General features: G+C 40.4%; 5 protein-coding genes across 13 annotated transcripts; 2 read left to right on the top strand and 3 right to left on the bottom strand.

Annotated features, from left to right (window-relative positions):
- Window positions 1-21,254: 21,254 nt before the first annotated feature.
- On the bottom strand, window positions 21,255-24,097 carry LOC133706591 (uncharacterized). Its single transcript, XM_062132121.1, has 3 exons — window positions 23,756-24,097; window positions 22,941-23,117; window positions 21,255-21,678 (listed from the first exon to the last, which is right to left on the bottom strand). Exons 1-3 carry the CDS (start codon window positions 23,819-23,821, stop codon window positions 21,475-21,477), a joined length of 447 nt encoding a protein of 148 aa, XP_061988105.1. The 5' UTR covers window positions 23,822-24,097; the 3' UTR covers window positions 21,255-21,474.
- An 18,098-nt stretch (window positions 24,098-42,195) lies between these two features.
- On the top strand, window positions 42,196-45,626 carry LOC133742527 (folate synthesis bifunctional protein, mitochondrial-like). The gene is made up of 4 exons (XM_062170221.1): window positions 42,196-42,331; window positions 42,490-43,017; window positions 43,580-43,705; window positions 44,108-45,626. Exons 3-4 carry the CDS (start codon window positions 43,639-43,641, stop codon window positions 45,577-45,579), a joined length of 1,539 nt encoding a protein of 512 aa, XP_062026205.1. The 5' UTR covers window positions 42,196-42,331; window positions 42,490-43,017; window positions 43,580-43,638; the 3' UTR covers window positions 45,580-45,626.
- Window positions 45,627-47,980: 2,354 nt separating this feature from the next.
- LOC133742526 (protein SENSITIVE TO UV 2) lies at window positions 47,981-56,615 on the top strand. 3 transcript variants are annotated; one of them, XM_062170219.1, is made up of 13 exons: window positions 47,981-48,320; window positions 48,444-48,527; window positions 49,022-49,060; window positions 49,552-49,670; window positions 49,827-49,858; window positions 49,983-50,335; window positions 51,048-51,116; window positions 52,242-52,324; window positions 52,826-53,101; window positions 53,186-53,292; window positions 54,171-54,328; window positions 55,435-55,631; window positions 56,120-56,615. In XM_062170219.1, exons 1-13 carry the CDS (start codon window positions 48,069-48,071, stop codon window positions 56,370-56,372), a joined length of 2,022 nt encoding a protein of 673 aa, XP_062026203.1. In that variant the 5' UTR covers window positions 47,981-48,068; the 3' UTR covers window positions 56,373-56,615. The 3 variants fall into 3 exon arrangements, with proteins under 3 accessions (XP_062026203.1, XP_062026201.1, XP_062026204.1); XM_062170217.1 differs by having other exon boundaries at window positions 47,982-48,320; window positions 49,827-49,894; XM_062170220.1 differs by lacking the exon at window positions 52,242-52,324 and having other exon boundaries at window positions 47,982-48,320; window positions 49,827-49,894; window positions 52,812-53,101.
- A 223-nt stretch (window positions 56,616-56,838) lies between these two features.
- On the bottom strand, window positions 56,839-61,176 carry LOC133745968 (disease resistance protein RPM1-like). Of its 2 annotated transcripts, none has more exons than XM_062174125.1 (3): window positions 60,971-61,176; window positions 60,727-60,881; window positions 56,839-59,966 (listed from the first exon to the last, which is right to left on the bottom strand). In XM_062174125.1, the coding sequence occupies exon 3, from the start codon at window positions 59,924-59,926 to the stop codon at window positions 57,170-57,172; it is 2,757 nt and encodes a 918-aa protein (XP_062030109.1). In that variant the 5' UTR covers window positions 59,927-59,966; window positions 60,727-60,881; window positions 60,971-61,176; the 3' UTR covers window positions 56,839-57,169. The 2 variants fall into 2 exon arrangements, with proteins under 2 accessions (XP_062030109.1, XP_062030110.1); XM_062174126.1 differs by having other exon boundaries at window positions 60,727-60,878.
- A 713-nt stretch (window positions 61,177-61,889) lies between these two features.
- LOC133743419 (disease resistance protein RPM1-like) lies at window positions 61,890-66,696 on the bottom strand. Of its 6 annotated transcripts, XM_062171356.1 has the most exons (4): window positions 66,572-66,676; window positions 65,976-66,024; window positions 62,798-65,841; window positions 61,890-62,024 (listed from the first exon to the last, which is right to left on the bottom strand). In XM_062171356.1, the coding sequence occupies exon 3, from the start codon at window positions 65,698-65,700 to the stop codon at window positions 62,833-62,835; it is 2,868 nt and encodes a 955-aa protein (XP_062027340.1). In that variant the 5' UTR covers window positions 65,701-65,841; window positions 65,976-66,024; window positions 66,572-66,676; the 3' UTR covers window positions 61,890-62,024; window positions 62,798-62,832. The 6 variants fall into 6 exon arrangements, with proteins under 6 accessions (XP_062027340.1, XP_062027338.1, XP_062027341.1 ...); XM_062171354.1 differs by lacking the exon at window positions 61,890-62,024 and having other exon boundaries at window positions 62,493-65,841; XM_062171357.1 differs by lacking the exon at window positions 61,890-62,024 and having other exon boundaries at window positions 62,493-65,844; window positions 65,980-66,024; window positions 66,572-66,665.
- Window positions 66,697-70,614: the final 3,918 nt, after the last annotated feature.

Raw genomic sequence — 70,614 nt, 5'->3', positions numbered from 1 at the left:
TAAGTATTGAATGCGTAATTAATGAGGAGAGAGGAGAGAACCTTTTATAGGTGAGGAGGAGGCTAACCTCCTCCTTGTTTTCGATGTGGGACTGATGTGCTTCAGTTCTCAGCCTCAGAAGCTTCTGATGCTATCTTGGCGCGGCGCGTGGCGGCGCGTCGGCGGTGATCTGGGGGTGATCCGCCGCTGAGGTTGTAGCCCGCCTGGCGGTGTATCTGTCTGTCATTCCTTTGGTTGGAATTAGTACATTTGGCGGTACAATGAGCGTGGCCCATTATAGCTAATTATGCTTGCAAATGTACATGTATGTACAAGTCCCCCAAGTCCCCAGTCAAGGAGGGCAATCTTGGTTGGGGAGTTGCTCGGCGGTTTGAAGCGTTTTCTTCCGCTAGACTTGCAAGAGCATAATTAGCGTCAGTGCGTTGTCAACCATGGATTTAATGAGCAAACGCTTTATACCCTTTCGGGTGGGCCCCTGCTATGCCCCCCAGGGAGTCCCCCACTCCCCGGCTAAGATAGACCTCATGATGGTCGGCAAATTGTTTGTTGAGGGGGAGCTGCACGGAGCAGAGGGTGTTGGGTAGCGAACCCAATTTTAGTACCCGAGTGACGGGGGTCAACGTGCCTGATCAGGGCCGTCGTAGACTGTTGACAAGTCCCCGTGTCCCGTAGGGACGGTCTGACCGTAACGCCGCGTGGCGGGCGTTGTCAGAGTGAGGCGTGGCCTCGGGATCCGCCGCTGGCGGATATCCCCCCGCTGACTGTAGCAGGAAGCAGCGTCCAGTAGACGTGCCTGGCGGTACTTTATTGAGCGATACTGCGCTGAACAAAGCACGCAGCTTGCAAGATGAAGAAGGGGTTCCGCGAGAGGTATGTAGCGGAAGACGCCCCGCTTGCAAGATGGCAAGGGAGAAGTTCCTCTGGCGGGGTTTCGCTCAGCGGAAACTTCGTCACTTGGAAGATGACAAGGGAGAAGTTCCGCTGGCGGGGTTTTCGCTCAGCGGGGACTTCGTCACTTGGAAGATGACAAGGGAGAAGTTCCGCTGGCGGGGTTCCGCTCAGCGGGGACTTCGTCACTTGGAAGATGACAAGGGAGAAGTTCCGCTGGCGGGGTTTTCGCTCAGCGGGGACTTCGTCACTTGGAAGATGACAAGGGAGAAGTTCCGCTGGCGGGGTTTCGCTCAGCGGGGACTTCGTCACTTGGAAGATGACAAGGGAGAAGTTCCGCTGGCGGGGTTTTTGTTCAGCGGAGGCTTCGGACGGTTGGGGAAGTCATCCCAAGTGGTTACTTCCATCAGACGCTTCGTCTGGTGGTGGTTGACACGTGTCCAACCCGTAGAGGGTTAGCGTGCGCATGCTTGTCTCCTAAGCCTGGCCGTCTTCTCGCCATAAATGAGAGTAATTATGGATTTCGTAACCGAGGCGACGCCTCGGTTAATCCGGAGAGTAAGTAGTGGTCTGCGACACGTGTACGGCTGTCGTGCGATGTCGTTTTTGAGCGAACGGCTGAGAACGCGCTGATGTTGACATAAAAGGGGGGGAAACTCAGCGAGATTTGACACTTTGGTAAAAGCTTCAAACTCACAGTCGTCGTCTTCTCGCTCTGTTCGTCCGAGACTGAAGAAAGAGGTTGCCGGAGCTTGGAGATACCGTTCCCGGAGAAACGACGATCTCGCCCCCCTAAGATTTCTGTGCACCATCAGCGCGTAGGCTTCACCACCGAGGTTGGTACCTGAATTCCCCTTTTCCTGTTTCATTGGATCTGCTATTTTCTGGGTTTTGTTGTTTTTGGTTTTTTGGGATGATTTCTGTTCTGTTTTGGCGTGTTCTGAGGTGTGAAGTGAGATTGGGGGGGGGGGGGGGGGGGGTTGGGTTATGGTGGTGGGCAGAGAGTTGGCGTTTAGGGATTTGCTAGATGGTCGAATCTGGGTTTTGTGTTTGTTCTTATTTTGGCATTTTCTGGGTAAATTGTTATTGATGTTCTTGGCTATAACTGATGTAAGAATAGGCTAGATCTGTGTTTGTGCTAACTGGTGTGGGTTTTAGGGTTTGGGATGGCTAACGTCATAGAGATTTCGAGCAGTGAGGATTCCGGGTCTGACGTGTCGTTCAACGCGGCGGATAGGATATTTATTGACTCGTTGCGTCCGTCTGCCCATGCAGGAACCTCACTGCCAGAACCGCTAGAGGTTGAGCCGCTACAGACCATACCTTGGGAAGTAGCTATGGGTCGTGGTCCACGTCCAGAGAGCTCTAGGGCGGGTGAGGCCGCTGCTGCTAAAGCTAGGCGCGACGAGCGTTTGGCAAGCAATAGCGCTGCCAGCGGCTCCGCTGGGGAGGAAGAAACAGCGGGGGAGGATGCTGAGTCAGCATGGTTCCTCCAGGATGGCACCGCCGTTGACGAGGCAGGAGGGCGGATGAATGCCGCCGCCGTCATTCGAATGAAGAAGACATTCCGGTTGCCGGGCTCAGTGAAGCTGCGCCCACCGACGGTGGATGAGAAGGCGTCTATTCTCCCAGAGGGATTTGCGGCCGTGCATGAGGCGATATTCCGCCAAGGAGTGACACTCCCGCTGGTGCCAAATCTCCAAATCCTGGTGTGCGAGTTTGGCCTTGCCTTCGGTCAGATTTGCCCCAACATGTGGCGGTTGCTGCTGGCGCTAAACTCTCTGTGGCGGTTGTCCGGATGTGAAGGGCCTACTGTGGCGGAGGTGCTTCACTTCTACGAGCTGGTCTACGTGAAGCGCCAGGGTTGCAGAGGGCAAGTGAACTTGAGCCGCCGCCAGGGAGCGCCGAAGCTGATCGAGAATCTAAGGGATTCAATGTCCTACTGGCGGGGGACCTTCTGCGTCGCCACAGAGGGGTGGGAGTATCAGGCTGTGGTGAACGAGGAAGGGCCGACGTTTAGGATTAAGTCGGAGTTCCAACCTATCCGAGGTTGGTAACTAGTTTCCGCTGAATGTAGCTAGCGGGTGCTTGTATTTTGCAGACGTACTTTTACTAATCGAGTTGTGTTTGTGCAGCGGGACTGCGGTACACCCTAACGCGCGAGGAGGAGTGTCGCGTGGCGCGGATCAGAGGTTGTTGGCGGAACCGCAACTTGTTGGACTTCCGACTTCTGACTGGTTGGGAGTTGTTAGTCGAGCAGAAACTAACTCGCTCCGTTGGTAAGAAATTTCTGCCATACTGCTCTCTTTTTTGTAATAAGTAGCTCAGACTGACTGGTTTATATATATATATATATATATATATATTTTTAGAAACTCCGCCAGGCAATAAAGCCAGCCGCGACGCTTTCGAAAAAGCGATGGATCGTGCGGAGGTTGATAACTTCTTGGAGACGATGTACGCCGAGGGTCTGGCGGCCCAGAAGACCGTGGTGAACCCGGAGAACCTGGCGGTAAGCCAGTCCGAGGTTCCTGTGGTGCTGCCAATGCCGCACCACTCCCATCTAGGGGCCGACGGTCTGCCCGTCGTTCAGGCGGGGGTTCCCGTGGCAGGCGGCAAAAAGGGGGCCGCAACAGCGGCATCTCCAAAGGAAATGGTACCCGCCAACAGGCGTGGTTCCCAGAAAGAAAGACCGGTGCAGCCGGCAGGGACTGTCACCGCGCCAAAGGAGGAGCCGCTACTGAGGGTGACGAGGGCCGCTGGCGGGAACACAAGGGTGCTTGAGAAGAAGCGCCGGCAGATAGACTCCCCCGACGAGGAAGAGGGGGAGGATGTGGAGATTATCGGGGGCCGGCAGCAGAAGAAGGCCCGTCAAGCCCCGCTAAAAGTTGCTGTGGTGGAAGGGGAGGCGCCTGCCGCGAGTGACTTGGACTCCTTCGCCGCCTACGCGGAGTTTATGACAGATGGTGAGCGGGAGTTCCTCTTCCATCTGTGCGAAAGGCTAGGGTTTGGCGGCCTAGCGGGGATCTCACGCCCAACAGCGATTGACCAATCGCCCTACAGCTCGGCGTTTGGTCAGATATCAGCTGGGCTGCACGACCTGTTTAAGGCGGCAAAGAAGCAGCCTCTGGTCGAAGGGGAGCTGAGGGAGGAGATTCAAAGCCTCCAGAGGGAGCTGGCGGAGGCGAGGGAGAAGCTGGCGGAGACAGAAAGGCGGCCGGCCAAGGCGGAATGTGACTTTGCCGACGCCCGCGGTAAGCTCAACGTGGCCATCGAGCGGGACTTGGAGAGGAATGAACGCGTCTCCAAGTTGGAGCAGGACGTCGCGCTGCTGCAGGAGCGGATAGCCGCTAAGGACAAGAAACTCATTATTGTGCAGCGAGAGTCCGCCGCCAGGGTGACGGAGCTGAAGCGGCTGGAAGGCCAGGTTGCCCGCCTAAGGGCTGAAGGGGATACTGCCGCGGCCGCCGCTGTCAAAGCATTCAAGCAGTCGGCGGAGTATGCGAAGGCGATGACCGAGTCAGCGAAGGCTGGGGCCCTAGCAAACATAGACATGCTGAAGCGGAAGGGCGCCATCGACTTCGCCAAAGCGTCACAGCCCGATGCGCCGCCGGCCAAGAGTGCCCCGCCGGAGAAAGATGTCGTGCCTGCCTCAGCGGGAGGCGCCCGCTCAGGCAGTGGAGAAAGTGGCTCACATCCGACTGAAGGGTCCCAGCAGACTCCCAATCCTACCCCGTCGGAGGTGTCGCGTGCTGGATTCCTGGCGGCGCACACCCGGGCGGACGGCACCATAGAGACCCCGAGTCCGACAGCCCGAGGGTCCGATCAAACGAGTCGAGCGATCGTGCCGCCGCCTGCTGAAGCAGAAGATGCCGAGGGCAACCCCTGAAGCCAGCTGGGACCGCATTAGATTCTCTTTTTCTTATTATTATTATTATTATTTATTTTATTTTTTTTGTAGCCGCTAAGGCATAACAACATGTAACGAAGGCTTTGAAATGAAATGAAATTTTGAATTCGTGTTTGCTATGTGTTTGTACCGCTAGTACTTTGACTTAGACTTTTCTTTTGTCAATCAATGAAACATTAAAGGAATTAAAATTGGTCCAAGTGCACCACGTAGCGGACGTGGTCCGCTGACGATTGCTGGCGTTGCCAGTTGCCCTCGGTGCTGGACTTGGGAACAATGGTTTGAATAATTCCTCGTTTCATTGATAGCTGATTGATCAGCGTGTACAAAAGTGGGGTAGTACCCGTTGGGTAGCTTCCCTTAGCCAAATATTGAACAAAAATTTAGCTAAGTCAAGATGCTCCTGGGTAGCGGCATGACTATTTGTAGTAATACCGAAGGTGTTCGGTATTCCAAGGGTGGGTCGACGTGACGCCATCCTTGTCCATTAAGTAGAAGGTGCCTGGGCTAACGACTTCCACAATTTTGTATGGACCTTCCCAAGTTGGGCGGAGTTTTGTTGGTGGTGGAATGACTTCCTTCATTACCCAGTCCCCCAACTGGAGGTTCCGGGCCTTGACTCTGGCGTTGTAGAAACGCGATACCCGTTGTTTGTTTTGCAAGTTGTGCAAATGGGCCTTGTGTCTTTTTTCTTCCAGGAGGTCCCTGTCCAGGTTGACGCCGTCGCTGTTGGTCTCTGGGCAGTAGCCTTCGACCCTAGCGGTAGGCTGAGTTACCTCAACAGGTAGGACAACCTCTGTTCCAAACATCATACAAAAAGGGGTTTCGCCGGTGGCGGTAGTTGGAGTTGTCCGGATAGCCCATAGGACCTCTGGAAGCTTCTCCGCCCACAAACCCTTGGCGTCGTCGAGTTTCTTTTTCAGCAGCTTCTTGATTATCTTGTTTGCTGCTTCGACCTGGCCGTTGGTTTGGGGATGGGCGACAGATGCAAAACTCAACTTGGTGCCAAGGTTGGCGGTAAAGGAGATGAGTTCCTTGTTGTTGAACTGTGTGCCGTTGTCTGTAATGATTGTATGTGGGACACCATAGCGGCAATAGATGTTCTTCCAGAGGAAGTGAATTACCTTGGCGGTAGTTATTGCCGTCAGTGGCTCCGCCTCTATCCACTTGCTGTTGTAGTCGATGGCGACGATGATGTACTTGAACTGGCCCTTGGCGGTTTGGAATTTTCCCATCAAATCGAGGCCCCACGTGGAGTGAATCCATGGGCCGATGATGATGGACAGCGGTTCTGCCGGTGCATGTGGGAGATCTGCAAATTGTTGGCATTTGTGGCAAGACCTCGAAATCCGCCGGGCGTCATCACCAAGTGTGGGCCAGAAGTAGCCCTGTCGCATTGTGCGGTTGGCCAAGGATCTGGTGCCTGAGTGGTTTCCACATTCTCCGCCATGGATTTCCGCTAGGACTATCTTTCCCTCCTCTGGGGTTAGACAGCGGAGGTTGGGATGGGTGAATCCTTGGCGGTAAAGCTTGCCATTCTGGATGTTGTAGCGGGTTGCTCTTCGCTTGAGCTGTCTCGCCTGGACCTTATCCTCCGGCAATGTGCCGCTGCGCTTGTATGCAATGATCTCGTCCATCCAGCTGGGACTGACCTCAATGCTGAAGATCTCCACCAGGGTCTTTGTGATACTCGGCCTGTCAAGGCACTCCACTCTTGTGTCCGCTGGACTTTGATGTGGTTGGGCGGTTGCCAGTCTCGCCAGTGAATCAGCCTTGGCGTTTTTTTCCCCGGGGATTTGTGTGATGGTGTGAAATTTAAACTTTTTGAGCAACGTTTTGACGTACCCCAAATATGCCGCTAACTGTTGGTCCTTGGCCTGAAAGCTGTCGTTGACCTGGTTAACGACTAATTGAGAGTCACTGAAGATGTTGACGCTGTCAGCCCCTGAGTCAATGGCGAGGAGCAGGCCGGCGATGAGTGCTTCGTATTCCGCCATGTTGTTTGAAGCCTTAAAGTTGAATTTCAACGCGTACTCCGCGTTCAGTCCCCCGGGTCCTGTTAAGATGACTCCGGCGCCGCTGGCCTTGGCGCTGGCGGAGCCGTCCACGTGCAGGTTCCAATCCGAGGGTGGGGGAGCTGCTTCCTCAGCGGTTACCATTTCTGTTCCGGGCTCCGTCTCGGTACCGGGTTCTGGCTGACGCTCGGTGAGCTCAACGATGAAGTCCACCACCGCCTGGCCTTTTATGGCGGTTCTTGGCTTGTAGTCAATATCGAACTCACTGAGCTCAATGGCCCACTTGCTGAGGCGCCCTGAGTGTTCAGGGTTCTGCAGCACTTGCCTCAGCGGTTGATTGGTTAACACATGGATTGTATGAGCCTGAAAATATTGGCGGAGGCGTCTGGCGGCAACGATGAGTGCAAGGGCTAGTTGCTCCTAGGGAGGATACCTTGTTTCTGCTCCGTTCATGCCCCTGCCGGCGTAGAACACTGGGAGCTCATCCTGGCCCTCCCGCCGGACAATGGCGCAACTTACCGCCGATACCGAGACCACTAGGTATATGAACAGTGCCTCTCCTTGCACAGGGACAGAAAGGAGAGGGACTGCCGCCAGGTATTCCTTCAGGCCCTGGAACGCCGCCTGACACTCTGGGTTCCAGTTGATGACTTTTTTGTGGGTCGTTTTGAGGAGATTGAAGAATGGGGCACACTTATCAGTGAGTCTGGAGATGAATCGAGAAAGGGCGGTTAACTTACCCTGGAGACACTGGACGTCCACCTTATACTCAGGGTCCGCCAGGTTAAGGATGGCAACTATCCTTTGGGCATGCCTTGTTGAGATTTTTGAAGTCGACACACATCCGCCACTTCCCGCTGGGCTTCTTGACCATTACCAAATTGGAGATCCATTGGGGATAGACGACTTGGCGGATGAACCCAATGCCCTGGAGCTTGGCAACCTTCTCTCCTATTGCCTGATACTTTTCTTCATCAAAGGCCCGCCGCTTCTGCTTGATGGGATAAAAGGAAGGTTTGATGGTCAGCTTGTGAGTTATAATTTCAGGAGAGATACCTGGCATGTCAGCGTAGGACCAGGCAAAGACGGCGGCGATATCACGCAGGAACTGAGTGAGCTCCGCCGCTACCTCTGGGTCTAGCTGGGCGCCTATGCGGACCGTCCGCTCAAGGTGCTCGTCCGAGATGCAGATGACTTTCAACTACGTCTCCGGGTTGACCGGTTCCTTCTTTACATACTTGTTCTCCTCATCCCTAGGATCCTCAAAGATATTTGGTGCCTGATTACCCACCGTCAGGATTTCATGGCGGCGCGCTGACCGCGCTACAGTTGTTGAATAGCACTCTCGAGCCAACTGTTGACTTCCTCTCACACAGCCCGTGCCGTTGGGCGTGGGGAACTTCATGAGAAGCATGTACCCGGCGATAATGCACTTGAGCTTGTTAAGCGCTAGTCGTCCAATGATGGCGTTGTACGAACTGAAACAATCGACAATAATGAATTCTGTATGTACCTCCGCCATGCATGGACTAGTACCAATAACCAGTCGCATGTAGTCCGACCCCAGCGGTTGTGTGACGTCGCCGGAGAAGCTGAGTAGTGGCTCGTGGTCCTGGAGCAGTTTCTTGTTCCGCTTGAGGTGGTCGTAGCATCCGCTGAAGATGACGTTGACAGCGGACCCGCTGTCCACTAAGATTCTCCCCACTGAGAATTTGCCAAGAATGGCGTCGACCAAGAACGGGTCGTCATGTGGTAGATGCACTCCACGCTCCTCCTCCTCCGAGAAGGTAATAGGTTCCCAACCTGCCTTTGGGAGCTTGGCGGACCTTTCGTAACGGATGTTGCAGACCTCCTTTGGATGATTAGCGCGTGCATAGCGCTTCCTTGCCCTGTGAGACATGCTGGTGATTGGAGCACCCCCATCGATGGTGTTGATGCGGCCCAATGTCTCAACGTTGGCAATTACTGGTGGTGGTTGGCGCACCTTGAACTGCTCCAACTTGCCGTCACGGTACAAGGTCTCAATGGCCGTTTTGAGAGCATTGCAGCTGTTGGTATTGTGGCCGCTGTCCTCGTGGTATTTGCACCACTTGCCGGTGTTCCTGGGCTTGCCCGTTTTTGGGAACTTTGGAGGGGGCGGCGGTGGGATCTGATCTTTGCACTGATTGTATATTTCTTCATAAGAGGCCGTGAGGACAGTGAACATTGCATACCGCTGAGAGGACTCCGCCTGCTTGTTGCGGTTATCCCCATGGGTTGGGCGGTTGCCCTTGTTGTAATGTTGGTCCCTCTGCCGCTTGTTCTGGTGGTGGCCCTGCTGCCACTCCCTCTTCTTGTCAGTTGGCGGTGTTGAAGGGGTCTTGATAGCGGTTTCCTGATGACTGGAGGATGGCTGTGTTGTCTTTGCTGGAGTTGTTGGTGGCGGTGGGGCTTCTCCATATGTAAGGAATTCCGCCTGGGCATGGATGACCGCCTCACTCATGACGTGGTCATATGCCGCATTAGGATGATTGTAGTTGAGATGATAGAGGAATGGCCCCTTGAGGAGTCCCTGCTTGAAGGCCGCCAATGCCATTATTTTGTCTAGGTCACGGCACTGAGACGCTGCCGCCCGCCACCTTGTGACGAAGGCCTTCAGTGATTCGTCCGCTCCTTGCTTGACGCAGAACAGTTGACTTGTGTTGTGATGTCCGGCGGACAATAGGATGAACCGAGAGAGGAAGGCGTGTGACAGTGCATGGAATGAGTCAATGGACCCTGGCAGACACTCGAAAAACCAGCTCATCGCCTCCCCGTCCAATGTCTCGCTGAACAAGTGGCACAGGGTGGCGTCGTCGAATCCCTTGTTGTTGGTGACTTTCTTGAAGGTGTCCATGTGGACGAAGGGATCAGACATTCCGCTGTAATGTGACATCTTTGGGGTTTTTGCAGACGCTGGTCTGATAGCTTGCAGAATCGCAGCGGTGAAGGGCCCAGGTCTGGAGGCGAAAAGTGGATTCTGACTTGGCGCTGGGGCGCCCGACTCCGCCCGGATCAACCTCTGCTCCAGTTGGTGCATCCTTTCCAATATCTGGGCGGTTGCATCGCCGACGGAATCAGCCCTAATAGTCCGCTGCGTCTGTCTGTGCCTTGGCGCAGGCGGATTGCCTTCAGTCCTCGCCCTAGCCTCCGAGCGGTTGGTGTGCGGCAGTGATTCCGCCTCCTGCTCTATCATTAGCTGGGGGATGGGCGGTGGTCCCATCCCCAAAAGTTCGAGTGGGTCCAGCGGTACCTGCATCTGTATGACTGGCCCTGGCAACAATGTGCCAGTGACCGGTCGACTACGCCTGGTGCTACGTGACTGCTCGCTCTGTGCTGGGCGGGCGGTGGCCTCCAGCGTCCTCTTTAGTTCCTCAAAACGTGCCATGAGCGTAGCCACCTGTCTTTGGGCCTCAGCCTTTTCCTTGCGCTCCTCCTCACGTTCTCTGTTTGCCTTATGAAGATCCGCCAGTGTTATCTCGTACATAGTGACGAGATCTTGGCCCGGCGGGCGGCTGCTGCTTGGGTTTGCCTCACCGCCAGGGTTGGCCGGGGTTGTGAATAGTGCGCAGTTAATGCCTACCGCTGGGTCGGAGGGTTGGGGGATGGCGGACTGGTCCGCCTGTTCCCCAGCGTTTCCTCCGCTACCGTTAGTCATGGTGGATGTGGTGGGATGACCTTTTGTTCAAGGATTCCCACAGACGGCGCCAATGTTAATGTCTAAAAGTTCGGCGGTAGCTGAACCTTTGTTAACGCTGATCCGGTGGGCGGATCGATACTTGTGATGTTCTCACAGCTTCCGCTACCTGTCAAGTAAAATACAAAGGGCGTCAGAGGGAGACCGCGTTGGGCGGTCTTCAACTCTCCGATGCCTAAGTTAGTCAATGTATTTATGTTGACAAAGTAACAGTAGGTAAGTATTGAATACGTAATTAATGAGGAGAGAGGAGAGAACCTTTTATAGGTGAGGAGGAGGCTGACCTCCTCCTTGTTTTCGATGTGGGACTGATGTGCTTCAGTTCTCAGCCTCAGAAGCTTCTGATGCTATCTTGACGCGGCGTGGCGGCGCGTCGGCGGTGATCTGGGGGTGATCCGCCGCTGAGGTTGTAGCCCGCCTGGCGGTGTATCTGTCTGTCATTCCTTTGGTTGGAATTAGTACCTTTGGCGGTACAATGAGCGTAGCCCATTATTGCTAATTATGCTTGCAAATGTACATGTATGTACACAACCTATCTAAGAAGCTCCAAACAATTAAGTTCTAAAAAAGCGCTCACATTACGCAAGCCTACAGAAGAACGGATCACCTCGTCTTCTAAGGAAAGGAAATCATTCTACTACCCTCTGCCTGCCAATCATGCAATTGTGGTACATGCAAACAACTAGAAATGTCTTAGAATAGAAGCTTTCCACCCTCACACAGGCTTGCACCCCTATGAAATATGATTTTAAGCAATCACAAGCTCCTTTCCTTTCAGATTAGAGCTTGTACCTTCACCTGCATTGTTCAACTTGGCCAATAGATTATGTTTGGCTTTCTTCTTGTTCTCCATAGTACCGGTCGGTCAAAGGCTTCTTCTTGTCAGCAGTACCATAAGGGAGCTTGTTCTTGCTTCCCACAGGTCTTCCGCTCTTCTTTTTTGCAGTGTCATCCGTCTCCTGGCTCATGGAACCAAGCCCATATCAATCAAGTCCAAGTTTCGCTTGCCCACTTCTAAACTCAGCTTCAATTTCTTTGGAGAAACTGTAACCTCAGCCACCACCCTATCCTTTGGTTTCCCAACTACACTTGCAGCCATGGCATCCGAGCCATCAATCTCTCTGATAGTAACTTTCCGGCGTGGTTTTTGCACAAGATAGGTCGGGTTATGCAACAAGGATTTCGGTAAAGCATTGGGAACCTGTGTTCTGAAAATTAAGGTTTGGCCATTGACTAAAACCCTAGATTGAAAAATAGAGTTGACTCTACTATAGCTAGCAGAACGCGACCCAGATGGCATCGACGCCTATGCTAGCTGCAGCCCAGCCCCCACCTGCATCGCCGTCGATTCACCCAACACCTTGTGTTCTGCCGTCGCTTCATTCTCATCCAAAGCCGGCCCAAGACATAACAACCCTACATGAGTGATGAAACCACAAACCCCACAGCAGCCAAACAGTTTATCATAGCGAAACTTGCAAAGATACTCCACCTTATCCTCCACCCAATACCACCGCTAAAATGACAGAGGTAGAGAGAAAGGGATCTCAACCCGGATCCGATACTTACCCATTTTCTTAGCTCATTTATCAATCCCTTGGAAGTCACCAAGAGTAAACCCGATCATCATCATAATTCTCTCCGACCGGAATGCAGGAGGGATATTCTGCAACGTGATCTAATACGATGCCTTCACCAACGGCACTGTCTCCACCGAAACCACTCCATCATACTCAGCCAAAGTCGCAGGGGCTCTGTTGAAACCCCATAACGCCCCCTTCCAAACCCTAAGCCGGTTTGCCGGATCCGAGAAGGTAAAAAGCACACGTTGGTCCTCTGCTTTCTTTACCTACAATGTACCATTCACCCTCCAAGCATAACGAAACATACCCAAAAACGATCTAACCTTAAACTCCTTAGCTGTGAGAAGTTTTCCAACCATAAAAACATCTGATTGCCTCAAACCCTTGCCTTGTGATGGACGTAGATCCACTTATCTCTTCCCATTGGCGATTGCAAGAGAGGAGGCGAGACACGCGGCCATGGCATCAACATAACTCATAGTGGAGCAGTTGAAAGTTGCACAGAAAGCCAAAACCCTAACCCTAGAAACGAGAGAGAGAGAGAGAAAAGCAGCTGCTATCTTGACTCAATACGTACAAAATACTTGTCATGTTTGTTCTGTTAAATTTCCTTCTTCATTTAACTTTTCTTTAAATAAGCATAATAAATACTATATTTATTAGGCTTATTTAATTTTAATTTTAGACTGCATTTTCTATTTTAAACTTCTTTTGACTTTTGATTCCTATATATTTACAAATTAATTTTAATAGTTAATCCAAAATAAATATAGTTAAGAGATACAATATTTTTCTTCTTTTTATCATTTACTCTAATTTTTGTTGTATATAGCAATGAAAAAAAAATTAGAAGCCCTACCTAATATAAAATCTTGGCTCCACCACTGATTTAAAAGTAAGCATATTAAATCACATGAACAAGTGTTTTTGCAAAAAACTCCAAATCAGTTAGAAAAAGTATAACTATTTTCAACGTATTATCTAAAGGGTAAAAAACCAACCCTCTTTCTCTCGAGAAACCCTAAAGCGGCGGCGGCGAACCTATCCGGCTGGGAGATCGATCTCGTCCGGCGGCTCCTCGACGTCAGGACAAGCCTATGGCCACGCTGGCGTTTTGAGGTTTGCTGCCAGACGGGTATTAGATGCTATTGCTTGGTGAGTTTTACGGGGAGTTGTTTGGGTTGGAGTGATGGACAAACTGAATTGATTGAGGACAGGTTTCAGTGGGTTGTCTTTGAGACGCAGTGGTCGTGGTGTATGGCGGCGGTTCATGGAGGCGCTGATTCGTCGCGGTGGCATTTTCGTGGTGATGCGGTTTAGTGCCGGCATGGTTTGTGGTGTTGTGTGGCGCTGGACCGTGGAAGCACAGAACTAAGGCGATGCGGATCGTGGCAGGGTGGGTTGTGGCGGCGCCAAGACAGTGTCGGCTTAGACGATGTGGATTGTGAGTGGCGGGCTCGAGGTGGCGTAGGTCGTGCCGGAGTGGATCAGTGTGACCTCGGCTTAAGCGGGCGATGACTGGGTGCAGAGATGGCCATTGGGTCTGGGCCTGATTTGTTTTGTTGGACTTGGACCTAGACTTCTTTCTCTTGGAGCTCATTGGGCTTCTAATTAGTTAGGTTTTTTTCTCTAAATAATTCCCTACTTTGTTAGGGAGCTATACTTCTAGGTTTTTAGTGAGCATCATCGAGAAACCGATGTTAAAAAAAATTTCTACTGATGTCTTAGTGGGTGATGTAAAAGATCACCAAAAAATAGACATCGGTTAATAACCGATGTCCCATACAACAATAAACATCGGATTAGCTTCCAGAATCAATGTTAAACTGCTATTATGATCACAAATTGGTGTTTTTAGATATTGTTAAACCTTCATATTTTTGCATGTAATGTTTAATGAAGTATAGGTCAAACAGCACAAGTATGCATTTTAACATCGTTACTCATTATGAAAACAATGTGTTATATTTTCTTACACATCGGTGTTGTTGAAGTTTGCCTACTATTTACAAGCTTTACAGGTACTTGCCATATATCACACTATTTAAGATTGAATCTACATTCTTTTGTATTACATGAACGATGTTCATTATTCTGTTAAACATCGTTTCCTTTTATGAAGTGATGTCCATTTCTTTATTAAACATTAGTTTTTGAGGTCGACACCAATGTTCATACTTATACTAGACATCGTTTTTCATTTAATAAATCGATGTCCATTGATTTCTTTTACATCGTTTCTTACTTAATAAGTCGATGTTCATTGGGTTGTGCTGCATCGTTTCTTACTTAATAACTCAATGTGCATTTAATAATTTTGTTTCGAATATGATGTATTGTCTCTTTAACGACATCGTTTTTCTAGTTTAATACTGATTTGAAATAGGTGTATATACATAATGCCCTTTATATGAGCATGATATCCACTAACTTTCTAATTGCTGCTACAAAATCAACTAAATCCACATTTGACAACATGAAATTCCAAATTAATTTGAATATGGGACATTGCATTAATTTGTATCCAACATCAGAGATGTTAATGGTTCAAAAAATAGGCAAAAATACCCCAACCTACTTCAAGGCTAGCCTAAAACATACAATTTCAATAAGTACATGTAGTTTAATTTGTTCGCAGCTGCTGCAACAATACAACTACTCCAAAATGGTTCAAAAAAATGAAGCTAGCCTTACTCAAAATCACTTTGCTAGTCTCCATCTATAGCAAAGTCTGCAAATAGTCAGCCACTTCAATGTGCACCTCGATCGTCAAGTTGTTCTTGAGTATATCTTTTCCGAGTCTTTGCTGCCCGCTAAAAACATATAGAATAACATAAGTCATAATCATCAGGTAAAAGGGTTCGTGATTATAGACAAGCAATCGTCTATAAGCTGGCCACATAGTACAAAATAAATTAAGGCTTTAGTTTGGTCTTCACAAAGATAAGAGTGGAAGGTTAGGGTCAGAGAAATATAATATAATAAATGGGCATGAATAAATCTTCAAGGTACGTCGTTCCTTAAATTAATTTGGCATCAGTCAAAGGGTAGAGAGACAACAAAGTTACAAAAGCATGGTTCATATATATATATATATATATATATATAGCTCAGCGGTAGCTAGTCACAGTAAGCAGCTGGTGCATGTGTGTGTATTTCCCAAGTGATTGATTTTTGTTAACCAAACGAGACATTCAATCCTGAAATCATTGATGACAAATTGAGATGGGTGCCTAGTTGAGCAGAAATGACTAATTTTCTATGCATTGGGAACGCACGTGCGCACACAGAAAAAAGTGATATATATGCTTATGGACGATGTTCACCAACTACTAACCTTTAAGCTGGAGTCCAGTTTTCCTGCAAGAGTCATGAGCAAAGTGGATTTGCCAGAACTTGGGTGTCCTAAAAGCAAAGTCATCCTACGAAAGGAAAAGAAGAAACATTAATATAATAGTACACCTCTATGAAAATGGTCGTTTGATGGTGCTAAAATAGCCTCACAATTTAACCCTGTAAAATGTAGTTGTCAGTATAGGATAAGCAGGGATCGTTCAGTCCGGGGATTGTAGGGTACACCTGTACAAAAAGGTCAAGTAACAAATAAAAGAATAAAATGGGGGGTTTTGAAATTTGGTTCCTAATCTACTTAAAATAAAAACGAAATAAATAAAACTATCTACAATGATCGACTTACCTAATCTAGACCAATACCACTCGGGAATTACTAAGTGTAAAAACAGAAAATCCATTTCAACATGCTACAAAAATATGTCCATCTTAGATGCTTAGATAAGAGCCCAAATGAAAAACCTTAGCGGATCAATCCATTTATCTAATTCGTTCTAATGTGGTCTTCGATCAGGTTAGTCCTTACCAAGCCCAATAATACTAATTTTCGAAAACACTTAGCGTAATTCTCTTAACTAGTAGTATTATTTAACCCTCGAATTAACTCACACGTGCAAATTAACCATTACACATAGAATTTAACACGTAATTTCCAGAATCGTTTAACCATTGAACATAGTTTTTACCACTTTTTAGAACTAATTGCTACTTGTTTAACTTAGCGCCTTAACAAATAACAATTACTCTTGGCAAATTAAGCAAACACACAAGAACTCTCACCGTTATTCTAGCATGCAAACTTATTAACCTAACTCTGAAAATTACCTAAACACGTAAAAGCGCACAATATTGTAACATGCATCATAAAAGAATTCTCAAAATTAACTCAATAATAAACTGAAAATCTCAAAAATATTAATAAAAATATTCTGAAAATTTCATCTCTCCAATTACACAACTCGCAAATCCAAACACACAAAACCGAAACAAAAATTATAAGTAGAGTCATAGTTACACTTTGAAGCATTTTCCTTAGCGCCTTGGCAACAAGGTGATGAACTCGTCTCTACTATGGTGGTGGAGCGTCCTTGACTTAGCGCCTAAGAGCTTTGTAGATTGATGGATGGATAGTAGTCACGGTCTTGTAGGTGATGGAAGTTTGAGGAGTGAATTGGGTAGAGTCTTGGAATAGTTTTTAGGCAAGGAAGTGATAACTAAGGAAAATGGAGAGGAAATGGAGAGACAAAGAAGATGAAATGGATGAAGGAATGTTATAACTAAGGAAAATGGAGAGGAAATGGAGAGACAAAGACGATGAAATGGATGAAGGAATGTATTTCTAAGCTAGAGAATGAAAAGGAAAATGGAAAGGAAATGGAGAGACAAAGAAGATGAAATGAATGAAGGAATGTGTTTTTCTTCTTTGTTGTAGCCTCTATTTATAGGCTACCAAGCAAACCTATTTGGCCTTAAACAAATGATGATGGGTTAGGTTTGAGCATTTAAACATTAATGGAATTTGTTAGGTTTGAATATTTAAACACTAATGGAAGAATTTGTTAGGTTTGAGTCACTTTTTGCTCATTTTTTCTTCAATTAATTCTTCACCAAGACTTCAGATTTTGCCCGTGACTTCTTCATATGAAATGATCCACCATGAGTGTAGATTATGATGTAAAATTTTCAGAATTTATTTCCGTGCCTTTGGGCCGGAATTGCTGCTGGACTCCTTACAGGTCCAGTTTTCCAGTTTTGCTTCTGCAGAAAATTGGGCTGACTGTTTGAAGGTCTTCCACTTCTATTTGTCTCTTGCACTCTTCATAAGAAATGTTTCTTAGGATGTCTAGAATGGATCTGGAAGGTTTCAGCTCATTTGAAGTTCATTTGGTCAGGTGGTCGCTCCTTCTTCCTTGCTTGGCTTGGTTTCTCATAGCCGGAGTAGAAAAATGTGTAAAGTTGACATTTTTAGTGCATTTCCATTTTTCTCCATCATTTTATGGACCTAACACTTATTTCATCATCATCTACTCCAATGTACCTAAAAATAAAAATTGAATTAAAAATCGATTCGTTAAGGAATTAATTAAGCAAAATGTGAGGAATTAACTATTAAAATATCACATTAAAATGCTCCTATCATCATTGCCTGATAAATTTGTCCTAAGGCTGGTTTCTTAATAGGCTTTTATTAAATAACACTCAAAAAACATACTCAAATCAATTTGTTTGATAAATGTTTATGTCAATTCAAAATTGCAAGCCAACAAATACCAGCTAAATGACATGAATCAACTATAAAAGGGCTATATGAATGAAACATAATAGTAATGGATATCTTGTCTTTCATAATTCCCTTTCTTGAGGTGCACATGATCAGTCATCTTTTCAATTATGAAAGACAAAAGTGTTACTTTAAAGTTGACACAAATTGGTATTATGGTATTGAAAATTGAATTGAACTACAAACAGCATCTGCAGAACAGGATTATCATGGGATGAGATTGTTTAGAATAATATTTTTTATGAAAATCAGGAATGAAGGAGATGCAAGAATTTTTCACTTGCCAAGACAGGACGTGGGAATGCCAATTTCATTTGACGGTCAATGGACTTGATATCATCAGTGTAAGGCCTGCGGTACAAATTTAAAAATTAGTCTTTTATACAATATTCCTCAGCCTGCTAGAATAATTGTAATTAAGAAGGCGTTTGTGTTACCTTATATCTTCACCATAATCACTCTGCACAAACTTCTCAAAAGCACCAGCAGCTTCAAAGGATCTAAAGACAATAGGAAGTATCTGATGTTTACCTAAGTATTGAGCCAATATGGTGCATATATATGAATAACATCAAGGAATGAGTAGCATGTCTTAATTTGATAGAGGCAAATATTGCCAATCATCTAACAACCGAGCAATTGTACTTTTTGGTTGTAGCAGGATAGCAATAAATGATTTTTTTTTTTTTTTTTGACTTTGTCAAGGGGGACCCAAAGGCTTCCTAGGCCCAAGATAAACCCCTTCGGCGCATGTGAAATGCTCCAACTGTGCATTGCAGCACAGTGTCTGGCCACTTTGACAGCTTTGGGGTTCGAACCTAGGTTGGGGAGCACACCCAACTAGGCAAGAACCACTAGGCCACTTGCAATGATTTGATAGCAATAAATGATAAATGTGCATCAATGTTGGCATCAAACATGAAAAAGGTAGTCATAAGAATATTGATGGGAGTAGATTTTGTTTGTTTTGCATTTAACTAAAAAGTAGGATAGCTGAGCACTGTATACGCATGTTTAAGTTACTTTAACTAAAAAGCAGGATAGCTGAACACTGTATATGAAATTATTTAGTATCAAGACTTAACAAAATACATTTAAATGTAAGTGACCACTAAGTCAGAATGTGAAATTGCAACATCAGTGAAACCAGCAGTCGTTAGCTTGATTACTATGTTTGGGTTCCTTGTTTGTTTACTGCTTACTGTAGTCTCTCTTTGTGTTTCTTTTTGTGTGTTCTGAATCTACCAACACTGACCAATATTTCTTTAGTTTCAGTACAATCAATATCTTCGATTAAAAAGACTATGAATCATTATAGACAGAAAAAAAAGGGCAACTTCTTTGAATTGGAAGACAATATTAACAAAATGATATTGTTGATAACACATGACCTGCGAATTCAAAAACCATCTCTTTTTTGTTTAATCTATGATAATCTGATATTGTTTTTCTATGCATATTTATTAAGGATTGATAAACTGAATAAAAACCATCTCTTTTTTGTTTTTCTCTCAAATGTCAACTTTAGAGGTATGAATAGAAGCTCCCTATATATATATATATATATATATATATATATATATATATATCCCGCCCTCCTTCCAACAGAGATGGATAACCACATTGACCAAATAGGCTAAAGCACTTGATGCTTGCTTATGATGAAAGTGATGCACCTTAAAGGTTTTGGTCTACAGTCCACAACAGAATCATTAATTTACTTCATAGCACACTAAAGTCACTAACCAATCTCACAATTATTAACCACCCGAAGATATTAAAGTTCATCCATCCAAAAATGTACTCAACATTGAGTGTGGGAGGCCCAATGATTTCTTCCTGACTTCCAACCAAAGCAAAGTTATCCCTTTTCTACTTTCTATATTAACACACCACTCTCATCAGAAGGCAACACAAAAACTAAAGAAACATCAATCAGAATAGAAGACTGGTGCAGTTGATCATGAGGGCCTCAGCCACAGCGTTATTACTTGCCTTGTTGATCTTGATTTTTGTTGCATCCTCCTCCTCTATTCCGATCCATTCGTCGTCAGCAGCAGCCATGGAAGTAGGTTCTGCAGGTAATGAAGAAAATCGAGCGACGATGAAAGAATTGCATGGGAATACATGGCAAGGGAAGAAGACATGGATGAATCATGGAAGTTTTCGTAGTCCCCGGAAACACCTTGTCAAGTACCCAACAGAGCTTCCATTTCAAGCTCAAGAGTTGACTGTCTAGCTACCTAGTTCTTATATGGCTTTACTTATGTATGATCCTGTTGTTGCTGTATGTCTTATTATATGTATTTGAATCTTGATCATCTTAAAACTTTCTCAAACTAATTTATTCAAAGGGTTGACGAAGATCTATCTCAGCTTGTATGGCTAGCTAACCATGAATATGCAGCAACGTACACTAAATTAAAAACGAGTCCAAATCCATAATCTCGCTTCTTAACTTACCGATAAACTACAGAAACGGTTCATCTGCTAGTGTTCGCATTTTTGTTCTTTGTTACTTGAAAGAGATAAGAAGTATAGAAGAGAGACAAAGTAGAGATAGAGAAGAAGGATGAAACAGGTGGAACCGTGGAACTAGAAATGGGGAAAAAGGCTGAAATTACAATCATGTGATCCAGAAAGTTGCCTACTAAACAATCATTTATGTTTTTTTTTTAGTTACAACCACCACATTCACAAATAAAGAGTGGTTAGCTGGTTCTGCTAAGTTTATTATAAGCCCTTCATCAATGGCAGCTAAAGCTCTTGCAATCCATGGAGTTGTTCTTGCCCCCTCTTTCAGTAACACCGAGGCTATTATTACCTCGGACTCGAAGCCTCTGATATCATCTCTTCCCATCTCAAGACTGGGAAGCTTCTTTGGTTATTACTCAAGAGTCAAGTCCAGCATATCTCTTCTTCAACCTGGCGGGTGAAAGTCCTATTGCCTAAAAAGATCACTACAACACGACCCAGATTTACAGATGAAGGTCTAGTTAAAATTTTTGTGAGAAAAAGATATGAATGTGGGGGGTCCTTTAGAACTTCCCATAGCAATACTCCTCGTATACAAGAGCAAGTTCAATCCCTTAATATGAGAATAAAGTGATTAAGAACGCTAGAACAGAATTATACATCACATTGAGCATCAATTCTTTCTATTTTCCTTGAGCCTGCGATTTTAGATGGACCACAGATGGACATTTTATTCAGCAAATTCCATGCCATTGCTTTTTTAGATCCACAAATGATGGGGAAGAAAACAAGTATATAATAAGTTTATGATAGAAGCTGCTTAAGAGCATAATATACCACTTCCACAATAAAATCACATGAAGCAAATGAAAAAACCACAATCCCATTCTATACTGCTCCCAAAAGGGGACATCTCATCTACAATCCACCACTTGTTAAGAAACCTGTATGAGCCTGGCCAGGATTGAAGTATTGGTACGGTCTTAGTTTAAGTGTAAATAGAGCCAAGACAAGGTTGTATAAACAAAGCGGCAACTGATGATAATAAAAGTTGGAATTCTGAGAAAATGTTCACTAGGTAAATTACATTCTAGATGTGTAACTGTGACATTGATACATCTATAAATACATATATTCAATATAACCATTTATGAAAAAGAGAATATACAATACAAAAAGAGGGGTGAACAGAGAGAGTATGAGCAATTGAAATTGTACAGAAATTTATTACCAAATAGGAAACAATGTGCCATGTTTTAGATCCCAGAGGCATTACATTCTTCTAGTAAATTTAGAATGTTATGTTCAGGGGCACTAAGAGATGGTAAAATCATGCGATTTGGCCGTCTTGGTTTCGGCACAGCACCTTCAGGTTCAAGAGACCCACCTTCCATCATCACTGGCAAGTCACCTCTCCTTGGCACAGTTGCTGATACTCTCTCCTTCCATATTCTTCCATCCTAAAGGTCAAAAAAGCTTTATTAAGGACTATATTCATACATTATTCACAGATAATGTGTATGGCAAACAGATACAAAATTCAAAGCACAAAGAAAACTAATTCATTCCGAAAATTCTGTAAGTAAGCCAAAATCATTGTAAAGCCAACCTGAAATTTTTTTTTTTTTTTGGGGGGGGGGGGGTGAAGAAACATCTTTCAAACATTACCATGATAAAAACAATTACAACAAGTAGGACAGCGATGGTGAAAGAGTCATAATAATATTGGAAGAAGTTGCCATTCTAATGCTGATATAGAATCAGTTTTCTCCTAGAGAATTCCATGAAAAACAAGGACCAGTGACTTTGCAGCCTTAACCCTTTAGGATGATAGCTATCTATTCTTGAAATAGACACCAATTTTGTCATATGGAACTTCATTGTAATAGGATATGTTAGAAGCTACAGTCAGACCTTAAATAGCAAGCACTCACAAGGGATCAGAACAAAAGTTGATATTACAAAACACTTTCAGTAGCAACCATTCCTAAAATTGATTACACTGCAGTTATGCACTGACATCTGGGAACCTTGTAATGGACTCCGGTACTTAAAATAGCAAGCATTCCCAACGGATCATAACAAAAGTTGGTATTACAAAAAACTTTCAGTAGCAACCATTCCCTAAAATTGATTACACTGCAGTTGTGAGCTGACATCTGGGAAACCTTATGATGGACTCAGGTACTTAAACTAAACATGTACAGTTTGCAGTTTTCTATAAATCACAGCATACTCTGTCAAGCCCCATAATGGCTTAATACTATCTTCTGGGGATCTATTCATGGACAAAACTACAGGTTTTGATGCTTGCTTTTCCAATTGTGACTTCAAGAATGAAGGATTATCTTCCATATATACAAGTAAAAGTATCACAGACTCTGTCAAGCCACAAACTGTCCTAATAACATGACAACTGATGGTGCATCGGATTAGAAATTGTTAACATCTTAACCCACAAACCCTCAGGCTAATGCTGACAACAAACTTGAATGCTCACACAACCAAGGCTTTCCATCTAATCCATTCATCACTGAATAGAGAATGACTTCAAATCTGCTCGGACAAGGGTAAACTATTGCCCCAACTAATCAGTAAACGCAGTTGAAATGATAGAGAAAAAAATAGAACAGTTCTACCATATGTCATCCAAATTAATATATAATCCCAGGTTGCTGAGTAGGAAAGCTAGATTCTTTAGGGAAGCCGAGATATATCTTACATTGAGAATAGAAGGCTCAGGTAACGGGCACTGAATTGGTCTGTCATTGTCAAGAGGCTCCATTGGATGTTCAACTGGCTTAAACTCCACTGCTACTTCAATCCCATGAGATGCAGTTGCCGTAGCAGTTGCTGCACCAGTAACCTCCGAATTAGGGGGCAAAACTTCCCTTTCATCCTGCACCAGATAGCAATTTACATAGAATCATGAATGTCCACATCCAACACATAGCTGACATCACAAGATTAGCAATATAAGCAAGCGCAGATCTAACCTCAAGCAGAAAAATTTTATGACCGTTTAGGAATTCAATGGAACAAGACGCTTACAAACCACAAGAAACTGTAATTGGTTTTGAACAACAAAACAAAAGAAGAAGGAAGGTACCAAAAAGCAAACTGATCATCAAGTAAACCCATTACATATATTCTGTCAAAAACTCAAACTTGGTTCTGTGAAATTGCAAAACCCAAACAAAGAATGCCAATTGGATAAAAGGGTAAGCTGATACCAAAGCTGATAGCTCAGAAGTCCAGGATTAGGCAGGTTAAGATCCAACAGCACACAAGAAAAAAAAAAAGAGTCGAATTCAAAGAAGTGGTTTTTCAACTATCCAAAACCAAACCAAAGACAAGGTCAGATCCTCATCAAAGTTCCATAACAGAAGACCAAATCTAAACTCCCTATCACAAATTCTAGAACATATGGAAAAAGTCAACCCCAGTAAAAAAAAGAAAGCAATCTTACTAGAAACTTTAAAGAAGAAGCTACAACTACTCAACATACAGCGAGAGAGAATAAGAGAGCGTTCTTACGATGGCACTTTGAGTGCGTCGATGACTGGCTCTGCTGACAGAGAACCTTGAGAAAATACCCACCATGGTTATTACTTTCTTTTCACAGAAAAAGGGTGGGTCTGATCTTGATTTTGGTTCGTCCGACGTACCCCTTTCTCTATTGAGTACATATGAAAATTTACTTACACAGAAACCCAGATTATGTACCACATGATTGTTTTGTTTGTTGCTCTTTTCTGGGGCCCTATTGATGTGTTTCTCTCTCCCTCTCTAGGTAGAGCAAGAGACAGAAAGAGGTAGAGGTAGAGAGAGAGAGAGAGAGACAGGTGGGGGAAGATGATAAGGTTTGCTTGGCGTAATGGGTTTTGTCGGCTTTGTATGTATTTCCTAATATGCTTTGGAGTCAGTAGGGGAAAAGCTGTGAATTTGAAGAAATGGACTGTTCGGACAACGACGACAATAAAGAACGAAATTGACGACCGACTGTTGGGACTTGGGAGGATTCCTCAATGGGAAAAAGGAAGTGTGATTTCGACTCCACATGCACTTGCGCTTTGTACTGTTGTAACTAAAGTTCATTAAAGATGAAATTTAACCACCAAATCTAAAATTTAGACCGATATTTCTTCTTTGATATAAAGATTTTAATATTTTTTTTTTAATATTTGAGGGAAATCAAACTTTAGTTAATGCAATTATTAGTCATCACTTAGCTAATTATTACAATGACAAATAGTTACGATATAACTTGCATTTTTATTATTTTAATGTTTGCTGGACCATCCAATGACCAAGGCAAGTTAGGCGACCAAGATTAGAGTATTCTGCAACAGCAGGCAATGCCTATAGTCCAAAAAGAGAGAATCTTGCGTAGGGCACCCGCACGGGACACGTGGTGGGGAGGGCCAATCACTGCCCAGCAGGGGAGGTGTTTTGGGTATTTCACTTTAAGGAGCAGGGGTAGTTTCGGAAAAGATGGAAAATTTACTTACTTCTGATTGGATGGTCATAAGGCCACGTGGTGGGGAAACCCCCACCTAAGTATTTGTCGTCCAAAAATCATCTTTGTTAATAAAGGCTGATACTATTCATAAGAATTGTCTTGGCCTTCATATTTTTTATGCAACAGTTGATTGACGGTAATAAAAATAAGCAAATTAGAATTTTAAATATAAAAAAATAATTTGATAAGATTTTAAATTATTTGTAGATGTCATAGGTCATTATATCTTTAATTAATATATATATATATATATATATATATATATATATAAGATCTTGGCTAAATTTTCTCCTATCAACACATGACATGTTTCAATGCTTCAAATCATTTTTAGTTATAAATTATCTTAGATTTTGATAAGATCATCGGCTAGTCTCTATTTGACACGTGTGAAATTGATGTGGCATTATCTTGTAACAAATCATATTTGATTTCAGATCTAATTTTTGGCCCATATCCATCTTTCTGTTCTTCTTGAATCTCTTCTTCCACCCAAACACTTCACCACATTCATGTTCCTTTCGATGGAAGAGTTGAACAACTGGTTGTTGTAAAGGCAGCAAGTAAGTAAGGAAGACATTGAGCAGATCCAAGCCACAAATGCTCTGCTTATTGCAGCTTTAGCGGAGTATGATTCTTCTGATCCATCAAGAGGGAGTGGTTCACGACATGGTCGTGCTCCCAAATGTCGAAAGACTTAGGTAATTGTGTGACTAGTGTCTTATGAAGGATTATTTTATCAAATGTATAATTTTGGATTAATTTCAGTTTACCCCCCTGAGGTTTGGGGGTGTCATCCCTCTACTCTCAATTTTGAATTTTTACCCCCCAAGCTTTCCAATTTCAGTCAGCCGTATCTTATCTTTCAGATTCCGTCTAAATTGGACGTTAACTCCGATAATATGGCCCACTTTGAGGGCTAAAATGGTCATTTCATGACCAAAACAAAAAAAACCCTCTCTCTTTCACTTTCGGAGGTTTCTCTCTCTTCTCCAAATTCTTCTCTCTCTCTCTCTCTCTCTCTCTCTCTCTCTCTCTCTCACAGATCAAACTCACGGAAAAGGAAGGAAATTTTTGAATTCCACAGTAGGTGACCGACCATATCATATCCGCAAAAGAAAAAACAAAATGAGATTGAGCATCATCTTCACATATGGAACCATGCATGTCAAGAAAAGGACCACAAAAGCGCAAACCAAAACGAAAGATAAGGCATACATATGATCGACAAACAAAGATATATACTATACATGTTACCTAAGATCTTTCCCAGAAGAAAACTATCAAAAACACAAATGCATGCAAATGGTTTCCAATTGCTCTTGCTGGCATTTCCAATAGTCATTCAAACAACAACTTAAACAATTAACCACATTAGCTCAGTCTTAGCACTAACTACGAAAAAAATAGTTCACTCAATAGCTAAACAAATGCAACTAGCATTAGAAACCACCTCACAACAATAATCAATTCCCTCATTATCTTCATCCTTCCCCCGAAACCCACCACAAAGTTTCAACTTTTAAACCAAAATCACATTCCTAAAAATCAATTCACCCACAGTAAAATCTCAATCAAACCAACAAAAAGCCCCAAAATTTACTCCACTTACCCTCTGTTCTTCTCTCAGAGGAGGAACCCAACCCCTCTGACCCACTCCCTATGAAGCCTCAGCTCATCCGCCTCAAACTCAACTCTCTGCTTCACAAACCTAAAAAACACCTAGAAACGCGCGCCGCCCAGCTCCTCAGTGATCACTCCCTCCCATCACCTGCCGCCCATGAAAGCGTTGATGGCGTCGTTTCTCTTGAAGGCGTAGCCCTCTTCCCGAGGCGGCGGTGGCCTGAGGAGCGCCACGTGGAACTCGTCCAACACCGACTTTTTTCCTGTGACATTGCGGTAGAGCTTGGTCTTGAATCTGTCGTATTCGACAGTGAATTTGGCGCGATCGGAGGATGTGGAGGAGGATATCTTCTGGGAGGTCATTGAGGCTCCGGTTAGGGTTGCGGAGGAGTCGATCTTGTTGGATTTCGATTTCGACTTTTGGGCTTGCAGATCTGAGAGAGAGAGGAGAGAGAGAGAGAGAAACCTCCGAAAGTGAGGGTTTTTTTGTTTTGTTCTTTGTTTTGGTCATGAAATGACCATTTTAGCCCTCAAAGTGAGCCTTATTATAGGAGTTAACGTCCAATTTAGACGGAATCTGAGAGATAGGATACGGCTGACTGAAATTGAAAAGCTTGGGGGGTAAAATTCAAAATTAAGAGTAGAGGGGTGACATGATGACACCCCCAAACTTCAGGGGGGTAAACTGAAGTAGAATTCTAGATGTGGTACAGAATGTGAAGAGCTGTCTTCAATCGCATCATAGAGAGCCTTTGCAATTACGACAAGTTCTAGCGACAAAAGTTAATTGTTCTTACAAAATTAGATTCCTACCCCAACAAAAATGACTGGTGCCCTACAAATACTTGCGTACGGTGCAGCTACATGATCAATGTACCTAAAAAACAAAGATGGAAGACATGTTGCAATGTTTGAAGAAGTTTTGCGAACAAGTGGAAACTCTTTGTTCGAAGTGATACTCTCACACTCTGACAGCGTCAGACCTCCAAAGGCTTTTCCCAAAAGAAGGTAAGTGTGGTTTTTTGGGTATGACCCAGAGCATTGATTATATGCACTGGGAATGGAAGTTTGTATACTTGGGTCGGCCGAAGCTCACTGATGTGCTCATATTATCCTATATTTCTATGTCTCTTAATCTTGGTTTTTATGTTTAGTTCTCCTTATTTATGATTCATTTACATGTTTTAGTGTTTTTGTAGGTTTGTTTCGTAGAAAGAAGAAAAAAAGCTAGAATGAGCTAAGTAGGATTGAAAGGCGATTGCAATACCATGTTCCAGAATCTGTCTGTGCAGAACACCCAACTTCGCCAAATTACTGGGAAATTCTCAGATAAAATCAGACAATGAGCCTTATATTCATGGAAAGCTATGGATGTCTACTTCCTGTAGAATTTTACGGATCTCAATTTAGATACTTCTGGAGAAAGTTATGATTATTTGATTGAAGAAAGGTCAGAACAGGAAACCTGCTTGGGAATTTACAACCATTCGTGGAGAACTCAAGTTCCGTGGCACAAGATCGTCAATCCTAATGTTTCAAGGAAGTTAATTGAGATGAGGATTAAATGACGAACTTATTCCTACTTCTACCAGAGATATTTCAAGGTTTTCCCATTCCAAATGAAGAAAGGAATCTAAACCCAAGTTTTACAAGGAAACATGAAGTCAAAGATGAGCAGAAATCTTCCCTATATAAGGGAGCACGAATTTACATGAGAAAGAAAGTCTCGGGAGCACAATGTAGACACCTAAGGAGCAGAGAAGACTCGTACATCTTCCCATTCTTTTCCTTTTCCATTCTTTTTATGTTTTTCTTATGTTTTACTTAGTTATCTTTTGCTAAACCTTTTTCTAGGGTTAGGATGATGCCCTAGCATGATTGTTTATGTACTTTGATGATTTGTTGATGAATTTATAGTTTCTTTATGATGAATTCTTAGTCACTATTTGAATTGATGCTTTATGTTTAAGTTCTTTGATTGATCACCTTAGGGCTTTGCATGTGATGCCGGAAATTCGTATTTATTTTCTGAGGATTTCTGGAATCTAATTTGTGGTTATTGGACGGTTTCGTGGCTCGTGGATGGAGCGGAAGTGTTTCGGATGAATTTTTATTCGGAAAGTATGACTTTAGGGGGCTTGCAAAGGTTGAATTTTGAAACGTTGAGATTCTCCGAAAACTTCCTTCATGAAAGTTGTAGAGCGCATCGATATGAGTTCGTGGACATGTGGAACGCGAGAATCGGAGTTCGTATGAGAAAGTTATGGCCATTGGAAGGAATTTCCATTTTGGTATAAATAGAAGTTTCCCAAGTTGGAAACTTACTATTTTCATTATTTCCATTTCCGGAAATATCTCTTCTCTCTCTTCTCTCTCGGCTGCACCTTCAGAATCGAAAATATCGGGCTGACCCAACCCGAACCCGGCGATCCGACCCGGTCGGAACTAGCAAGTCCGGCGACCTGTGGCCGTGAAATTTGGACAGCTGGTTTGCCTCCTCCGTCTGGTGGTCCCTGTGGTGTTATCTAGCGGCGATATCCACCGTGTACGGCGCAGAAAGGCGGTGCAGATTGGTGTTTTCAGACCCGACCGGAAAACGCAGCTCCGGCGACGGCACGGCTTCAAGTTTCCTTCCTTGGCTTCGTGGGGGTCGTCTGAGTCGATCTATGGTGTTTGTTTGGATCGATTTACGTGGAAATCGGTTCAACTCAGATTGGATTACTATTCACGGTTTGTGAGGTAGTTTTCGACCCTTTATGCTTGTTTTCTGACTTCGAGCTAGTTATGAAAATTCACAAGCATGCTTAGATGAAGAACTTTGATGTTATGGGTTTTGTGAAATATTGAGTTTTGGCCGGCGGCGGTGCGCCACTGCCTGTGGCGGCGTTCCGACGGTGTTCCGGCCATGTATGGGGCTGTTTCTGGTATTATATCTTTTCTACTCGTCGATACGAGCGTTTTGATATATAATACGCATATTTTGGAGTTTGTATGAAATTGTTATGATTTTTACGATTTCATACCGTTTGATTTATTCGATCCGTGAGGATTCGAGCGTCCGATCGACTTGTGGTTTGGTCATATCGATCGTGGACGTATTCCGGAGACTTTGGGAGGTATCGGATGTGGTTTTGCCTCGATTGGCGCCACTTTGGGAATTTTGGTTCGATTTAGGGTTTCAAACGTTATTCCTTGTGATTCGTTGACTGAATCAGAGCTGTGCGTCCTTAGGTACTTGGCGAAGTATTTGGACGGTTATTTTGTGGATTGGTTGCTTTGTTCTATATTGGAGACACAGCGGGAGTTTCGAGGTGAGTAATCTCACAAGGTTCATTTACGAACGGAATACCTTTATCATTTTGAGAGTTATTTAGTAACTGCAAACTATAGTTGGTATTAGTAGGCATTCCTGAGCGGATGACTACATATATATAGATTTACGTGAAATATATATGTTTTGGTGGTTTGTGGATTTATGAAAACAATAGGCATGAATGATGCGTTTTATTGTTTTGGGTTGTGGCTTTTGGAAAACAAATGATTGTGGAAATGTTGATTTCGATTTGTTTTGAAAAGCGTTGAAATGTGGGAAAAGCGTTGAGATTTGGGTATGAAAACAATATGCATGAAATGATGCTTTTTATTGTTTTGTGTTATTGTTTTATTGTTTTGATTTCGATTGTTTTCAAAAGCGTTGCGATTTGTGTAATGTTTTTGAGTCCTGTGCGACTGTTTTGATGATTTGCTCCAAGGGACAGTGCGGCCCGAGGATCGAAGGTCTATGACCTTGGGCAGAATATCAGGTAATCACGTCTTTGGCCGGACGAGTGGTTACGTTTCAGTTAGAGCTCTAGTCTGTCTGCCATATAGGTAATTCATGGGGTAACGGGAGTTGGTTATTGATAACTCATGACATTACGTGTTTTTAGGGAACAAAGTGTGAGTTGCTTCCTTATTAACGGTTTTTAAGGGGACAAGGTGCAAGTTGTTTTCCTTATTAACGATTTGGTACGATTGATAGAAATCAAGGTGTGAGTTGCTTTCTATGTTATATTGATAGAATTCAAGTGTGAGTTGTTTTCTATGGTACGATTTGGTACGATTGATAGAAATCAAGGTGTGAGTTGCTTTCTATGTTATATTGATAGAATTCAAGTGTGAGTTGTTTTCTATGGTACGATTTGATACAATTGATAGAAATCAAGGTGTGAGTTGCTTTCTATGTTATTTTGATAGAAATCAAGGTGTGAGTTGCTTTCTATGTTTCGTTTTAAAAGAAACCAAGGTGTAAGTTGCTTTCTTTTATTTCGATTTGAATGAGAATTAAAGTGTGAGTTGTTCTCCTTTGTTTCGTGTTTTAAGGATTAAAGCGTGATTTGGTTTCTCTATTGAAACGTGCGGGCTTTTATCCCGTGATTTGAGTGTGAGTTGTTTTGAGTTACTCATACGGGCTTGCAAAAGCTTACAGGGTATGTTGTGTGACGACCCGGTGCACTATTCAAACGGTGTAGGGGTTAATCCTGCAAGTCAGGGTAATCGTGGCTGAAGCTGAGGTAGCTTGTTGGCAGCAGAACAGGTAGGAAGCAAATTTGGTTGGCTTTGCCATTGTTCTGACTTCCGCTATGTAGTAAACTCTGAGGAGCTTTTACATTTTATCTTGTTGTTGACAATTTAATTCGTAAGCTTATGTAATATATTCCTGTAATCAAAAGATCATACGACAGTACAATGTCAAATTAGGGGATTCGAAGATCACTCATTACATTCATTGCTTAAGTAGTGCACTAACTGCACATTAAAAAATGAATACTAGCCTAGACTACTACGCTTTGATCAAATGAAGCTACAAAACCGAAAAACCAGTACATCCGCCTAAGACCTTTTTGGTGTACATCAATATTGGTCCTTGGACTGGACTTGCACATGTTACAACATAAAGATCAAGGTATAAAAGGGCCAAAGCCCACTACACCGACCACAAAGGTGGAGCTTTATTGTAGATAACAAACTAAAGTAAAAACCTAACCCTAAAGGCTCTAGCCCAGCAAAGGCCTGGCCCAAAGATGGCCCAATCCCAGCGTCCTACCACAGAACCCAAAACGAATGCACCAGTATTGCAACCCAGCTACCACTCAATGTTACCCTAAATCTCTAGAAAACCTCCCAGTCGCCGTTGTCAACTAAGCCAAGCAAACCTCTAGCCGGCCCAGCACCGCGCCCCAGTCAAAGCTTCAGATAACCACCATACCCGGATCTGGAAGGAAACCCGATTCCCTTGTCAACCAGTCATCCACCCAAGAAACTCCGTGTTCGGAGCACCTGATCGCCCTGCTCGCCGGGATCAACATCGCCGGACACCACTCACCGAGAAACAACCTTCGACCAAACCTAAGTTAAGCCTCCACGACAGGAGCCACAGACCTCCTCAAGCAAACAGCTCCCCGTCCGACAGCTCTCACCGCTCACCAATAAGGCCAGCAACCAAGCGCGGCGCGGGAGCCACCGAATGAGAACTGAAGGAACTCCGACGAGATCCTAGCCGCCCTTGAGCCTCACTGCTTTCTCTCAGAGAGAAAAAAAAATTTGTTTGAAAATTTAAAATAAGATTTTTGTTCCTTAAAATTCATTCTTTTAATCTCAACTCTTGATATTAATTCCAAGGGTGAGTGACAATAAAATCCTTGGTCACTGGTGACCGTGTAAACATTACAGTTATTTTAGATACTTATTTAAGTTAATTTGTTAGTTAAAAAAAGATTACCTCATTTATCCTATTCTTGCCACTTCAAATATTACATTTAGCTTTTTTCAAACTAAATTACCAAACTTTGAGTACATCCTTCAAATTCTGTCAACTGGATTGTAGAGCTTGTTGTTGGCTTTGAATATCAGCGGCCGATTTTCCTTATAGTTGGCATAAATTTTTTTCCTATAATTTATTTTTGATTAACGATTGTCGTTGATTATAGACGTAGTAAAACTTACCCAGAACCTACATAGTTGAATTTTCTTCAACAAGCAGCCAATTAGTACTGGCACTAGCAATATTTGGTGCACAATGGTAGAGAAAGTAGGAAATATTAGATGAAAAACAAAGAGAATTGTAAGTTATATATGATAGATTTCTGGTGTGGAAGATGAAGAAAAAAGAATGAGGTATTTATTTATTATTTATTATTTTTTTAAAGGGGTTTGGAACCCAGCTTAGCTGGGAGGCTCAGCCCCACGCCCGGTTCCATTTATTAAATTAATAGTAGAATTTTGCATTGGGGGGGGGGGGACATAAAACTTGAACCCCGAGCTACAGTAGAACAGTTGCAATAATCCTCATAGAGAACATCCTGAATGATTGCAGGTGTCTCATCTAACCCTACATCATACCATACATCATCAATGAAACCACTACTAGCAAGGTGAGCAGGCCTATCCGCTACACCATTTGCTTCACGGTAAATATGTCGAATGCTAACAGATTGAAAAGCAGTAATATACTCCCTACAATCATCTAAAACTCGACTTACCTCAGAGAAATTCTTCTCTCGACTATTGAGAGCAGAAATCAGGATGGCAGAGTCGCTTTCAACATCTATGTCAGTCCAACCTTGGTGAATACCAAGAAGTAAGCCAGCCCTACACGCCTCCGCTTCCATATTAAGAATGAGGTATTTATAGATCACTTGGGAATTTTTTTTGTTTTTACAGAAATTTATATTTGCAAAGTAATAATACAATTTCAGTTTTCGTTTATAAAAATTAGCCATTGGATATGAGTTTCGAAACATTTTGAACATTCAAAAAATTCTTTAAATCGACTAATGTGCTTGTTTAGTACGTGGTGATCAAATTGCACTAAACGATGAGCACATATATTACACGCGCCATGCATAAGAAAACTTGTCACAATTGAAAGTGGTATAATAATTGTAGAGCCCACTATCAAGGCATAGAGAGTTGTATTAGAGAATAGAGCGAGTTAGCCAAGTCTAAGTCCAAACACAATTGAAGCACTGATTTGCTTGAAAGATTGGAGGTTGGCAAAAGCAAGACAACAAGACAGGGAGTAAGATGAGCAGTGAGCTGAAGATATACGGAATGCACTATTAGCATTACCAGACTAGATGAATGCACTTGAATGTGCTCAATCAGACACAGCTAGGATCGAGTCGATTGGAGATTCAGGAAAGGGTGGTATCCTCTTTCTTGTTTCAGTGTTAACAAACTTATTGTATTACTATTCAATACATGCCAAAGGGGTTCCATCTTAGTTTTTACGGATGCTTATGTTTCTTGTGTTGTCTGGTATCAGTAATTGTATTATAGTATTTTGTTGCTTAGAGTGATCTACAGGCCAAATACCTGTTATCAAAAACAAGAGATTCAGGATTTATGTGCATATATAGTTGGTATGTTGTATGGACACATATTACCTGTCACTCAGATTTTTAGTATCACAATACTAGATCTCCATAAACATAGAACCCTTTCAATCATTGCAACTTGCAATTGGCTTTACTTATACTCTCTTTTTAGACTTGTAATTGGCTTTGTGAAAGTAACATGTCCTAATTTGATTTTTCTAGCTTCATTTCACAAAGTGACATGCGTTCTAAAAGAAAAACAATACAGGTTCAAAAATGATTGGGAAAATATTTTATTTAATGGCTAGAATCGGAAAGTTAGACATTCCTTTTCATGAGGTACTAGAGAAAAACAAGTTAATAACTAGGTTGCACTTATATGAAACTTTCTTCTTGATAGAGTGAAGATTTATTTATAATTGCAGCAATGGGAGGATTCATCGGAGTAGTGAAATGTGGAAATTCTTAGCATAATACATTATGGTGGATTATGACCACAAGAATCATCTGTCAATCCACTCTCTTTTCTTTGAAGCCTACAAAACGATTTTTTTTGTAATTTTTATTTTTGAAGTAGTCATATTTTATTTAGTTTCATTTTAACTTGACTGCTTTTGTCATATAGTTGGATTATGACTTTAAACTAGCCTATGCTACTTTCCCGTTTTTGAACTGATGTAGCTTAGGTAATTGATGTTAGACTTATATTTGATGGCATGTATTGAATTTTTTTTTTCTTTAGTTTGAGATTATTTGAGTTAAATAGAGCAAGGCCCACCCCAGCCCTATCCGGAAGGGCTGCCCGACCCTTTCAATTCTTGCCACCCCACCCTTATAGGCGAGTAATGGCTGACATATTGAAGCCTCAGACTTGCTGGCCCTAAGCTTCGTTGACTTTGACCAAGTCCAACTTGGCCCCACTAAGGCCATGTCCAGTAATGGAGGGCTATATTGGGGCCGGAGCTAAATTTTAGCCCTAGAAATATAATTCTTTAATAAATGGTCTCCAGCAGCGCAAGGCTAAATTTTAGCCATTTCCAATATTTTATTATATTCTTATGAGTTGTAACTATTCTAAATTAGATTATTTTTTTTAGATGTATATATTTTTTCTAACGTTTAAAGTTTTGATAAGATAAAACATCTATGTTGAGGTGAATTATAGAAGGAAAATAGAATGTGTGAAATTATACATAAATGATGTAGGTATTTATAGGGAACATGAGATTTTGAAATTTTTTATTGTTTTGTTAAAAAAATAAAAATATAAACTAACTGTCGTTGCATGTAATCTTAGCCATTCATTTGGAATATAATTGGTGTTGTTTAATCATACACCATTGATTGCCATATGACCGTTAAAATGAGTTTGAATTGTCAATTAATCAATGACAAGCTATCACTTGTCCATCCCATAGTATGTCTCGACGGCCCACATGCCCATCACGTTTGGAGAGAGTTGTCCCTTTAAATTTAGACTGGGCTAGCCAAAGGGCTGCATATGGCCATCTTCGAAGACCTTTGGCCCTTTAGCCCTGTTCTTAGTTGTTGTTGGAGATAAAAAAAAAAAAAAAAAAAAAAAAAAGGCTAAAATCTAAGAAATGACCCTTTGAACCAATTACTGGAGATGGCCTAAACCCTAAAATTTAGGGTAGGGCTAGCGCCGGCCCCGCCCATGATGACCTCTACTTTAATGTTTATTTTTGCACAGTATATAACTCATGTAGGAAGACTAATAAACATATTATACAATGTCACTAGCCTAACAATTCATTACATCCTCAAGTATGAAAATATGTTTATTAAATAAACTTTAACGAAGCGCATTAAGTTACCAATTTTCAAACCTCTAATACATCACTCATGTATTGCATTGTTTTAGATAAGAGATTGTATAAGAGTGTTATTAATAATGAAGTTTGCAATATTATATTTTTATACGTGTTTGGTGGTAAACAATCACTCAATAAGAGTCTACTAACACTAAAAAATTATTTTTTACTATAACATCCCATGGATGTGAGTTTTTTTTATATTAAAGCTCACCATAAATGAAACAAAGAGTTTTACTTGTTATAATTATTGTCCATAATGTTCATCTATAAAACTTAAGTTCTTTTTAAACATTCAAAGCCTAAGATTTTCTCTTAAACAATAAAGACAACAAAGTAATTAGTAGAATTAGAAAAGAAAAAAATAGTATAATGTCTCACATCCACTTGCCCATTTATTCTCTTTTTCATTCATTTTTAGTTTTTATATATTTCCTTTCACATTTTACAATCGGACATACATTTTTTTTTTCTTTCAATTTGACATATCGAAGACATGAATATTTACTAATAAGCTCAATATCAGCAGATTTAGATTTTATTCCACTTGATATCTTCGTATTGATATGTTGATAACCGTACACTTAGGTAGAAGTAATAGTGTTATGTATGATATGATGCTCCCATGTAAATCAGATGTCAAAAATGGTTGTCATCTCAAGTGTGAGATGGCCACCACTTACGCCAAAGCACAAGAAATCTCTCCTCTCTCTCTCCTTTCAAAACGAGAGAAACTACGTTCTTTAAAGAGATGAGAAATACAGTTGCAGTTACTCTTCATGTTGTTTCAAAAAAGAGGTTTGGTGGTAGTGGTCAGACTCGGGCTCAGGCTCGTGAGGCTGCACATGACATCCAACATGGGTTGGGCTTTGTTATAAACAGTGGAGGTCATATTTTGACTTGGGGTGATAACATTAAAGGTAACAAGAGCTCAAGGATACAAGTTCAATTTTTTCGGCAAAAGAAACCTGTAGATGTCATTGTTGTTTATAGGCATCCAACAAAAAATGTGGCTATTTTGAAGCCAAAAAGCTGTCTCCACGGGCTTGTTTCTTACATTGAATTAGTCGATAATGAAGCTGAAGTGGGTATGGAAGTGTATTGCATGCTCCTTTATAACCTATAAGTCAAGTTTGGTGCAACAATATTCAACATAGATAAAGGTTTGAAATCTGACAATTCAATCATTCCAACTTATATAACAACAGCCAAGAACACATTTATACTTCATCATCCAACCATAATCAAAATAATAGCAAGACATAACAAACAATATCGAGGGTCCACCCACATGACTTTCTCGTGCCTCTTTATTAAGACGAGATTCACAAGGGAAAGGCTTAGCCTGTTCCCGGTTGTTTTATTCTCAATTGAGTTTTACCCAATCATAGGGTGAATTGGGTTTTACCCAGAGCAACCTGAGTGAATTGATTACCCAGCCTCTACACCTATGAACCTTCGATGATAACAGATGGAGAACTTGGATCAAGTTGGGAGTGTTCATCACCGTGCTTGTCACCCATCAGTCCATCACCACAACCCGTTCTCTCTAAATTGTTGAAAACTTTTTCTCACCTTCAGCTCTTCTGTTTCTAGGACGCCATCTTGGAGGTGATCTTCTCCAGGTAATTCATCGGTGGGAGACTTGGACGGGTAGGTTGGTTGGGTTGAGATCCAGCATGAGGGGATTGAGGGCTGATCGATGGGGGCAAGGTAGAGATCGGCGCAATCGATGGAAGATTGGAAGGTGGTGATTGGGTTGAGGATGGCGGGACGACGGTGGGAGAATTCCTGCTGCTGGTAGTGCGTTCCTTGCAGACCTCATGCCTCTTAATCACAAAAAAAAAAAAAAAAAAAAAAACGCATATTGGTACAGCCTGGGCGTTAGCTTTGGGGCTTGGGCTTATGCTAATTTTGGTTCTCATTTATTTTGCTTGTTACTTTAGTTAGCTTAGTAGGATGTGGATTTTTGTTACTTTATATATGTTTGTTAATATTTTTAATAAACCGTATTTCTCATCTCAAATTTGGTGGTTATTGTTTCTAAACTGACAACATTAGTGAAATATGAAAATTAATTGAAAAAAAAATGTAACAATAAATTGTTAAATTAAATTTTCAAGTGGACATTGATATGTTTGTAATTATTTCTCTTATTTATTAGTTTAGTGTTTGGAATTAACTGCATTAATTTTATATATCGAGTTTTTATGATAAAGGTAGATCATATTAGAAATGGTCATGAAAAGATCCCCCATAAAATTTTTGATAGATTAGCAAATGATATTTTGGTGTTAGTAACATCGAGGTGGTGGTTGACCAAGTAGATTGGTCTAGAGTTCGAATCCCAGCTCCATCCCGTGGCCAGCAGATTTGAGGGACCTGGGTTAAGTTAAAACACTCAATGGTTCGTGCGTCTGCGGTGTAGTGATTAGTCTGGCTATGCTGGGATACACTGCATGGGTGTGTGTGTTGGTTCTATTGACGTCTTCCACTCAAAAAAAAAAATAAAATTGAAAGTAGATAATATTTTAACTATGAGCATAAAATATTCCAATCATCTCATCCAACGTTCATTTTTTCGACTTCTCTTATGTCTCAATGGAGTTCCCCATCAAAGAATATAATTTATAAATATAGGGTTATAAATGTATAATAAATTGCATGTGTTAGTTTAAATTTGCTTGTCATTGTCTCGTTTCGACAATATTAGTGACCTAAAAGTATCAAGTATACCTTCTATGAGCAACAACATGGAGGAAATAGACTTTATCAAAATCGACCGTTGGATGTTATCATGATAATAATAAATAGTTGTGGTCAAAATTTCAGCTATTTTCGTCATTGTTTAGGTCTCGATCTACTAGGTCAACCCTAAACCCTAAATACCACATAAAACTAATATGCTCATAACCGCTCATTCACAACTTATTTTTTCGATCGGTCAACTCTCATACTCTCATGGGTATGTGGTATATCAAATAATGTAAAAAATTTGAAAAGTTTATCTCCTCGCAGTTTAGCTCCCCTTAGGAAAGTATAGGTGCATATAAGGTTTGACCGCTTTATTTGATATCGAAATGACTGCGGATGAGGTTAATTTTTGGGTTTTTGTCCATTTACCCCATTTCTAGAGAATTTTTTCCCACTTACCCCATTAAGTTTTTTTAATTCTCACTTACCCAAAACACTCTAAGGAGGTCTTCCCTAATACCCATTAAGATTTTTTTTTTTGTTTTTAAATTTTTTTTTAATACCATTTTACCCTCACCCCTTTATTACTTAGAGAGAGAGAGAGAGAGAGAGAGAGAATGGAAGAGAGAGAAACCATAAGAGACTTCGCCGGAATCCAATCAACTTTCGCCAGAATCCGGTCACCGGTCGTCGGATTCCGGTCACCGGCTACCTCCCACCGGAATTTTCTGAAAATCTCACCGGAAATGTTTATTGCCCCCAATAGACATCTATTGCCCCCCAATAGAGGGGCAATAGACGTCTATTCCTCCAATAGTCTATTGCCCCCTAATAGACGTCTATTGCCCCCCAATAGACGTCTATTGTCCCCAAATAGACGACTATCAACCTTGTATTGCCCCCCAATAGATGTCTATTGTCCTCCAATAGATGACTATCAGCCTTGTATTGCCCCCTAATAGACGTCTATTGCCCCCCAATATAACTTTCGGTCGCCGGAATGAGAACTAATCTTTTTAAAATTAGACAAATAAAACTTTGATTAAAGAAAAAAAATGAAGAGATTATATCAATTCAAAACGTCTATTGCCCCCAATAGACATAAATTTTTTTTTTCCTTTCCTTCTGCCAAATTACTTTAAAAAAAAAAAAACTGATTTGGGCACCCAGAAAATGATCTGGGCACCCAAGGGACTTCTCCCTTCTCCGGTTGCAGACCCGACTACTTCTGGCGAGGCTGGGGTCGTAGATGATGTCTGTGCCTAGTGCTCGGTGAACAACTTGCCGTCGGAAAACCACACTTGAATGCCTTCAACCACGGCGGTGACAGAGAGAGAGGAGAGAGATCGAGGTGTGTTGATACTCCGCCGGATTGGGTTCTGCAAAACGATGGCGGCTGGTGGTTCTGTGTCGTCGACGAGGCCGATGGGAGCAACAACGACGACTGGTTGTTCTGCAAAACGATCGGAGCAGCTGGTGGTTCTGCAAAACGATCGGAGCAGATGCCAAGAGCGTAGTTGACGAGGCCGGGAGCGACTCGAGAATTGCCTCCAGGTTATGCAGTAATTTTCCGGCCATTTTGGTACCCTCCGGCATCGGAGACTCCGTCGTGGAGCAACCCGGGCTCGGAGGTATCGGTTTGAGTTGTCGCCGGCGTCTGTGGAGAGAGAGAGAGAGAGTGTGTGTGTGTGGCAGTTGAAGTAATTGTTTAATTGGATTGAGGGCAAAATGGTCATTTGGTGTGAAATTGTGTATGTGGGAACAAAAATCTGTTGCTGGGGTAAGTAGGAAAAGTTTGGCTCATTTTGGTGCTTTTGGGCAAGGACCCTTAATTTTTTTACACAATATTTATTAATACGCTATAAATAGATGGGTAATGTCAAATTTATTGATTTCCAATTTCGATTATTTGGATTGCACAAAATCCTTATACGTCTACTAATTTATTAGTTGTATCAAGAAGTATACATTCTATGAGCAACAACGTGTAGGAAATAGACTTTATCAAAATCGACCGTTGGATGTTGTCATGATTAAAAGAAATAGTTATGGTCAAAATTTAAGCTATTTTCGTTGTCGTTTAGGTCTCGATCTACTAGGTCAACTCTAAACCCTAAGTACCACATAAAACTAATATGTTCATACCCGCTCATTCGCAACTTATTTTTTGACCTGTCAGCTCTCATACTCTCATGGGTATGAGGTATATCAAATAATGTAAAAATTGTGAAAAGTTTATCTCCTAGCGGTTTAGCTCCACTTAGGGAAGTATAGGTGTATATAAGGTTGACCGCTTTATTTGATATGGTAATGACAGCGGATCGGGTTAATTTTTTTACACAATACCTATTAATACGCTATAAATAGATGGGTAATGTCAAATTTATCAATTTCCAATTTCGATTATTTAGACTGCACAACATTTTTATGTCTACTAATGTAGCCTAACTAGTTTATTAGTTGTGTCAAAAAGTATACCTTATATGAGCAACAACGTGGAGGAAATAGACTTTATCAAAATCGACCGTTGGATGTTATCATGATAATAATAAACAGTTGTGGTCAAAATTTCAGCTATTTTCGTCGTCGTGTAGCTCTCGATCTACTAGGTCAACCCTAAACCCTAAATACCACATAAAACTAATATGCTCATAACCGCTCATTCGCAACTTATTTTTTCTATCTGTCAGCTCTCATACTCTAATGGGTCTGAGGTATATCAAATAATGTAAATTTTTTGAAAAGTTTATCTCCTCGCGGTTTAGCTCCCCTTAGGGAAGTATAGATGTATACAAGGTTGACCGATTTATTTGATAGGGAAATGACGGCGGATCGGGTTAATTTTTTTACACAATATTTATTAATAAGCTATAAATAGATGGGTAATGTCAAATTTATCGATTTTCAATTTCGATTATTTGGATTGCACAAAATCCTTATATGTCTACTAATGTAGTCTTACTAGTTTATTAGTTGTCAAAAAGTATATCTTTTATGAGCAACAACACAGAGGAAATAGACTTTATCAAAATTGACCGTTGGATGTTATCACGATAATAATAAATGGTTGTGGTCAAAATTTCAGTTATTTTCGTCGTCATTTAGGTCTCGTTCTACTGGGTCAACTCTAAATCCTAAAAGCCACATATAACTAATATGCTCATAACCGCTCATTCGCAACTTATTTTTTTGATGTGTCAGCTCTCATACTCTCATGGGTATGAGGTATATCAAATAATTTAAAAATTTTGAAAAATTTATCTCCTCGCGGGTTAGCTCCCCTTAGGGAAGTATAAGTGTATATAAGGTTGACCGCTTTATTTGATATCGACATGACGGCGGATTGGGTTAATTTTTTTACACAATACCTATTAATACGCTATAAATAGATGAGTAATGTCAAATTTATCGATTTCCAATTTCGATGATTTGGACTGCACAAAATCCTTATATGTCTACTAATGTAATCTAACTAATTTATTAGTTGTATCGAAAAGTATACCTTCTATAAGTAACAATGTAGAGGAAATAGACTTTATCAAAATCGACCATTGGATGTAATCATGATAATAATAAATAGTCGTGGTCAAAATTTCAGCTATTTTCGTTGTCGTTTGGGTCTCGATCTACTAGGTCAACTCTAAATCCTAAAAGCCACATAAAACTAATATGCTCATATAAAAATTTTGTGTGATAAAAAAATTATTGAAAATGGATAGATTTGAGATTAGTAAATACATGGATAGTATATCGATTACTTATTAAAATTAAAATGCTTACTTATTTTAATCAAAATAAGATTTTCTTTTATCCAAAAAGTCTATCTCCACCATTAAAATTAAAATGAGTATTTATTTTTTCTTATTATAAAAAGTAAAACTTTTAGTATAATTGAATTAATCAGTTTATTATAATTTTTTACACGGTTAAATTGAGTTTACACGAAACAAACGGTTCCTCCTGTCGGACTCCCTTATTCATGGATAAAGAGAAATGGAGATAACCCCAAGCAATTCTGACTCTGGCGGAGGCCTCGAAGTTTACACCTTTCTGGATTCAATCAAAATTGACAACCAACAACTTGGTGAGTTCCTCTCGTTGTGGTTTACTTATTCGAAACTATGCAGCAGCTAGTTAAAAAAGGAGGACTCATGCTGGTAGTTCAATTATTGTATGCATATCCATCATCCATGGCTTGGCTTCTGAATTCACAATCAAATTACATTTTCTTGTCTCATACAGAAAGACCAAGGCAACTTGCAGCGGGGTTTAAATCCCATGACTCGGCACCATATGTGCAGATTCAATTGCACCCAATTCAGTAAGAGAAAATAAACTCACGCAAGAGGAATGCCATGCCTTCAGAATGTGATCATTTTGACCCTCTCTCCCCCTCCTTTTAGAAACTGCATCATCTTGGACTGGACAAACTCATCTATCTCTGCTATCCATCGAACACATTACAGATCTGGGATTAAACTTTGTCGTCTCGTCTGGTGTGAATGTCAGAAATAGAATAGGAGAGCAGGTCACCCGGTTAACAATTTAGATTTCAGACTTGATATCCAACGTTCCAAAATAAGCTGACGTGCCCGAGCATGGAAGAATTTCGGTGAAATCCGAAGATCTACCAAGGAAGCCCAAAAGCGGTCCTACTCTATTAAACTAAAGGGCCCATCTCGACCGTTCACCTCTTCATCTTCATCAGAACGCCACCCAATCTCTGCTCTTGTTCACCAAACGTGGCCGCCGTGGTCGTTGTTGATGGAGGTAAATCTGCTTCTTTGCATCACAACTGTATTTGTTTTTGTCAATCATTATTATTTCACTATTATTTTTGTCAATCATTTCCTTTGTCCACATAGTGCTTTTAAAACCCAGATAGGCCTTTGCCTTCTTTGCCAGTCTTTTCTTTTGTTTCAGCTGGAGTAGCCGTCTTATTTAGCACTAGGTTTGGGTTTAATTCATGGGTTTTACATTAGTTTATCAAATCCTCATAGTTTATCTTAACTGCACTGTCGTTGGCAATATGAAATTCTTAACTGCTTTTGTTTCTCTTGTGATTGGACTTGTATTGTTACTCTCTCATGTCTCTCCTCACATACTAGTTTATTATTACAGGTTTTGTTTCACTGTTTTTAGGGGTATGTCAAAGGAACAATTGATACTGCCTACATTTACAGAATCACTGAAAATTTCAACACACACACAAACCCCCACAGTTTTGAGGTTCAGCCAACCCCATTTAGAAATCCGGGCTGCATTCCTAAATAATGGTTGATGTTTATCTCGTAAGCAAGTGACTAATACTGTTTGCATTATGTAAATGCAGAGACTTTGGAGGGAAGCATATTGATTGCCACTTCACCTTGAAGCTTAGCCTCTGCTAACATGCATATATTCAAGCAGCTTCTGCCCGACATAAGTCGATTAAATGGTGGCAAAAAGTATTTTCAAGGTAAATCTAAATTCACATTACTCATTGTATAGTCTTTGATAATTAGAATAGAAAATTCTAAGTAAAATATGATGCTTGAACTTGGATAGAATTTTTGAACCGTTGTATGTGTCTTTCGTTGGAGTCGCACAACATTCTTGTCAGAGCACAAAAGTTTCGTGGGACAATGACTTGATGTACTGTATGCAAATTATGTTGGAGTCTCCTACCTAACTGTGTGGGCTTTAGTTAAAGTATTTGCAGAGGTTGGTGGTAGTTGTGCAGTTAGTAGTCTTATAATTGTGAAGAGATCTATGCATGTAAATGGCAATAATTCACGGGGAAAATTTGACAGATATGGACTGGTTCCAATAAAGTTTACCGAAGCCTCTTTCCTGACACTTTCTTTCATCTTCAATGCAGCATCATGTTTTGCCTTTATACATTCAAGCCCAAACTCCCCAGTAGAAGTCCATTCTCAAGATCAGGAAGTAGTGATTGCTTTGGGAAGCAATGTGGGTGACAGACTACATAATTTCAACGAAGCCTTGCAGTTAATGAAAAAATCAGGCGTGCAAATAACAAGACATGGCTGTTTGTATGAGACAGCACCAGCCTACGTAACTGATCAGCCTAACTTTTTAAACTCTGCAGTTAGAGCGGTTACAAAACTTGGGCCTCATGAGCTATTAGGAGCACTGAAGAAAATTGAAAAGGACATGGGTCGTACCCAAGGTATAAGGTATGGTCCCAGGCCTATTGACTTGGATATATTGTTTTACGGAAAGTTAAGAGTCAGATCTGAGATTCTTACAATCCCTCATGAAAGAATTTGGGAAAGACCGTTTGTAATAGCCCCATTAATGGATTTGCTGGGATCAGCTATTGATAGTGATGTAGTTGCTTGTTGGCATTCTTTCTCCATGCATTCTGGTGGGCTTTTTGAGTCTTGGGTGAAGTTGGGCGGTGATTCCCTCATTGGAAAAGAAGGTCTCAAGAGAGTTTTGCCCATTAGAAATGGCTTGTGGGACTGGTCAATGAAAACCTCAGTCATGGGAATCCTTAATCTGACTCCAGATAGTTTTAGTGATGGAGGAAAATTTGAGTCTGTGGAGGCAGCGGTTTCTCAGGTTCGATTGATGATTTCAGAAGGGGCAGATATGATTGATATTGGTGCACAGTCAACGCGGCCAATGGCTTCTAGAATTTCAGTTGAACAAGAATTGGATAGACTAATCCCAGTCCTAGAAGCAGTTGTTAGGATGCCTGAAGTAGAGGGCAAGCTTATATCTGTGGATACATTTTATTCAGAAGTTGCTTCTGAAGCAGTTAGTAAAGGGGCTCATATTGTAAATGATGTATCTGCTGGTCAGTTGGACTCTAACATGCTTAATGTTGTTGCAGGCCTTAGGGTACCTTACATTGCAATGCACATGAGGGGGGATCCTTCTACAATGCAGAACAGTGAAAACCTTCAATATGATGATGTTTGTAAGCAGGTTGCCTCCGAGCTATTATTGAGGGTGAGAGATGCAGAAGTATTAGGTATCCCAGCTTGGAGGATAATCATTGACCCTGGAATTGGATTTTCAAAGAATACTGAACAGAATCTGGATATCTTAATGGGGTTACCAAATATTCAAGAGGAAATTGGGAGGAAAAGTTTGGCATTATCTCATGCACCCATAATGATCGGATCTTCGAGAAAGAAATTCTTAGGTGAAATATGTAATCGCAAGGCTGCGATTGAGAGGGATCCTGCTACTGTTGCTTCGGTCACTGCTGGAGTTTTGGGTGGAGCAAATATTGTAAGAGTGCACAATGTGAGGGATAATCTAGATGCTGTGAAGCTATGTGATGCTATGCTGCGACGGAAGAGATCTTTTCCTCAATAAGCATAAGTTTTTTTTATCTCTTCAGTAAAGGGTGCTATTGGTATTTCTATACTTCCTGTTTCAATATCTGACATGAAATACGAACATGGAAACATCATTTTGTTCTCCTTATGCTGGTTAAGCTGTTAGTGACCATTTGTTGGCTGGGTAAAGTAAATGTTTGGACTACGATGTTGGATTGGCTTGTTTTTAATCCAATCCACCCCATTTTTGTGGGATGAGGTGTCCCTAAAAAAGCTCAGATAATTTTTATCCATTGGGTTTAACCGAGCCGTAATAGAAATTAAATATCATTATAACAATTCCAGCCTTTGCTTGATCCCCAAACCCCAGCTACCAACAATGATGTCTCCAACTGTCTTTGGCTGTCCCTGCAGTTTCACCTGAATTGAATCTCTGTTTCTCAAAAAGCAACAGGTAATTCTCTTTCAATTTCTTTGATATTCAGTCTCCCTATCTTTCTCCTTATGGAGTTGTTTTAGTGGATTTGTATTTAGACTATGGATAATGTGTAAGCTTGAATTTGTTGGTATTTCTTTTTAAAAGGTTAGGTATGATTCTTCTGAATAGGTCTTTTGAGTTTGATTACAAAACTTGGAAGTTGTATTTTCAAGTCCCAGTAATTTTAAGTATTATTTTCTTTTTCATTTTTTTTCACAACTTTTCATTGAATATGGATATAGCAATTCATGTTCTTCTTGTTCATCTAGCTATTCAGAACAGTTCACTCTCATTAGTTATCTTTTTTCTTCATTGTTCTTTTGATCTTTTTTAAATGGTATTTATTATTTTATTATTTTTTATTAAAGATAAGAGTCATCTCTCTTGAAGTTCTGTTTTGCCAGCTTGACCTCAATTTTGAATTTTTGATTTGGAACTCGTTCTATGTTTAGTTGCTAATGCAATAAAAACTTTTCATTGAACTTACTCTTGGCAAGTTTTGGTGCCAAGTAACTAGGGCATGATGCATACGTAGAACCAAGTGTTTGATTGCGTTTAATTATTGATGATCAGCTATGATAATGGTGCAAGGAACCAGAATTTTATTGCTAACTCTGATTCTACACTAGGAGTTGCTTTGGCTCTGGGTGCTTCCACAGCTCTGATAATAGGAGTCCTTCATTGTGTGTGTATATGTGGCTTATTTGATGATCCAAAAGACTTTTTCATTGGAGTTCTTACTGATTATATCACCAAGAATTTGTTTCTTACAAAATCAGTTCTTATTTTAGCTTTCTTTTGAATGGTTGTTGCAATTCTTACTTTTGCCCAAAAAATGTAATGTTGATCTTTTATTTTGTTTTTCCTTCCTGTCCACTGCAGCAGATAGTACCCTTTTGCATCATCTACTGAGCATGTGGGAATTGATCAACTATTAGTTCTTGGAGCTTGCAAGCTTTCATTCTTGGTGGATTTTAACATGATGTTAGAGAAAATGAATTTTGTCTTTGAACAACTGAATTGTTGAAGCAATAAGTTCCAATGATGCATTGTATTTGAACAACAGAATAAACAAAGCTTTTCCTTACCAGAAGTTGAATATTGCCGTCAATTCTCAGTTTGCCTTTTGGATTACAAAAATTTGGAATTCCAGTGGGGGGTTATTTTACTACAAAGCACTGTCTCATTGATTCAGCTTTTTATTCTAGTGTGGCACTACATTAGTTGATGCCTCTACTTCACCAACATAGGGCATAAATAATTCTTAGACCCATATTTGCTTGCAGTGGATTCCAATCTGCGCCATGATCTCGTAATCTTTTTTCATTGCAAACAATTCCTTTGTCCGTCGTGTATCAATTTGTGCCTCAAAAGTGTCACAATTTTCTTTAAGATGCCGCCCAAATGCAATTGCTCCAACATCTTCCACTAGCCCTTCATTTCCACAGTAACCCCAAAATGCTTAAAATCACTAAATCATCTGGCAAACACAAAAGTGACAAAACCCTAATGCAGGGAAACATCCGAAACAAAACTGAAAGGCTTCTTCCTTTAAAAACTAGATGAGCTCCATCTAAACAGCATTTCCCTTGCCTACTAGCCACCCCCATCTTAACAACAGCACTGATGTTTCTCCATTTCTTCTCGACTTATAGTACAATGGCTCCGCCCGAGACCCTTTCGCTCAAGTAGGGGTAAAAACTCTGTAAATGAGAACTTTGGCCAGCACAGAGGGTTACTTTGCTTTGCTTTTCAGCCACTTCTTCCCAGAAATAAGCAAAAGCCAGTTTTTCTTAAAAGCACCAAACACACACCCAAATTGTGCCATGAGTTGCAGACGAGAGGGACATCCAAAAGTCAATTTCTCTTAAAAAAAAAAATAAAAAAAATAAAAAATAATTTTTTTTGTCACGTGCGTGTGATAAGGGTATTATCGGAAATGTGAACAAAAATGCCCAAGCGCCAAAAGGAAGATACCAAAGCCCTGGTAGCCATTGCCGGTTCCCCTTTGAAAGTGTGAGTGTGAGTGTGAGGGCGAGTGATCGAGGATGGAGGACGAGGGATTAGAAGACTGGGACGACGCGGCTTTCGTCGAAGAACTCATCCAAGTACAAGAGCGCGTCATCTCCGATTCTCAGCCGCCGTTAAAACCTGAACCGCCGCCGTCCTCTTCGATTACCTACTCGCCTCCGCGCCACCTCTCCCAGCGCTCCAACGCCGTCTCCTCTTCCTCCGCATTGCCGCCGCGTGTTTGGACCTCCCAGAGGCCCGACAAGAATCCCGAAATTGGGCGCTTGAAGGTTAGGGATTCGTTCCTTCTAGATATATGGATTTGATTTGGTAAGTTCTTCTTTTCTTTGCTTGTAGATATATGGAAGAGATTTGAGTAATGTATTGCTTCTTGTGCATCTTTGATTTCACAGATGGCTGCTTCTTCTTCCGCATTGCCTCCTTGTGTTTCGGGCAACTCTGGATGTGATAAGGAACGCGAAATCGGGCGCTTGAAGGTAAGGGATTTATTGCATTACTCTACTTGTATGTGTATCTATACAGGAAATGTGCAAGTTTTTTTCTTTTTTGATTAATTTGTTATAAAATGTATGTTAGTGACTTAGTGTTGAGTTTTGACGGAGGATTTTGGCCACATAGTTAACCGAACATTTCTGGTTAGTTGGGAAATGCAGGAACATCCATGTCGAGGAGTCGTTGTTCTTCTAGAGATTTTTGTTGTTGAAAAAGAAAATGTTATGCTTTTCTGGGTTACTCATTAGTTTTAGTTTGAATTACATGTTACGTCGACTTTTTTGCTATAGTTGGTGCTATGACCTGGGATTGAAGAACAATAAGTGTTTGTTTACCTTTGTTTTCTTGCATTTTAAAGAACATGGTTCTCCCTGATTTTAGATAGTTGCTGAATTTTTTTTCTTCCATTTTTCAGGGATAAAACAATATACATTTTCTTCTTGTTTCCTTACTAAAGTTTGGTGAATGTTAATTGCAGATGGAGCTGGGGCATGTCTTGAAGCAGCTTTCAGATTATGTAAGTCTATTTTTTGTTTTTATTTCTCTATTAAAGATGCATAACGAGACGAGTCTTGCTCTTTGTTTTGTAATCATTTTATGGCCTACTCATATGTACTTTTGGTAGATTTTCCTATAGGTGAAGTTGTTCCTATATTGCTATATATTCTAGTTTTGTTTGTTCCATTATACCTTTGTCTGTACTGGGGTAAGTACATATATTTGTCAGCTGAGTTTTTAACTAATGATTGGCAGTACAGAGATCCACATGCATTCTTTTTCTTTTGTATGCTTTCATTTATATCCAGTGTATACTATGCAGTCAAGTTTTTTCTTTTTTAAAATGGGGTGTTCTATCCAGCTTTTATCTATTTGCCACTGCCAGTGTTGCATGTGAAGTTGCATTCAGTTTTCTAATAGTACCCCACTTCTAATAGATCCTGTTTCTCATTATTGTCTCTGAGATAATTCTTGGGATATTGTATTCAATAAATCTTGCTATACTTGCAGGAACAGGAGTGCTCAGAACTGAAGAAGGAAAGAGACAAAAAAGATGAACAGCTTCAGTTTGTACTCTCAAGGAATGAAAAGAAAGATGGAGCTGCTAGGAACTCTGATAGTGCAAATTTGTAAGTATAACCTTTCTATCACAGGGCATAGGTCTTATATGGTGCAAGTTTAAAGTTTAGACCAATGGGATTTCAGTCTACTGCCAATTGTATAGTATACTAATGACCCTGAGGGGTGCATTTATCTTATTTCTAATCATGGTCCCATGGTGGCAGGGAATCTTCTGTACAATTACAAATGGCAAGAGGTTCAAGTCATCACCCTAGCTCTCGGGTTCATATTGCTAAGATAAATAAGAGATCATCGTCAATTAATTTATTTTCTTATGGTAATACTTTTCTTACATTTTTATTTATTTTGTTTTGTGCTAGGTGTGTCAACCTCTAAAGCCACAGGCGTTCAAACTGATGAAACTAGTGCTTCTGCCCAAGCAATCCATAATGATGACCAGCATATTTCTGATAACCTCTCCAAGAAATTGCTAGCTATCTGGGGATCTCCAAATGAACAAGAGTTGGGAAAAAATGTCATATCCAATTTGCTTATGGCATGCCAAACAGATTTCCATTCTCTTTCTGCGTGCATTGGCATGAATATATCCTCTAAACTGAGAATGGACACTGCAGGAGATGAAGGCTCTTGTATTGCAGCTTCACAGAATATGCACGTATCTCGTAACCCAGAAGTTGCAAAAGTGTCTCATCTTTATTCTGTCTTGAGCAAGGTACTCTTATATTATACAATTTCATATATCTTTTTAGACAGGAAATATCTTGAACACTAGCATACAAATCAAGTCCCAAATTTTAGTTTCTTAGAAGTTCTGCTGAACCTTAGATCTGTTGATTATGAATGCTTATCAAAGTTTTCAAGGTTTATGATAGTTTGTTTGGGAAGGGATCAAGTTGGAGGGTAGAAGTTTTTTGTTTTCTGTTTCTGTCATCTCAAAAGTTCAATGCATCAAAATGTGAATATTGAAGATTTTTTGGCTAACAATAAACAATTAGTATTTAGAAAAGGGTGTTGCCACATATGTTCCTGGTATCATTTCATCTTTTGTAGGATTAAGGGATTGATTCAGAAATAAAATAGTGAACCTGCCAATATTTCTTGTATGGTTTCTTTTGGATTGAATTTATATTTTGTCACCCAGATATGTACTGGGTTTGGCTTGGGTTCATGGAGGATACATGATTGGTTGTGGCACTATTGTTTGTTGAAAACCAATTTAATAGTATGTTGTGTGTCACTAATGGGTACTATTCTCCTTTATTGCGTCAAATTCTACGTAGTAGTCAACAGATATTCTTTGGTAAAACTGCTCATGGCGATTGAGCTAAGTTTTTGTTAGATGTATTCATTAGTGATGTTGACTCCCTTGTTTTATCTTATATATGAGTATATTGTTTAGGTTTAATTTGATTGTCTTATTGCAGGTCAATAATGGAATGATAAAGTTAGATGCTTTGTTTCAACCACTACTCGACCTCTGCAGTCTTAAAAATGTGAGTTGGATAGTTAATATGCTTTGACTCCTTGAACCAATGGTATCTCATAGACGTTCTAATTTTATCGTTTCTATGTTTTCCCCCACCAAAACACGTGCTCTTGGGATTTTTTTTTCCTATGTGGGATCAAGTAACTATATGTTTACTTACTAGGGGACGTATTCTTCAAGGTTAACATATTATAACTTGGGATTTAGATATAAGTTAGATTGTATTGGAACATCAATTGAACAGGATGTGATTATCTTTTTAGTATTGTCTTCTTAATCTTCTCTCTCTGATTAATATTGGTGGATGCGCGGGATTACTTGGGCATGTTGATTGTAATTGTGTCTTTTTATGGTCTTAAGGACTGGGAGTTTGGGCTAGGTATACTATTAACTTTGGGCCAAAGACCAAAGCTCAGTTATTTGATCACATGATATATAAACCTTTTTCTCTTAACATAAATATGGTATGCAAAGGTTACTCTAGCAATGGATACTCTGTAATGGATTTGAATATACTATTCCTGTCATGTTACACTCACCTTAACCTTATCCCAAAATTAGTTGTTGGCTTATACTTTTGTCTCCATATGGATGGATCATTCGGTTGTCAAATGTATTATAAGAACTATGATCAATGTCCCATATTTTACTGCTAATTCCATCTATTCTAAAATCTAATTCTAAATGGACACCACTATTGGTACCGTCAATATCTTCAAATTTTTAACTATTGATATAAACTTGAGACTGATAACTCTCTCTCTCTACACACACACATATTGACTTTCTGATAATGATAACTGTAGTTGCAACCCTTTATTGCCTTTCGCTAATCTTGTTTGGCATCTGCAAGACATTGTTAACAATTGATTAGTGGTTTCTTCCTTCCTTCTCAATCAGTTTTCCACCTGTATTATGAAATGATAATTCTTGTTTGGACAGAGTATTTGTGCTTGCAAGCTCCTTTACCTTTTCAGATCATTCTATGCATTAGAGACTGTAAAAATAACATTCCAAACTACTTGTATCTCACTTTTTATATTGTTGCTTTAGTTCACTATTGCAAGTGTTTCATTCAGTTCTTTCAGTCTGCTTCTCGCAATTTGTTGATGAGTTGGTTTTTTTGGCATAGGTTGTCATTGTCCAGGCATCTCTACATATACTACATGTGTTTCTTAAGCACCTTCTAAGTCTAGAAAGGCCAGTAGAAGGAAGGTACATATACTTTGCTTCATAAAACCTCTTGTATTCCTTTTGATTTTGCATGAGCTAGAAATGTATTGATTGTATATCTATTGATGATTCATCCCTTTGACTGCGCTTTTGTGGTGTTTAAATGATTCTCTGTTAGAATAATATTTAGTATTTATCATTTACGGCTTAATCCATATGTGATGGAATGGTGGGTGGATAGGTGGGTCTCATTGATGTATCAGACAGAGCATGAACGCTCTTAGGCCTTGGTTGTTTGGATTTATTGTGATAAAAGAAACAACTATTTGGCTTTCTGTTTTTTGTTGCCATTTCTAAATCTACTAAAATATATTTCCTGATAAATATTTGTTTGGCAGGATGACCTGTGGGATGTCGGGCTTATCTTGTCACTTGTTGTTGTTTGTTTGTTTTTGTTTATTTTTTGTCTTCTTTTTCCTTTTTGGTGAGTGTTATCGCATGCTTATGAACTTTGATTTGATCTTTCCAGTGCACTCTACTCAGGGTCAATGTCATGGTCGAGGGACTCGTAAGAAGGAATCAGACATCTTATGTGGACTCGCTTCCATTTGGAATGGATTTTTATGCTGAAACTGAAAGCAAGAGTGGATATTGGAATAATGGTGTTGCAAATTTGGTTTCTCGCATAGACTGGGTTTTACTTTTTGAGTTGATTGTACAAACTGCCATGAGGAATACAGAACACTGCCTAAGGCTACAAGCAGTCTCTATTATGAATGTCATTGTAATGAAAAGTAATGCTTTTATGGAGAGGGAAATGTAAGAATAAAAATAATCTCTTTCTATCGAAATTTCTATCTGTTGCAGTTTCACATTGTCTAAATGAAGTTCCATTGGAGACAGGTTTGGCCGAACACCGGTGTTTGAAATGATCGCAAAATTGCTTGCAAAGGAAGCTGGTTTTGAGGTGCGAAAACAAGCCGTGCAACTTCTGTATATGCTGCTGAATTGTAAGTTTTACTTAACTTTTACTTTAGTATGGCATTATTTTTTTTTTCTTCCTTTCATTTCATTTTTCTTTTCTTAATAAATTGCAAGGAGGCACAGCTTAATATTAATAGGTATCATGTGCGGAATTTACCATGAAATTGTTGCGATTTATTTATTTTTCTCGAGTGTTTTACATATACTGAAAGTCTGAAACAATGTATCACCATAGTGGATGGACAAGATATCTTCCTTGTAGTAAAGTTCAAAGCAGTTATAAAGCAAAACACAATAAAAAAAACAACCAAACTATGATAGTCACATTCTAGGCTCTTCTAAATTACTGCAGCTTTCCCGATGTAACTATCATAGTTTGGTTGGAAAATCTGTCCCATAAAAGGAATGGTAACTCCTAAAACACAATGAAACCGATCCTGTAATAATTATTAGATTTTGAGTTTGTCCCATAGCCTCCAATCCCCACTGTGGCTTCCGAAAATCATATTTCTGTCTGGAACTTTTCTTGGATAATACCATTTCATCTTAGGTTATGGGACAGATTATGTATAGTTACAAATTGATCTAGTAACATTTCTATTTGTTGTCAGTAAATGTTTGGATGATAGATTTCTTTTGATATTTTTTCTTTTGGGACTCCTCAAATGTTAAACACTACTTTTCTTTTTCGTACTCTAACCGGTGACATTTTCCTTTTACCACTCGTGTATTTCGGTTGTGTAAAGCCTGAAAGTACTGATTAAAGCTAACTTTGCAGTCCACTACTCAGCTCTCTGACTTGAACTACTAGAGTTAGACACATGCTTTCTTGATTCTTGCTGGTTATGTATTACCATTCCTGTCTCAAACCTTGAACAGCTTATTGTTCTTTGCTCAATTGAAGGTCCTAAAATGCTGGTTAAATTTTGTACCGGTTATAAAGGGGAGAAGGATGCTGGTGCTATGGATGAAAATGCAGGAGATGCTTTGACTTTTCAAAAGTACTGTATGATTCTTCAAGGATTGGCAGATTGTCTAGCTTGCTGTGGACACTGTCTAGAGGTAGCATTTCTACTGTAAATGACATTTTTATTTTTTTTTGTGCTCTGGTTGTAAGGCCCTGATGCATATACTTACCTGTTGTCTGTGAAAGAAACTTGTAATAGACATGAGTTGGCATATTTATCTGTTAGTGTCACTAGAGTCCAGGTGATGCGATACATACTTTTATTAGAAAAATGAATTGTCATACTCAATCTAGGTAGAGCCACATGAGATAGGATTGATGAGGGATGTATTTGAGTTGCCACACTCACCTCTTTCATTTTACAGAACTTAGTGTTACTTTGGTTCTATCTTTGAGTTGGTTTTATTCAGATTTCAATCTAGGTACATTACCTGAAGTTGGCCCCATCCGTTCACTGGCTACTCGATATCTTTTGGAAACTTGTGTTTTCATTTTACTTTTTTCATTGTTAAAAGGGAGTGGAGGTTTTTGTTAGTCAGGCAAAAAAGCGTTCTATGTAACCATAAAATTTCATGATGAGGTTTTCAAGCTTTCATGCTTTTACTCAAAAGAGAATAGAAGCCTCATATACAAATTGTTCAAACCTCATCTTAGATTGCATGTAACTTTAAAATTGAATCATCAAGTCTTTAAATTTGTACGACGTGATGCTGTTGTCAAAAAGTTGGAGGCAGCTTATTGTTTTTACTTTCACCTTCTATTGGCTAGCTCAAAGGTGGGTTTGTTCTGTCTTGTTATGTATATTATTTTGGACTTCTGAAAAAGTCAGGCTGTTGGTTGTTGTTTTTGGCATTACCTTCTATAGGCTGGCTGGAAGGTGGTTTATTGATTTGTTCTGAAGTTGGTGGACTATGCTATGCACTCCAACTCCATTTATATATTCAGTCAAAAATTTGTTGAATCACTTTTTTCTCTTGTCAATCATATCAGTCAGTAAAGGTTATGTGTCTTGTTGGTTCATTGGAGGCCTGCTTGGCCTATGAGCTACATAATTCCAGGTGGAGGTGGTTCTGTCCCCTTCCACTCTGATCCTAGTGAAGGAGGGTTCTGAACTTTTGATCCTATCCCTGGAGTTTAAGGTTTTATTTTTAATGACATGTATTACCAAATATTGATGGCTTTTATATGCTTGTACTTTCAGGAGTTGATACTTTGCCGAAATGCTGTTCTTTTACTGGCTTTCCTAGCCTCATCTGGAATATCTGGCTTTGAAATACTTGCGAGTCACAAGCTGCTTCAAGATGCAAACTTTCTGATGTTAATATTACAAGTTTTGGCATCAGAAGCAGATCAGACAGCAGTTAATGCTAAGCAACAACAGCAGCTTTACAAAGAAAGGTAATTGATAAGCGTGTCTCAGTGGCTGTGGAATTTCTGCTCTGATATTGTTGTTTAGATGCAGGAATCACATATTCTTAGTTGTGCATTACTTTGCCAAGTTCTATTTGTGCCTTATCCTTGCATTTTATGTGCCGATTATATCTTGCAGAAGTCTAGTGTTTGCATGATTCTGGTAGTCCAATTTCACTTAAACTGACTTCTTGTTCAATTTGTATGTTCAAAAATAAAAATCAACATGTTCCTGGTTGTGCTAGTTGAACTAAAATGCCGTCGACTAGCCATATAATTTCTTTACTTACATTCTAGTAGAATGTAACAGCGTATTACAAATGTTATCCCACATAATTTGCAAAAATTGTCGTCGTCTTGATCTTGCAAGGATATTTCATATCTTTGTATGGAACATATTCATTTCTGTATGTATGCATCTGATGGAATCACCTTATTGATTTCTTAATTGTTGCTTATATTGTGTTGTTACGTAGGACCTTGCTGATACGGGAGGCCCTGATATTGCTTAACAGATTGGCGTCAAACCCATCATATTCTGCAACTGTCCTGCGTGTATTAACAAACAGCAGAGACATGGCCTGTTTGGCCATTGATGTTGCGAGCAGGTTATCTCGGAAAGACCAGATATATGAGAAGTTTGATAGCAGGCCTGAATCTGATGTTGGTGACCTAGCTAGAGTCTTTAAGAAAAGGGTGTTCACATATTTAGGTGATAACATATCCTAAAACCCTTAGTGCACTTTTGGTACACATTTTTGTAAATTCTAGGTATCAACAGTATACAAGTTGCCACCAGAGCTGTGCAGTGCAAATTATTAGAATGAGCCCTTTAGCCGGAAATTTTGTTATATGCTGGCACCAGTTACTATGGAAAGTTTTGTCAGGTCTCACTCATTGTATGATGGAATTATTGTAATGATCAAATACTTTGTTACTGTATATATAAAAGAATCAGCTTCAACGGGTTGTTCTGGCTCTATTTCATGTGAACTATAACCTGGGAGGGACGCATTATCTTGCTGATTATATCATTTTGCTCTGAAACCACTTGGCATTTGCGTACTTGGCAGATGTCCATGCGGGTGATGAACATTTTGAGGCTTGTTCATAATACAAGTCATAGAGATTAGAGAAGCCATTATTCACATAGGAGATTAAAGACAACTTTAGCAGGGAAAGTACAGAATCGAAGAGCAATCATTTACATTAGGAACTAGCCAGTGGCATAGCCAACTATTTACACAACCCATCATTAATTTGTACAAGATAGGTTATAATGCTTTACATAGTCTTAACCAAAGGCAATCTCTGATATATGAACTATTTACAAATTTACAAGTATTTACACACAGGAAGTGTATGAATATACAACATTACTTACAAAGGCAGCTGATTCGCAGCACAAGTTGAGAATTACTTCCAAGATTTCCATCTTGTTTGGAGTTCGTGGCTGAAGAGACTGCTGGGCAGGGGACAGTACTCCCCATCAGTCATGCTGTCTGTGGAATACACCTACCCATCAGTCATGTCCAGTATGTTGAAGAAACTTCAGGGACATGCGAGACTCTCCAATTATCTTTTCCATCTGGTCGGATCGTCTTCATCAAATCCACTGGCAGATCAGAAAACTCGAGAACTTTCAACTTATGCAGATGCTCAATCCCGGATGGCACATTCTCCAGAAGCTTACACCGTTGGATGCTTAGCTTCTCAAGAGAATCCATTGCACCCATCTCTACGTCTATGCACCTAAGTTCATCGAGTTTGTCCAGGCTTAAGATCTTCAGCTTCATAAACCCATCAGCCTTTAAACACAATCTGTCTCCGGTAAATGCTCGACATAGTTCAAGTAAAACAAGATTGGGAATATGTCGTAGATAGATGAGTGGATCATCCCTTAGCCTACTCCATTTCAGAGACAATCTGACTAGGTTTGGAAGAGAAGGAATCCAGTGAGGTAATGCTTCCAAACGTCCGGTCATGTAGAGCCGCTGAAGCAACAAAGGAGGAGAAGAAAGGTGTTGAAGATCAATGATCTCATCTGCTTCCACTGAAGTTATAGACAGCGCACGAAGATTACTCAGCTTTGCAATGGATGAAGATAGAGCCTTCCCATCCACTTTTCTCAATTTTATAAGGCCTAACCTTCTCAGCTGATTTAGCTTCCCAAGTTCTCTTATTATAGTGCCACCATCTTGGTTTACCTCTATGAAACAGAGCTTCTGCAATGCTCGCAAACCTCCTATTTTTGGTGTGACCTTAAAACCATTCTTTACATCAAAATATTCATTGGATATAAACTGATATCGACACACTAGAAGATGGCGTAGGCGTTGGAGCTTCAGGATCTCAACAGGGAGTTCAATGACATAGGACTGCTTAAGATCTAGAGTTTCTAGATTCTGAAGCTTCCCAATGAATCTCGGCACAGTTTTCACCTTGGTTTTCCTCAAGCTCAAGTATTTCAAGAAGTACAAGTCCACAACTTCAACTGGAAATTTCTTTAAGGGTGAGCTACGCAAGTCCAAGACATTTAGCAGCCTGAAACCTTTAGGGAATAATGTAGGGATGGATAGCTTTTGAGCAACCCCAAACATGAACAGTGAGCGTAATTGGGATACTGACCTATTTGGCTTCACATTTTGTAGTGTGCTCTGGATGGATAGGCGTCGGATTTTATCAGACCAATGCGCAGGCACACTCTTTTCTTTCACAATTGTGGTGAAGTTCTGATCTCTTGACTTGGAGATGATGATCTCCCTCAAAAACTCATGGATCCGACACGTTCTGATCCTTCCATCAGAAGTAATTCTCGCCACTTGTATTAGGCTTCTATTCAAGAGTTCATGGAGATAGTCATCTGCCACTTCTTCTGGTGTTCTCCCCTCTTTAGCTTCAATTAACCCCTCTGCTACCCATAACCGGATTAGCCTCATTCGTTCAATCAGATGACCCTCAGGAAAGATGCTCAGGTACAAGAAGCAGGATTTGAGGAAGTATGGCAAGTCATTAAAGCTGAGTAACAGAACCTTTTTCAAATACTTGAGCTTGTCATTACCCTCAATTTCTGCCCCAAGGCTGCGGGCAACCATATCCCACTCGTCCATTCGTCTTTCATCTTTTGTAGCCAAAACACTACTAATTGTGACAATCGCAAGGGGAAGCCCCTCACACTTCTTTAAAATGTCCTTACAAATATCCTCCAAATGAGGAGGGCATTTGTTCAGTTGAAACACCTTTCTGCAAAATAGATCCCAAGACTCTATAGGAGGTATAGGCTTCAATTCAAAGGTCTTACCATCAGAGAGTGTGCGAGTAGTAGAGGCTATTTCAGCATTTCTTGTTGTGAGCATAACTCGGCTGCCACAACTGTTGTTAGGCAGTGCATGTTGAATAGTATCCCATTCATATAGATGCCAAACATCATCCAAGACAATCAGATACCTTCTTTCCTGTAGCAGCTCCTTGATTGTCGCCTTCAGTTGATTGTTGTCCATGTTTGCAATTACTTCTGGAACTCGTCTCCTGCTTGCTTTGAAGAGTTGTTGAACCATGTCTTTGAGAAGGTCTCCAGATTTGATGGATCGATTGACAGTGACCCATGCACGCACTTCAAAATGCTTTTCCACTTGTGGATCATCATATACTTGCTTGGCCAAGGTGGTCTTCCCTATTCCTCCCATTCCAGCCAAGGAAACCACTTTGCGCCCAGAATTGTCTTTAAACAGCCACCCCACAAGCTGATTTTTAGGCTCATGAATGCCCACAAGATCAGATTTGTCTAGAAGAAGCGCATCTCCTCGACGGTCTTGCCATGTATTTCCAACACTGTCAAATCCCAGTCCTTCTTCGGCTTTGATGAATTTGTGTTGGAGTCTCTTATGAACCTCTGAAATACTTTTGACTCTTGAGTTGATGGCTTTTAACTGGCAAGCAATCCGATAACAAGCTTTTGCATTCTTGATACAGCAACTCAATCTGCAGAGAGAACCATAGATTCCATCCCCATGATCATGTTCGTGGAGCAAAGTAAATTCATCTAGAATATCTTCAGCTTCATGAGCAATATCTCTGACTTGCTTAACCCAAACTTTGACTTCCTGATCGGTTTCCTGCAATGCATCTGCAGTCCTCAGGAAGGCCCTCATTCTTTCAAACTCGCCTCGAAGATTGATCGCTTCTTCTTGAACCCCTCCTAACAATACACCCAACAAGTGTACCTCATTTTGGAAAATGCCTCCAAGTTTCTCTAGCAGAAGATTAACTGAACTCTCTGCCATTATCTCTCGTCTTTAGTTGCTTGAAAAACAGCCTTTGTCACTGAAATTACAGAGTGACGGAAGTGACTTGGCTAGTTAATCTTCTGAGTTCAATCTTTGGGGTTTTATACTAGTCCTTCTTCTACTAAAATATTCATGATATGAAACTATATATATTTAACATTAATAGTAAACTAAATAACAGAACCAAAAAGGTAAGAGCTGACTAAATGAAAGGAAAAGAGAAGTCAGATGTCTTGGCTATTAGTTTATTACCTACACAGATCTAAGAACTTCCGGTGAAGTTTAATTTCATAGAGAGACTTCCACGAAACCCAGTTCAGATACTTAAGTGTATAAAAAATGAAGCACTCTGATTTTAATACTACGCGCAGTAGACTTTCTGGTTAGCCACCTCATCCAGACTCAGTTTCCTGGTAAAACTAGGCATATCTTATTGATCTTATCCAAGGACATATATATAAATTATATATTACTGGAAATGACTTTTGTTCTTATATATTCATTTCATATTAGCATCACAACAAGTAACTGGGAATATTGACTATAAGCAACTAAGGATTATATATAAATCAAGAAATGGGGCTAATACTTTATACTCTAAAATGATATCTGATGTCTGTAAAAGGGGCCAACCTTGCCCAGAAATTTCCTATACATTCTGAGAAACAAGTTATATTTCTTTAAACAGGATTTCGAAATCCTCCGACTCATTAGTTCTACTTGAATCATTAATTTAACATCTCTAAGAAAAAAAAAAAAATCAATTCCCAAATGTGCAACTGTAGATCAGTAGTCACCTGACAATGACGTTTTGGATGACGCCAGAGTAGTTGATATCGTAGGACGAAGATCCGGCTAGCTTTGGGGTTGAGCTTTCAGACCGTTTTCAAGTGCTTGTCTACGAGAAGCCGCCAGAAGTTCCCTATAGTTAGCTCTCGATCCCAAACCCCTACTTAAATTTGAGAAACAGTTCGCGTGTTACTTGATTTTTGGTGAGAAAAATTAAATCTTTTCATAACATCAACAAAATAGTATTTTTACCACGAGTTGGTTTAGCTCAACTGGATTTTCCACGCATTTGTGAAAGTAGGTGGCGTGATCCGTTTAGTGTTGCTCGGTCTTGTTAACATCACGGTGTGTGAGTGGTGAAGGAGTTGGATCTTTACTTAGGCATCGAGGAACCATTGGCACACGCTCCACATCTATAATGCATATCTTGGGTATTGAACCGTCGGCACAAACTCCACGTTAGATCTGGCAAATTACACACTATCCGATAACACGACACAAACACGAATGAAATTATAGGGATTTGGTTTGAGGTTTATTAGTTTAGGGTCACCACGATAAGAACATGAATTTTCACGACTGTATAAGATTTATGTGTGTTTCTTATGTTACTCCAAGTTTATAAAATGTTTTAAGCAAACATTTAGTTATTTTCTTAACGAGTATTAATGAGTTTTAATGGTTAACACAAAATTTAATGGATCAGTTTTGATTTTAACATTCTCTACATATTAGCTTAACGGTTTATTATCGTATTCCACGATAAATATACGAAACGAACTTAACACTTCACGTAAAGCCGTGTCCAACTGTACTCCACATCAATAATTTCATTTCTTGTGTTTCAAAACAGATTCTTGTATTGTCTACTTATTGTCCTCTCCTTGACAAGGAGCAAGCCATTTTTACGGCATATATTGTTCAGGTTACCCTTTTTGGAAACATGAAAAATCAGTTCGGTATGTTGTAACTTTGGTCAGTAATCATCATCGGAATTCTATTGACGGCAATTGCTTATGGTTTACCAATTTGGCTAGATTGAATTATAATTTCACCCCTTCGAGTTTTAATATTTTGACAACCATCTGGGTGATAGTCTAAAAGAATGAATTATTACATTTTTAACGGGCCAGTGACATATCAAAAAAAAAAAAAAAAAAGTGGGGGGGGGGGGGGCTAGTGACAGAGCTGCTCTTCTTGACGATTCCAACTCCATCTCCTCAAGAGTTTCTCAGCACTCTAAACTGCTTGGGGAGCAATCTTCGGGATGAGGTTGTCGGCATCAAGAACAAAGGCTTTGAACAACCTAGCAGGAGGAATGACAGAGCTGAACTCAGTTTCATAAGTGAAAACACCCATGATGATGGTGATGATGATTATACAGCTTAACAAAGGATCACAGAAAGAATGCCACCCCTACTAGTTGATAAAAAGAAACAATCTAGTCCAAACGGTGTGCTCGTTACCCAAGATCCTAAGTAATCTCTGATAGAATGTTCTAAATCCATGTCCGCACTCATAGTCGATGATCCTTGATAGGACTACAAGAAGCTTACAACAAAAGGTGGGGAGAAATAAACAATACAAAAATTTAATCTGATACATCCAAGGGTTTTAGCTCTAGAATCTATGAGTCAACAATGTATATTGAGCCATTCAACACGCGTTATCCTGCTGATTATATCATTTTGCGCTGAAACCATTTTTGTACCGGGTGATGAACCTTCGAGGCTAGTTCATAATAATACAAGTCATAGATAAGCCATTATTCACATAGGAAAATAAAGACAACTTTAGCAGGGGAAGTACAGAATCGAAGAGCAATCATTTACATAAGGTACTAGCTAGTGGCATAGCCAACCATTTGCACAACCCATGATTAATTTGTACAAGATAGGTTAAAATGCTATACAGACCATCAGTATGACTATAAGACTAACGTTTACACAAACTAGTGCTGTACAAGAATGCCCCTGGCATTCTGGATCACCTTAAGTAAAGGCAATCTCTGATATATGCACTATGTACAAATTTACTAGTATTTACACAGTAAGTATATGAATATACAATATTACTTACCAAGGCAGCTGATTCCCAGCACAAGTTGTGCTGAATTACTTCCATGATTTCCATCTTGTTTGGAGTTCGTGGCTGAAGAGATTGCTGGGCAGGGGACAGTACTCTCCATCAGTCATGCTGTCTATGGAATACACCTCCCATCCCCCTTCTCTCCAGTATGTTGAATAAACTTCGGGGACATGCGAGACTCTCCAATTATCTTTTCCATCTGGACGGATTGTCTTCATCAAATCCACTGGCATATCAGAAAACTCAAGAAATTTCAACTTATGCAGATGCTCAATCCCTGATGGCACATTCTCCAGACGCTTACACCGTTGGATGCTTAGCTTTTCAAGACATTCCATTGCACCCATCTCCACGTCTATGCACCTAAGTTCATCGAATTTCTCCAGGCTTAAAATCTTCAGCTTTCTAAACCCATCAGCCTTGAAGCACAATCTGTCTCCAACAAATACTTGACATAATTCAAGTTGAACAAGATTGGGAATATGTCGTAGAGAGATGAGCGGATCATCCTTTAGCCTACTCCATTTCAGGGACAATCTCACTAGGCTTGGAAGAGAAGGAATCCAGTGGGGTAATGCGTCCAAATGTCCTCTCATGTAGAGCCGCTGGAGCAACGAAGGAGGAGAATAAAGGTGTTGAAGATCAATGGTCTCATCTTCTTTCACTGAAGCTATGGATAGTGCACGAAGATTACTCAGCTTTGCAATGGACGAACATAGAGCCTTTCCATCTGCTTTTCTCAATTTTAAAAGACCTAACCTCCGCAGTTGAGTTAGCTTCCCTAGCTCTCTTATAATTGTGCCACCATCTTGGTTCACCTCTATGAAACAGAGCTTTTGTAATGCTCGCAAGACACCTATTTTTGGGGTAACCTTAAATCCATTCTTTGAATTAAACTGTTCATAAGACACAAATTCATGCTGATATACCAGAAGATGGCGTAGGCGTTGAAGCTTGAGGATCTCATCAGGGAGTTCACTGACATAGGAATGCTTAAGATCTAGAGTTTCTAGATTCTGAAGCTTCCCAATGAATCTTGGAACAGTTTTCACCTTGGTTTCCCTCAAGCTCAGGTATTTCAAGAAGTACAAGTCCACAACTTCAACTGGAAATCTTTTTAAAGGTGCGCTATGCAAGTCTAACACATTTAGCAGCCTAAAACCGCTGGGGAATAATGCGGTGATGGAAGGCTTTCTACTGGCCCCAAACATGAATAACGAACGTAATTGGGAAACTGACCTGTTTGGCTGCACAGATTGTAGCCTGTGATGTATAGATAGGCGTCGAATTTTATCAGACCATTGCGCAGGCACACTTTTTTCTTTCACAATTGTGGTGAAGTTTTGATCTCTTGACTTGGAGATGATGATCTCCCGCAAAAGGTCATGGATCCGACATGTTTTGACCCTTCCATCAGGAGTAGTTGTGGCCACTTGCATTAGGCTTCTGTTCAAGAGTTCATGGAGATAGTCATCTGCTACTTCTTCCAGTGTTCTCCCCTCTTTAGCTTCAATGAATCCCTCTGCTACCCATAACCGGATTAGCCTCATGCGTTCAATCAGATGGCCCTCAGGGAAGATGCTCAGGTATAAGAAGCACGATTTGAGGAAGTAAGGCAAATCACTAAAACTGAGTGAAAGAACCTTTTTCAAATAGTTGAGCTTGTCATTACCCTCAATTTCTGCCCCAAGGCTGCGGCTAACCATATCCCACTCATCAATCCGTCTTGTATCTTTTGTAGCCAAAACACCACTGATTGCAACAATCGCAAGGGGAAGACCCTCACATTTTTTTAAGATGTCCTTACATATATCCTCCAAGTGAGGAGGGCATTTGTTATGCCGAAATGCCTTTCTGCAAAATAGTTCCCAAGACTCTGGAGGAGGCAAGGGCTTTAAGTCATAGGCCTTACCATCAGAGAGTACACGAGTGGTGGAGGCTACTTCTGAATTTCTTGTAGTGAGCATAATTCGGCTGCCACAACTGTTGTTAGGCAATGCGTTTTGAATAGCATGCCATTCACACAGGTGCCATACATCATCCAAAACAATTAGGTACCTCCTTTGCTGTAACAGCTCCTTGATTGTTGTCTTCAGCTGATCATTGTCCATGTTTGCGACTACTTGTGGAACTCGTCTCCTGATTGCTTTGAAGAGTTGTTGAGCCATGTCTTTGAGAATTTCTCCAGATTTGAAGGATCGATTGACAGTGATCCATGCACACACTTTGAAATGTTTTTTCACTTCTGGATCATCATAGACTTGCTTTGCCAAAGTGGACTTCCCCATCCCCCCCATTCCAGCCAATGAAACCACTTTCCGCCCAGGACTACTCTTAAACAGCCACCCCACCAGCTGTTTTTTAGGCTCATCAAGGCCCACAAGATCAGATACATCTAAAAGAAGGGCATCTCCCCGACGGTCTTGCCATGTATTTCCCACACTATCAGATCCTGGACCTTGTTCAGCTTTGATGAACTTGTGACGGAGTCTCTTATGAACCTCAGAAATGTTTTTGATTCTTGAGTTGATGGCTTTTAACTCGGAAGCAATTCGGTAACAAGCTTTTGCATTCTTGATACAGCATCCCAAAGTGCGTAGAGAACCAGAGATTCCATGGCCGTGATCATGTTTGTGGAGCAAAGTGAATTCATCTAGAATATCTTCAGCTTCATGAGCAACATCTCTGACTTGCTTGACCCAGACTTCGACTTCTTGATCAGTTTCTTGCAATGCATCTGCAGTCCTCAGGAAGGCTCTCATCCTTTCAAATTCTCCTCGAAGATAGACCCCTTCTTCTCTAACACCTCCGAATAGGACTCCCAACAAGTGGTCGTCATTTTCGAAAATGTCTGCAAGCTTTTCCAGCAGATAAATAACCGAACTCTCTGCCATTAGGTTTTGTGCTTACTATCTTGAAAAGCAGCCTCTGTCACTCTGAAGCTGCAGAGGGACATTGGCTGCTCCAAGTGACTTGGCTAGTTGTTCCAAGTTACGTTTCTCACTTCAATGGTGCAGGTTTATATACTAGTACTTCTGCTAATAAAAAATTCAGTAATCAAAAACTATATACCGTTAACATTAACCGTGAATCAGAATCAAATAAGCACAAATATACAAAATTCAAGGGAAAAGAACAAGTCAGATACAGGGAAATATCTTGGTATTACCTACATAATTTTCAGAAGTTCCAGTAAAGTTTAATCTCACAGTCACTTTCTGCATACCCAATTCAAACAATTCCAAAATTAAATCACTCTCGGTAGATTTTCCTGGTTAGCTACTATGAATAAGGATAAACTGGACAGCATATAACTTAGGTGGCAAAGTAATCCGATCGTCTTCATCTTATCAAAGAAGACATATATATATATATTACCAGAAATGACTTCCATTGTTACCAATTCATTGTATATTTATTGTCTTACATCACAAAACTTTTCCACAAGTAATTGAGAAGATTGACTGAAAGTAACATACTGTTCATTATATATGTACCAAAGCTTGTAACTTGCATCATCAGACACTAAATAAATAAAAAATGTCATCTGAAAGTCTGTAAAAGGAGGCAACCTCGTTGCTGGGTAAGAACTACCCAGAAATTGCCTACGCATTAGAATATCCAATACATTCTAATGTTCAATTTTGTTCAAGATATCCCTCAGAAAGAAGAAAAGGTCAACATGGAAATTAATCACAAGGCACAAAATTGATCATATCTTGAATACCCAAGTTTCGAATGACATGTTTAGGTTAGTAAAGTCACCTGAGAACGAGTTTTCTGATGATCAGTCCAGTATTGCGTGTTCAGGAAGACGATAGAGAGAAGAGTGTGGCTGGGGCGATGGAGACGCAACAAGACAGAAACGTTGGGAATGGTTTTGGCGTATATAAAGACTTTGTAAGAGAGGCAAGAGTCTCCATAATTTTTTTTTTTTTGAAAGGGCTGAGATATTGAGATTGTGAGAGATCAGTGAATATAACACGGTTGAAAATGAATATACAGTTTTAAATTAAAATAATTTTATTTTTTAAATTTAATACACGTGACTGAAATTTACTCGACTCTCACACTTCCTTAAAAGTTAAAACTATTGTTTAAGTGAGCATGACTAACATAATCTTTTGTGTTATATTTGTTTTTTCTAATGTTTTTTATGCTTCAAGGGAGAACAAATGTAAGGAGAAGATGACAATATCTATTAGCAAAGATATTACGTTGGGGCAAATGCCTCTTTACCCTAATAAAGGAGCCAGAGTTAGGTCTCTTGGGCCTAAATCCCTACTAAGGAAATACCATTAATTTACAAGTCTACTTCGAACTCCCCTAAAATGCGAATCATTCAAACAAAGAATAACTATGTATCTTCTAGAGAAAAAGATATCATCAAATAACACTCTGCACGCTTAAGCATGCAATTGTGGTAAAAACAAAATGTCACACCTAACAAACAAATATCAGTAACTTCTTATCCATAATCCGCTTGAAATACTTATAATATTGCATTATTCATAGAAAATGTCATGATTGTTAAGATGATCGTAATCACTTTTATTATTGGTAAGTGCAACTCGAACTAGTTTTTGACATTTCCATACTAGTGTTAATTTATATTTCAAAGAAAAAAAAATTATATATTCATACACACACACGTATAAATAATGTTTGTTTTTCTCATTCAATTTCTTTTCAGCATATATTTTTCCTTTTTCATTTGAACATACTGTATATTCCTTTCTATATTTATTTACAAATTAGACCAAACTTTTATATGGATTATTCCCTTTATATTTATTTACAAATTAGACCACACCTCTATATGGAATGGATGGATCTAGGAGTTTTCTGATCCCCTCATACAAAGTACCTAGCAGTCTAGTAGGTGAGGATTGTATGAGATGGACGTACCAAACCCTAATTCCAAACAAAGACTAAATCCATTCTACCAGACTGGAACCCTCTAATGCTATTATAAATATGTGCTATAGAATTGTCTAATTGTACAGATGTTTAGAAATTTGCAGTCATACTAAGTAGGCTTTTTGTTTCAAAGTGAGGAAATCATGAAGGTTTCTCTGGTCTCTGAAGAAGAAGAGGTAAATGGTGATGGTACTATAATTCCATACCTAGGCTTCAATAAAATTGAATCAATGATCTACCAGATGTGCATATATCAAGAAGAACTAAGGTATTATTTTGTTAAACCACTCGTAGCTGTATTCATTTTTACTTATGGATGAAATGTTTATTATTAGGTATCCATTTATGAAAATCTAATTATTCTTTTTTTTTTTCCCTCTAAGATTGTGAATTTCTTAGGCATTTGTTTTTTTACATGTGTTTGACATGAAATCTATCCTTCTACAAACCTTAGTATGTGTAATTTCAATACACATCCAAAGACAAAATGGATACTAGATCTCTGTCTATCTAATATTTTCATCTTTGTATTATGTTTTCTTTTTGCACATTAAGTATTTATCAACGTCTACATTAAACTTTTGTAATCTATTAACATCTCTTTTAATTTGGGTATTTAATAATTGCAGTGAGATCTTCATCCATCATTTTACCTCTTAATGTCCATATTATTCATTTTTTTATTCTCTTTTTGAATACTTTCATGCGAATATAGGCACAAAGGGAAAGTTGAGGAGGTTGAGTTACCTGAGAAAGTAGATATTCTTATCTCGGAGCCAATGGGTAAGCCTTTGCTTCTGCCAATGCTTTTAGGCTAGGGGTACTGTTTTTTTTTTGTTTCCTTTCTTTTGACCTTTATGTGTTTCTTTTTAACTGTCTATAAATTTGAAAGAAATGCCTATGAAATTGCTTTAACAATTTTACTCTACTCTTAGTACCAGTTTTGACAACTAAAGGAGCCTCTGAGGCACTATATATTGCTCAGAAGAAGGAAGCTGATCTTCATGTTGTGCTGACAGAGGAACACTTGCCTGACATGAACAAATATGAGCTCTTAGAAAAAATGACAGCAGTTTCCAATTAACCTGTGGTTAGTAAGTTCTCAGTCTCAAATACCACTACTATTATAATGCGGCTTTCATACCATATCAAATTAGATCATCCATTGCAAAACCAATTGAAAATACTTAAGAATATTCGTATCCAACACTTAATTTCCTCCATGGTATTATATTCTCAACAATTACTTTGCTTGCAGTTATGCCTGATGATGATGATATGAATGCCAAGTTACATTGTCTGTTTAAAGGGGCTGTATGTTATATTGTTAAGCCACTCACAATGGAAATCTCAAGAACCTATGGCAAATTGCATTCAAAAACAACAGAAATGTGGTGATAGACATTACTAAAGAGAAAAGTAATGCTTGTTGATACGGTAAAATTACCCTAGGGCCGAGTTTTCATTAGAAGGCCTAATTTGTTCAAGGGATTTCTATGTAGATTTGGAATTGAAGTCCTTGAGAGACTCAAATTTAGATATTGCTAGGTATACAAGTGTAACCTAATTTAAGAATGATAAGGAAGCTTACTTCTAGAAGAAGACGGAGATCTGACATCTCTATATAAAGACATCACGCTGACAAGAGAAGGGGGGACCGATGAATTATATTCTAAGCGATTTATTTTGCTCCATATTAAGAGTGTTTTGGGTGTAATGGGGATATGGGTTGTGAGCGATCAAACGTCTTGTAATCTCTTTGTATCTTCTTTATTCACGAGTGAAACCCTAAATACCAAAGTGGACATAACCCTGATTGGGTGAACCATTATAAATCTCTTGTATTCTTGTGTTCTTTTGTATTTTATTATGGAAATCCACACTCCCTTTGAATATTATGGAAATGCCCTCAGACTTATTGTGTTACTTTTTTTCTTTTTTCTTTTTTCTCTCTGTTCCTTCTCCAAACCTCCACATTTCTATGATAACATTCCGGCCTCCTCCGCTTTTCTACACCCCAAAGGCTCCATTTTGGACCAAGCCCAGGGCTCGGGGCTTCAAGTCCACGCCGATCGGCGATTGCAGCTTGGATTCCCTGCCGGGAAGCTTCGATTGGGCCAGCCACGATGCCTCTGACGCCACTACTTCTTCTTCTTCTGCCTGCGTTGGTGAGGAAAATGAAAAAGGGTTTTCAAAACCAAAAGGGGGCTATTTGTGCAATTGGATAAAGTCTAGGTTGATTAAGCCTGGAACCGATTGGGCTTTTGATTCTGGTAATGGTTCCTCGAGTCGATGGGGCCTCGAGTTTCTCTCTGTCGTGGTTCCGTTGATATTATTCCCAGCAAACTCAATGCAGACACAATAATAACTGAGATGAAGTTCTGGTACAGCATCAAACAAATTTTAGCATTAAAATCATAGCTGGAAATCACGAATTTGTTAACTAGTATCATGGTGCAGGAAGATATGCAATATGCAAGACCAGACAATAGGGACTGGTTTTGTATTTTGACCACCTTATTACTTCGCAGTGTTTTATCTCTGTCTTTGTCCAACTTTCCATCTTCCAAATTAACTTCATTATTTTCAAAAGGCTTCATTTAAAATCAAAACCTTTGAGCCCCCTTAAGCCAAAAGTTCAACAGCTTCACCAAGACCCAAAAGAGTTGGAATTAGAGAGAACCCATCAAGCTTCAGAGCAATGTGGTGAGAAAGGTGAAGAAGAATAAAAAAGGATTTGAATTGGAAGCGTGAGAAATAGAAAGACGAAGTCTTTAAAAAGAAAGATCAGTTGGGAAGGCCAGAAGATTTAAATCTTTTTTCTCTCAGTCGTGGTTTTGGAGAAGAAAGAGATAAAAAAGAAAAAAGAAATAAAACAATAAATATGA

The sequence above is a fragment of the Rosa rugosa genome, chromosome 4, assembly GCF_958449725.1.
Source record: "Rosa rugosa chromosome 4, drRosRugo1.1, whole genome shotgun sequence".
Taxonomy (NCBI): domain Eukaryota; kingdom Viridiplantae; phylum Streptophyta; class Magnoliopsida; order Rosales; family Rosaceae; genus Rosa; species Rosa rugosa.
Note: the sequence above shows the minus strand (reverse complement) of the source record. Positions and strands in the feature narration are given on the sequence as shown.

What these genes read in the sequence shown, in the direction of transcription:
- LOC133706591 (XM_062132121.1), bottom strand. Translation starts at nt 23,821, where the DNA reads ATGGTGGGTATTTTCTCAAGGTTCTCTGTCAGCAGAGCCAGTCATCGA. An exon ending in GACGCACTCAAAGTGCCATC is followed by an intron (nt 23,118 to 23,755) that starts GTAAGAACGCTC and finishes TATCTGGTGCAG; the next exon opens with GATGAAAGGGAAGTTTTGCC. An exon ending in CTGAGCCTTCTATTCTCAAT is followed by an intron (nt 21,679 to 22,940) that starts GTAAGATATATC and finishes TTTGACCTTTAG; the next exon opens with GATGGAAGAATATGGAAGGA.
- LOC133742527 (XM_062170221.1), top strand. Translation starts at nt 43,639, where the DNA reads ATGCATATATTCAAGCAGCTTCTGCCCGACATAAGTCGATTAAATGGT. An exon ending in TGGCAAAAAGTATTTTCAAG is followed by an intron (nt 43,706 to 44,107) that starts GTAAATCTAAAT and finishes TCTTCAATGCAG; the next exon opens with CATCATGTTTTGCCTTTATA.
- LOC133742526 (XM_062170217.1), top strand. Translation starts at nt 48,069, where the DNA reads ATGGAGGACGAGGGATTAGAAGACTGGGACGACGCGGCTTTCGTCGAA. An exon ending in TGAAGCAGCTTTCAGATTAT is followed by an intron (nt 49,061 to 49,551) that starts GTAAGTCTATTT and finishes CTATACTTGCAG; the next exon opens with GAACAGGAGTGCTCAGAACT. An exon ending in GCTGTGGACACTGTCTAGAG is followed by an intron (nt 54,329 to 55,434) that starts GTAGCATTTCTA and finishes TTGTACTTTCAG; the next exon opens with GAGTTGATACTTTGCCGAAA.
- LOC133745968 (XM_062174125.1), bottom strand. Translation starts at nt 59,926, where the DNA reads ATGGCAGAGAGTTCAGTTAATCTTCTGCTAGAGAAACTTGGAGGCATT.
- LOC133743419 (XM_062171355.1), bottom strand. Translation starts at nt 65,700, where the DNA reads ATGGCAGAGAGTTCGGTTATTTATCTGCTGGAAAAGCTTGCAGACATT.